General features: G+C 37.2%; 2 protein-coding genes across 2 annotated transcripts; one reads left to right on the forward strand and one right to left on the reverse strand.

The window, feature by feature from the left end:
- Window positions 1-11,357: 11,357 nt before the first annotated feature.
- On the reverse strand, window positions 11,358-47,622 carry LOC106075442 (mucin-2-like). Its single transcript, XM_056029668.1, has 4 exons — window positions 47,587-47,622; window positions 36,368-37,019; window positions 12,012-13,941; window positions 11,358-11,931 (listed from the first exon to the last, which is right to left on the reverse strand). Exons 1-4 carry the CDS (start codon window positions 47,620-47,622, stop codon window positions 11,358-11,360), a joined length of 3,192 nt encoding a protein of 1,063 aa, XP_055885643.1.
- Window positions 47,623-50,840: 3,218 nt separating this feature from the next.
- Window positions 50,841-51,218, forward strand: LOC129926341 (uncharacterized). Its single transcript, XM_056029669.1, has one exon. The coding sequence runs from the start codon at window positions 50,841-50,843 to the stop codon at window positions 51,216-51,218; it is 378 nt and encodes a 125-aa protein (XP_055885644.1).
- Window positions 51,219-72,089: the final 20,871 nt, after the last annotated feature.

Below are 72,089 nucleotides of genomic sequence, written 5' to 3' on the forward strand. Positions count from 1 at the left end.
TAAACTAGATCTAGAAATTCTAGATCTAGACTCTAAAATAATTTTAATTAGAATATAAATCCAGATCTAGATATACTGTAATAAAAATCTAGATCTAGTTTAAAAAATCTAGATTAGATCTAAATCAAGATATCATTCCTTTTTAAACGCGAGTCACATAACGAGGCTTAATAAACATTACTATACCGAGTTCTTTTTTCATTTCATTTGAAGAATTAATTCCATATAACGTCAGAGGGAAAAAAAAACACTACGTCACACGGCCTAGCTAGACTAAAAATCGCCTTCATCTATAAGAGCCATTTATCGAGTGTTCATAGACTTTGGTGCACCGAGTGCGTTCTTTAAGCATTTCATTTAAAGAATTCATTCCATATGACGTCAAAGGAAAAAAAACACTACGTCACACGGCCTAGCTAGAATAAAAATCGCCTTCATCATTACGAGCCTTTTATCGAGTGTTCATAGACATTGGTGCACCGAGTGCGTTCTTTTAGCATTTCATTTAAAGAATTCATTCCATATGACGTCAAAGGAAAAAAAAACACTACGTCACAAGGCCTAGCTAGACTAAAAATCACCTTTATCAACACGAGCCATTTCTCGAGTGTTCATAGACATTGGTGCACCGAGTGCGTTCTTTAAACATTACATTTAAAGAGTCCATTCATATGACGTCAAAGAAAAAAAATTCCATTACCTCACAATAGGCTAGTACCGGTACCATAAAAAAAAATGTCTTTATTTACACGAGATATTTAACGAGGGTTCATAGACATTGGTGCACTGAGTTCTAATAGATATTATTTAAAAAGGATCAAAGCCACATTGTTTTTGCGTTTTGTCTGTCAGTCGGTCTGTCCGTTATCTTGATATAAAAAAAACAACTAAAAGTTATTAAAAATTGATTAACCTTTATTTTACGTTTCAAAATATCGCAATAATTTTTAGGTATGTACACAATTGAAAAGTTTATATAATAGATTGTTCCGGATGTTTGTATAAATAGTAAAAGAAAAAGAGAATTTCAGATAAATGTAATACCGTTAATTAAATTTTTGGATGGTCTCGTATAAAAATTAGATGTACTACAGCCACGTGGAGAGATTTTCATACCTTACTTTGGTGTTTGGATTCTGTTTTCCTTAAAATCGGAACATAATATTAACGATAATTAGATTTTTTAATGTTTTAGGTAGAAAGTTAAATGTACTGTAAGAGAGTAGTGAGTTAAAATATTTTTCATAAAAATCCGTAAAAACATTATTTCGTAAATGAGAAGATTATTTGTTTATTAATTAGAAGAGGGAGTTCAAACAATTATTTGGCGTTAGTAGATTTTTAAATAAATTCGGAAATTTCTGGCGACGATTTGTAAGAAACAAAATCCAGAACTTTCTTTATCGATTACAAAACTTCTATGTTATGTTTTACAAGAAAATTAAATGTCTAAAAAGTAATTTTCAGTAATCAATTCTAGTAAATTACTTTTTTTAAAAGCCTTATGCGATTTCAAACAATCATTAGGCATAATTCATGTTTTATAAAACAATATCCGGAACATTTTTACACTTAATGAAATATAAGTCAGTATAGAGATTATGATTTAGCATTAATATGCTATTTACATAAAAAACGGAACAACATATTATTGATAATGTGTTTTTGCAACGTTTAAGCATGGAAATTGAATGTAATATAAGTTAGAAGAGCAAACAAACATTTGTTGGCGTTGATTAGTTTTGCACAAAAAAATCCGGAACAATCAATTTTAGATACTTAAAACTATTGAGATGTTATGGGAGGAACATTAAAGGGTAAATCAGATTTTCAATAGCTTTTAGAGTTCTAGTTTTTTAAATCTAATCGTGACGGACAGACCGACCAACAGACAAAACGCACAAAAATAAGCTTCTTTTATTCGGATGGGGGCACTAAACAAAAAATAAATAAAATCTGATTTTTTAAAAAAGTTTAAGGAATTGGTTTAGCACCTGATCATGTTGCGACGTTACGCTACTGCACGAAAATCGCTGCATAAAAAGTCCATTTAAAAAAATGTGTGTGATATTTACATACAATGTGCATTATTAGCCTTTATAAACAAACAGAAATGTTTTCTTTTAATTTTAGCAGCTAGTTGACCAGAAAAAACGTCTTTAACTATTATTTGTATTTGTTGTAAACATTTCCTGTACATTTCAAAAATATATTTGACTTAGTGATACTGAAAATACACAAAAATTGTCCATCTTTGTTAGCATATTGTAACATTGCCTCCCTTACATTTACGTAATTGTTTTAGAATTGGTGTATTTTTATGAAAAAATCGCTTGCATAATTAATTTTATAAATTAAACGGTTTGCTTTTAGAAAACCAAAAGTAGCCGTTGCACCTAAACTTTTCAAGCCGGATTTAATGATGAAATAATATTTTTCATATCTCTTCTAGTTTTCGAGATCTGAGTGTGACAGACGGACAGACTGACAGACGGACAGACGGACATTTTGCACAAACCTAATAGCGGCTTTTTCCCCTTACGGGGGCCGCTAAAAAAGGCTGGATTTGTATTTTTTTTTATTGAATAGCCTCCACGTTTGAAACTCTCCCATAAAAGCAGTATAACCTTCCTGTGGTGCTATTGCGAGTTAAATTAAAATTTGACATATACGGGCAAGGAGAACAACTTTTGTATAGATTTATAGTTTTTGTATATTTCCATATGATTCTGAAACGAAAATACTAAACATTTAAAGGAGAACGGAATTCTCTCTCCCCCACCCCCACCGTCAAAGATTCTTTGGTACGGCTTGACTTTTTTTTTAAAGCGTAAATGTACAGCTTCCCCCACATTCCCTGACAATGAGGACTGCGCCGCAGACCGAAGTGTGCAAATCTAAAGTTGACATTAATGCGAACACAATGGGAAGGATATGAGCCACAAGTGCTGAGCCAGAGAACGAGCTGAACAGATTTGGACCGCGGGCCGCTGCGCATTAACGCCAGCCTCTGCGAACACCCACCTTTTCCTTGGTGACATCATCTGTAAATGAGTATATTATGCTTCTGTGCGTGTGTGTGTGTGTGTAAGTACAACTGGTCTAAACATTGCCTTGAATAAATGAGTTTCTATAGTTTTTTTTTCTATTTTGGCTGCTATCCAGTATTTATTGTCCCAGTTTTTGATTACCAACTATAAGACGGTTATGTAAATGAAAATTGTATGCAAATCTGCGTAACTTAAAATTTAATATATGTTAAAATGTCTGTGCCGTAATTTATGAGATTGCAGGCACATAGCCCTAGCTACATTTGAAAAATGTAAAAACATTTTTTTTTTCAATTTCATCTCATTCATTTCAAAACGCTACAGACATTTGAATCCAGATCAACTTCTGAAGGTCGACAAAACATTCAGGAATCATGGTGAAATTATTAGAACCTGGAAAATAAAAAAAAAGGGAGATCCAAAAGATTAATAAAAATTCTTAAGTCTTCAATTGCTTGCAATTGTCCTGTATATTCAGTCAGTAGCATGGGCGTAGCAAGGAGGGGTGGGGGGTTCTCCTTTTAATGTTAAACCATCACTTGTCCCAGCGCATTAAAGGGGGCTTTGAGTTGAAATTCCCCTCCAGGGGATTTTGAATTTAAAGACCCTCCGAATTTTTTTTTATGATAAACCCCATGTTCAATATAAGACTAAAGCCTACAACAGTCACCAGATACTATGAGGGTAGCCAAGAGGGGTTTAACAACCCCCTCCAGAAGGCTTTAAGTAAAAACCTTTCCAGATGATTTTGAGTTCAAAACCCATTTCAGTGGGGTTTGTAGCTAAAAACCAACTCTTCAACATAAAATTAAAGCAAACTAGTAAAACTACACAAATAATATTCAATCAGCGTAGCCAAGAGTTTAATCCCCCCTCCAGAGAGATTTAAGCTTAAAACCCCCTCCAGAGGGTTTCAAGTTTACCCCCCCCCCCCTCCTTTACAGATAGATTTGAGGTTTTAAAAACCTCTTCAATATTATTCCAAAGCACACTACAGTCACCAAATTCTATGAGCGTAACTAAGGGGAGACTTTTTAGATTAAAACCCCCCAACAGATGGTTTTAACGATAAAACTTCCCTTTTCGATATAAAATCTAAAGCAAACTTTACCTTAACCTTTACCTTTACCTATTCCTTAGTCTGTTGGGGCACCATGCAAGATTTGACGACCGTCATTCCTCTCTGTCTTTTACCTTAGCTAGAACCTCTTTCAATGGCATTCTTTTATGTTGTCTTCCCATTGCTTTCTCTGTCTGCCTCTTCTTCTTTTTCCTGGTTCTGTTCCCTGAAGGAAGGTCTTTGCAAGCCCCGAAGACCTTGTAATGATCTCTAACGAGGGCTAGATACTTGCATGGCGGCGCCTATCCCTCTCCAACTTGACCATGCAAACTACAGTCACCTAATTCCATAAGCGTAGCCAAGAGGGGTTATAAATTTCTACCGGTTGTGGACTCCATTGATAAAGTGCAGTGAAAAGCAGATGTTGTTTTTTTTTAACTACAATTTTTAAATAGCAGGATAATGCACTGTAGATATCTCAGAATATGCATTATTTAAACACCGGAAATAGTGATTGGTTCACAACGCTCCCCCAGACCCCCTTGCTGGGAAGGGGTGGGGTGTCTACAGCCTTTCCACTAGCTCCAGGAAGAGCTTATTCTATAGTAAAATAAGCGTCTTCCGAAAAAAAGTGTCAGATTGTAATAAAGTAATAAAGATTAATTACGTACAAACATATTATATATATTATAGTTATGGTGGGGGGAGGGAGAACCCATCCAAGCAGCATAAACACCTTGGTAATAACAATTTTCAAAGTTGTCTTTTTTTCCTAAACCAAGATATTGACATAGAATTATCAGACCTCGACCTGTGAATGCTGCTAATGATTTCGGTGTCAAACATTATTACCTAACTGACTGGCTGACTGACTGGCTGAGGCTTTCACTCTGCAACTTTGACATTTGGAGGACGAGCTTTTGAAGAGCACTTGACTAGCTCCGCCGTCCCATAGTAATCGATTCAGAGACTAAACATCCTTTTTTTTCTTTCTCTTACAGGTAATTTAATTGTTTCCAGGTGACAGTAGACGATTGCCATGCTTGACTAAAAGCAGACGATTTGTGTGTGTGTGTGAGTGTGATCTGCAGTTCACCCCCGATCCTCCAAGCTCGCTGGACGTCTACCCATAACAGGCGCGTGTAACCTTTTAACCTTTAGTAATGCGCGCGGGGCCTGGCTTATAGCTTTTGAAAAAAAAATCTATAAATAGATTTAGTTTCGTGCATAAGGTGGTGACTGATCATCAAAAGCCTTGTTATGATTTCAGTTGATGTTAACTGTTTTTTTATATTACAATTTGAGTTTTTGGTAAGTGCTAATAGACCTCTAAAAGAAACGTGTGCTAATTATCAGAAATATATGTAGCAAAAGATAACATAAATTCTTAATCTGAGCACTTTAACTTACTAACACGCAGGCTTACTCACAGACGGCTATCGATTCTTTGAAATATTTTTAACTTTTTTTGTGTGCTTTTTCTTTTGCAAACAAAATAAAAAATGTTTTCTATGATTTATTTCTCGACAATTAGATCAAGTCAGAGTGGTGTCGATTGGTCAAGATCCGCCCCATCCCAATATAAACTAGTCAGGATTTTTTCACTATATGCAAACCAAGTTAGAATTATTTATTTTTTAGTTTTTAGCAAACAAAGTTATGCAATTCTATTTTGAAAATACTTTTTTTTTCACAATATCTCTATTCAAGCCAGAACTTCATAGAGGGTGGGTAGGTGGAGGTTATGTAGACGCTGATCTCAAAAACGGCCCTAACGATTTTCCTAGAAATTTAACAGTCGATGTATATCGTTGAGAAAAGAATTACTAGCTCGTTGGCCACACCGGTTAAAACTCTGGTATGACCGTTATAATTTTTTTAATAAAAAAAAATACATTTCAAATTGGTTTGACAACTAGAGCTAGGTCTAGATCCAACATCGGTTTTGAAAAAGACTATCACGTTCTTTAAAGACCTGTCGCTTGTTCGCTAGTTTCCAAATGTAAAGTTTTATTGATCAGGAATTTAATAAAATAATGTTCAGTAAAATTGTCTTCTTCACCAAATCTCACCAACACTCACCTAACTCTCACCAACTCACCCCTAACTCACCCCTAACGCTCACAAACTCTCACCAATTCTCACCCGTAACTCTCACCAACTCACCCCTAACTCTCACAAACTCACCCCTAACTCTCACAAACTCACCCCTAACTCTCACAAACTCACCCCTAACTCTCACCAACTCACCCCTAACTCTCACCAACTCACCCCTAACTCTCACCAACTCACCCCTAACTCTCACCAACTCACCCCTAACTCTCACCAACTCACCCCTAACTCTCACCAACTCACCCCTAACTCTCACCAACTCACCCCTAACTCTCACAAACTCACCCCTAACTCTCACAAACTCACCCCTAACTCTCACAAACTCACCCGTAACTCTCACCAACTCACCCCTAACTCTCACAAACTCACCCCTAACTCTCACCAACTCACCCCTAACTCTCACCAACTCACCCCTAACTCTCACCAACTCACCCCTAACTCTCACCAACTCTCACCAACATGTGTGTTTGCAGATGTATTCTTTTTTTTTTTTATCAAACAATTAAAAAGTGGAGCCTGCAACAAGACTAACGAAACAAAAAGCTTAACTGGATATCTTTAGAGTTGCAATATCCTTGGAATTAAATCTGCAATGAACACGCCCAGTACATAACGTATGTTAACATATTTGAAAACATGAATGTTGAATGAAATATTGAGACACAGGTCTAAAAAAATGTCTGTAACTTCAGACACCTAGCGCAAACTTGTTCAACTTACAGCAAACGAAATTAGTAAGTGATTAAGTGATAAAAAAAAATGAAGAACGTTTTCTAGGGCAACTACGGTGACGAGGCCGGTAACCCATGTGTCGAAAATACATAAACATTCCATGATAAAAAAAAAAAGGTTGGGTACTAAAGGAATCTATTGTTTTTAGTGGGAGAACAATTTTAAGATCCACAACACAGAGAGAGGGGAAAGAGAGAATTTGAGAGAGGCAAGGAGAGTGAAGGAATGAGAAAGAAAGGAAGGAAGAGGGAGGGGTGAGAGAAGGATATGGAGGGAGAGAGAGGGATGCAAAATGAGAGAAAGGGAGGGAGAGAGAAAGGGGAAAGGGAGGAGAAAGGAAGAGAGAGAGAGAGAGCTGGGGAAGGAGAGAGTTAAGGAGAGATGCGGAAGAACAAAAGAAGGAGTGGGAGAGAGGGAAGGAAGTGAGAAAGAGACAGAAGAGAAAGTAGGAAGAGAAGGTAAAAGTCAGATAGGGAGAGAAAAAGAGATACGATGATGGAGAGAAAAGTGAAGGGAGGGAGAGCAAGACCTTCCTTTTTTTATTTAGATGACCATGGGCAGCTACATTTTTTCAGCATTAGTTTAGCATGTCACCTTTTTTTTTTTTTTATGCTCGGAGCCACGCCCAATTTGGCTGGAATGTAGGACATTCGGTCACCAACATACACAGACCCACACCCACAGGCACACAGCACTGAGTGTCACACGTAGACCACACTGCCCGCTTCTGCCAGTCCTTGACATCTACACAGTGCACGGGCCATTAAAAATGCAAAAAGCTGTTAGGTCAAACTGCACAGCAGGAAGCTACAAAGTACGACTGATCTATACAAGTTATTCGCTTTCATGTGTCACTTTCCTATCATATGAACAGGGATTATTGAGACAAAGTCATGCAAAACAACAACTTATTATCAGCACCTGCTCTAAAAGTACAAATTAATGTTTATTCCTGATTTCTGTATTGCATAAAAAGCAGCTTATAATTAGCACCTTCTCTAAAAGTACAAATTAAAGTTTATTCCTGATTTATTAATTAACATGCATGACTAGATTGATACAAGATACGCGTATGACGTAATTATCTTCTCTTTTGAAGTTACGTCTGTAATCTATAAGATAAGATAAGAACTTCACACACACAGACACACAAATCTAGCACAATTAAAAAGAATGAAAAAATTACACGTATAGTGGGTAGCATGGCCGGCCTTCGACAAACTAAGCAGCCGCCTAGAGCCTCCGCTGGGTTGACTTTTTTTTTAGATAAGAAATAGCGAAACTTAATAATAATTAATAATTACAATTTTATTTATAAAGCGCTGTTAACAAACAAAATGTAGGCTCAAGGCGCTGTGATAACATTACAAACACAAACGCGACAGTAGAATTCAAACTTGTCATCAATGTTGTTGTTTTTTAATTTCTCTATTTCCTTTTGGGCCACCAAATTCACTCCGCCTAGGGCCTCCATTATCTAAGACCGGCCCTGTTGGTAGACAGACTGATTTGTTAATTAGTTCTTATTATAAGGGTGTATGTCTTTTTACATAGACATGCCAAATCATTATTGTCATATTCATCCATTTGCCAAACTCATTTAAATAGTTATGTAAGATTATTTTTTTGTTTACAGTTAAGCTCCTAGAAATAGTGCAGTAGGCCCTAATATACCATGAGTTCATGCCCTTGCATGCTATTTTATGCTCTTGCAATGCATTAATGGAAGTCAACGCATACGCGCCTACGTCACAGTCTCTTCATTTGGCGGGAGAATATAGTTTACGATTCTTTTGAACTTTGTTTATTTCGCGTGACATTTTTAACCACGTGACATGCTCACGTCTGCTAAAATTTGATAAAAAGAAAGTCAAGTAAAACAAAGACTCTTTGTTAAAAAAAAAAAAGCTTTTAACTCGGCATTCCTTTCATTTAGACTTTTTTTTTTTTTAAGTTCAAACACTTGACCTTTGGGCGTACTGGATTTTAAAAGCATCAGAAAATTCAGGTATTTTGTTTTTTCGTACACTGTGATGAAAAATCGTGAAATGGTAAGGGGTGGGGAAACCCATTTTTTATATAGGAGTATTATAAAGTATGTTTATAATATAAGAAAAGACTGTTTGGGATTCTTTCTTTTTTTTTTTTACTCCTCTCTTTCTTTTGTTTTTCAAGACAAGAAAGAAAGAAAGGATGATTCCATTATTGTTCATTTGACTGCATTAATTTAACTGCTTTCACACATCCGTGGATCGTTGATGGTTGTTAATTCAATTTTTCTCCCGGCCCGTCTGTCTCCCCCTCTCTCTCTCTCGTCCTGCCATCATCAGCTTACCTCTCCCCATCACATTCCATCCCTCCTCTTGTTCCTCTACTGTTGTTCTTAATGCTTTTAATTCCCAACAGCCAATTCCATACTTACCTTCACAGATACAAGATGTTAGGCCTAAAACAAAATGGCGGGGGTAAAAGTAAAAGTAGAAAAGAAAAAAAAAGGGGTAGATAATAAAATTGGCATATTATTATTGAGTTGGGAGAAGCATGACAAAAGGGGCAAGCAACCCAAAGGGATTTAAAGTGTATTATAAAAGAAGAGACAGAGAAAAAGAGGGGGGGAAAAAAGTTTCCCTTGGAATTTTTTGACGGCACTGCTGCGGGCCAACTTTGAACTTTTGAAAAGAGCGGTGGTATTTGAGGCGCACTGGCTGGCACCCGCTGAAAAATCTGGCTATCACAATAGTTCGGCTTCCTTGTTGGCATGGTGACACATGTGCGCGAATTTTCTCTAAAAGGGGGGGGAAAGATGCTGGTGAGAGAGAAAGTGGGAGTTGTTAGAGGAGAAAGGGTGTAAGGAGGGGAATAGAGGGAGAGAGAAAGTGTGAAGAAATTATAAAATTTTGAGATTAAACAGAGTGATGCTTATATTATAAATTTGTGAAGGAAGCACACAGTGATGGGGCCAGCCCCTCTCCCCCCCCCTTTTTTTTATTAGTAGCACATCAGGCTTTCCCCTTCCCTTATTCGTTCTTCTTATATAAAGATACGATTTGAAAAGTCTCACCTCTTTATATTTTAATGTCTTTCAACCTCTCTCACGGACTCTTCCATTTTCTCTCTTTCTTTGACATACAGTTTCTTACTCTCTTACTGTTTTAGCTCCTTCCTCCCTTTCTCTCGTCTCTCTCTTCCTCTCTCCCCTTTCTCTCTTCTCTCTGTCTTTCCCTCTGTCTCTCTCCCTCTTTCGCTCTTCCTCTTTCCCTCCCTAGCTCTTTCCATCTCTCTCCATCTCAATGTCTCTCCCTACCTCTCTGCCTTTCTTTATCTCCTCTCTCGCTCTTTATCTCTGTAACTCTCTTTCACTCTCTCTCTCCCTCCCCCCTCTCTCTCTCTCCCATCTCTCCTTGCCTAGATCCATACATCTCTATTGTATTGCACTAATTTAAAGCGAGAGAGTGTAAAATGGGCGTGGTTGACAAAAAAAAATTGGATAAAAAAACAAAGAGGCAGGAGTGTATGGTGACATATCGGGAACAATTAACAGTGACTAAGGATAAAAAAAACAACTCTCGTAGGGAAAGAGAAAGAGGCAAGCGAGAGAAATAAAGAAAAGAAAAGAGAATAAAAAGATTCTGATGGAGAGAATGGAAAGAGAGAGAGAGAGAGATAGACAGGAGGAAGATGGGAAAAAGGGATAGAGAGAGAGAGAGATAGAGAGAAAGCAGAGTTGGAAAAAAAAACGAGATGATAAATGAGAAGAGAGAGAGAGAGAGACGGACAAAGAGAGAGACGGACAGAGAGAGAGAGAGAGATAGAGCGAGAGAGGCGAGATATACAGAGAAAGCACGATTGAAAGTGAGAAGATACGAGAGAAAAGGTGATTGATGAGCAGAGGAGTCGAAAGGGCGAGAGAAACAAAGTGTAAGTAAAGAGAATAGAGGAAGAGGTTTTTGAGAGATGAAAAGTATGTAGATAGATACAATTAATACATGCTAGAGAATAACTGCCCACAAATTTAGACGTTGCAGGTCAGTGTTGAGGCCTTCTATAATGATTGGTCTTGGTTTAACCCGAGACCCTTGACCACCTTATTTCAGTTAAAATCTGAGAAACAGTATAAACTTATTTAAAAATTATCTCCCGCTTGCTAGTGAAGGAGGTGTCTCCCTTTCATGGTTAGTTCCCATTAAAGGGATCGTGTCAATCTTTATAGGGGCCAGACTTTCCCCACCCAATTTCAATTTATCCTGCATACCTTTTTTCTTCCAAAGCCCCATTCCGCTCCTTTTCCAATTTCTGAACCTTTTTACTTACCTGGGACGTGTCGACAGGTTAATGATACCTTTGTGAGTGTGTGTGTTTCAATACGTTGCATTTCGATTTTAATCTCGGCTTTGACTGAAGCCTTAACAATGTAACGACCTAACTCCAACAGGTAGAAGGATAAACATGGCAAATGTTGTTGGGGCAAATGGTGTTGAGGCAAATGTTGTTGAGGCAAATGTTGTTGAGGCAAACGTTGTTGAGGCAAATGTTGTTGAGGCAAACGTTGTTGAGGCAAATGGTGTTGAGGCAAATAGTGTTGAGGCAAATGTTGTTGAGGCAAATGGTGTTGAGGCAAATGGTGTTGAGGCAAATGGTGTTGAGGCAAAAGGTGTTGAGGCAAATGTTGTTGAGGCAAATGGTGTTGAGGCAAATGGTGTTGAGGCAAATGTAGTTGAGGCAAAAGGTGTTGAGGCAAATGGTGTTGAGGCAAATGTTGTTGGGGCAAACATTGTTGAGGCAAATGTTGTTGGGGCAAATGTTGTTGGGGCAAATGTTGTTGGGGCAAATGTTGTTGGGGCAAATGTTGTTGAGGCAAATGTTGTTGGGGCAAATGTTGTTGGGGCAAATGTTGTTGTGGCAAACGTTGTTGAGGCAAATGTTGTTGAGGCATATGGTGTTGGGGCAAATGGTGTTGAGAAAAAAACGGTGTTGAGACTAATGGTGTTGATGCAAATGGTGTTGGGGCAAATGTTGTTGGGGCAAATGGTGTTGGGGCAAATGTTGTTGTGGCAAACGTTGTTGAGGCAAATGTTGTTGAGGCAAATGTTGTTGAGGCAAATGTTGTTGAGGCAAATGTTGTTGGGGCAAATGCTGTTGAGGCAAATGTTGTTGGGGCAAATGTTGTTGAGGCAAATAGTGTTGAGGCAAATGTTGTTGAGGCAAATGTTGTTGAGGCAAATGGTGTTGAGGCAAATGTAGTTGAGGCAAAAGGTGTTGAGGCAAATGGTGTTGAGGCAAATGTTGTTGGGGCAAACATTGTTGAGGCAAATTTTGTCGAGGCAAATGTTGTTGAGGCAAATGGTGTTGAGGCAAATGTTGTTGAGGCAAAAGTTGTTGGGGCAAATGTTGTTGGGGCAAATGTTGTTGGGGCAAATGTTGTTGGGGCAAATGTTGTTGGGGCAAATGTTGTTGAGGCAAATGTTGTTGGGGCAAATGTTGTTGGGGCAAATGTTGTTGTGGCAAACGTTGTTGAGGCAAATGTTGTTGAGGCAAATGGTGTTGAGGCAAATGTTGTTGAGGCAAATGGTGTTGTGGCAAATGTTGTTGAGGTAAACGGTGTTGAGGCTAATGGTGTTGATGCAAATGGTGTTGGGGCAAATGGTGTTGGGGCAAATGTTGTTGTGGCAAAATTTGTTGAGGCAAATGTTGTTGGGGCAAATGTTGAGGCAAATGTTGTTGAGGCAAATGTTGTTGAGGCAAATGTTGTTGGGGCAAATGTTGTTGAGGCAAATGTTGTTGGGGCAAATGTTGTTGGGGCAAAAATTGTTGGGGCAAATGTTGTTGAGGCAAATGGTGTTGAGGCAAATGTTGTTGAGGCAAATGGTGTTGAGGCAAATGTTGTTGAGGCAAATGGTGTTGTGGCAAATGTTGTTGAGGTAAACGGTGTTGAGGCTAATGGTGTTGATGTAAATGGTGTTGGGGCAAATGGTGTTGGGGCAAATGTTGTTGTGGCAAAATTTGTTGAGGCAAATGTTGTTGGGGCAAATGTTGAGGCAAATGTTGTTGAGGCAAATGTTGTTGAGGCAAATGTTGTTGGGGCAAATGTTGTTGAGGCAAATGTTGTTGGGGCAAATGTTGTTGGGGCAAAAATTGTTGGGGCAAATGTTGTTGAGGCAAATGGTGTTGAGGCAAATGTTGTTGAGGCAAATGGTGTTGAGGCAAATGTTGTTGAGGCAAATGGTGTTGTGGCAAATTTTGTTGAGGCAAACGGTGTTGAGGCTAATGGTGTTGATGCAAATGGTGTTGGGGCAAATGGTGTTGGGGCAAATGTTGTTGTGGCAAACTTTGTTGAGGCAAATGTTGTTGGGGCAATTGTTGTTGAGGCAAATGTTGTTGAGGCAAATGTTGTTGGGGCAAATGTTGTTGAGGCAAATGTTGTTGAGGCAAATGTTGTTGGGGCAAATGTTGTTGGGGCAAAAATTGTTGGGGCAAATGTTGTTGAGGCAAATGGTGTTGAGGCAAATGTTGTTGAGGCAAATGGTGTTGAGGCAAATGTTGTTGAGGCAAATGTTGTTGTGGCAAAATTTGTTGAGGCAAATGTTGTTGGGGCAAATGTTGAGGCAAATGTTGTTGAGGCAAATGTTGTTGGGGCAAATGTTGTTGGGGCAAAAATTGTTGGGGCAAATGTTGTTGAGGCAAATGGTGTTGAGGCAAATGTTGTTGAGGCAAATGGTGTTGTGGCAAATGGTGTTGAGGCAAATGTTGTTGAGGCAAATGGTGTTGAGGCAAATGTTGTTGGGGCAAATGGTGTTGATGCAAATGGTGTTGGGGCAAATGGTGTTGAGGCAAATGTTGTTTGGGCAAATTGTGTTGATGCAAATGGTGTTGGGGCAAATGGTGTTGAGGCAAATGTTGTTGAGGCAAATGTTGTTGAGGCCAATGTTGTTGAGGCAAATGTTGTTGGGGCAAATGGTGTTGAGGCAAAAGTTGTTGGCGCAAACTTTACTGGCGCAAACGTTGTTTTTGGCAAGTGTTAATTGGACCAACGTTGTTTGGGCGAACATTTGATGGAACAAAAAATGCTGCTGAAAATGTTGTTGTGACAAGATTTGTGGGACAAACGTTGCTGTGACAATCGTTTTCTTACAACTTTCTTAAGTTTCCATCGTCCGTCCCGTTTAGATCTCGTAAACTAGAAAAGATAGTGAAAATCCGACATCATAATATTTTAGACCTTTCAAAGTTCTGATGCAACGGCTACTTGTTTCTTTTCTGAAAGCGAAAAATCTAATTATCTAAATCACTTATGCACGCAGTTTTTTCATAAAGTACACCACTTTTACAACTATGAACTATTAAAAGTGACATACACGAATGACTCTTTTGTAGGGGGGAACATACACTCACTAAATATGAAACATATTTATGCTAATGGTCTTTGATTTTTTTGTCAAAAAATGTTGTTGTTTTTTTCTTTTACAAATGTATTGCTAAGTTAAATAAGTTCTGTCATACATTAAAACACACAAAAAAAAAGTTTATGTTTTTTTAAAGAGAAAAAAATCTATTTAGTATTTATAAGTTTGACATAATATAAAACAAAAAATTTATAAATAGTTTTTCATATTATCTCGTGAACTGCAGCACTATGACATAACTATACAACACGTAACTAAAGGAAAAAAAATTCCTTGAGGATTTGAATAAGAGATTGACCCTTTACAAAACAATTTGATCAATCAGATATTCATTATAAGACATTAGTTAGGCCAGGTTCACATCTAACTTCACATTCACTTTCACCTATCCTTTGGTCTGCTGGACCGCTGGGGCTCCACACAACATCTTTGATATAATTTTATTCTGATGTTCATTCTGAAAATATTGAAACCTGCCTTTTTACCTGCCTGGGTTGACCACTTCGGGGGCCAATTTTCATTTTGTGTTTCCACAAAAACTGCCTTTGTAACCTTGTTTATGTTTTTCTTTTTTTTTTTATATGATCACAAATGTACAGAGGACAACATTGAAGACTTGACGGGCTGTCATTAAAAGAGATTCTATCCAAGGCAAAGGACATAGAGAAATGGAGAACAACGGTCGATAGATCATGTGTAGTGCCCCAACGGTTTAACTTAATAAGGGATAGGCATAGATGAGGTGAAGGGTGAGTGTGCAGCCCCAACTTTTTGTTTTGGGATCAAGAAAACGAAGTCTTTAGTAACAAAAAGAATAATAAATGTCCACTGATCATTGAACCATGTTCTTGTTAAGCACACACGGGACGCTCTGAGATTGGAATAGTTTGTTGAACAAAGACAACATATCTTAATGAAAAATTTCTCCCGGTTTGGAAGTCAATCGCTTTACCACTTATCCACTGCGCCCTTTTTGAAAGAATGTGCGAAACTAACACTGTTGAAGATTTTCATGGATGGCGGAAAAACTATAAATAGCAATCTCTTGGAGTTTCCGGTGTCCAAAAAAGAAATGAAGTTTTGATCAGCTATTTATTTCTTAGAATCTACCTAGTTGGAAAACAATACGAAGCCTATTTTTCATGAGACAAATATAAAAGTGTTTTCGATTGTTCATGTGCTGTTGCATAAATTTCTGATTGGAAACTTTTCTAAAAAAAAATTGATGATCTGGAAAAGGTACAGAGAGCGACATAGATCTAGCTCTAAGGAGCCAGGATCATAGTGTAAAGGTCAACATCAGTGTTGAAATTCTGAACTTTAAGATTTCAGGAGAAAGGCCAAGTATTACGTGATTCAAACAAAGAATGATCAGTGAATTTTTTTGTTTTTGTTGCCAAAGTGAAGTCTAATGGCGAGGGAATTCAAATCTGAGGGATGCCTTTTTTTTTCATTTTATTTGTTTTTCGTTTCGTTCCTTTGATGACCCCTGCCTTGTGGCAGACTTGTTAGATTTGACCTTCAAGACCGACCTTCAGTCGTCTTCTACTTCTGGAGTCAGAATAAACTTTTCAAATATCAAACTCGTGTATCTCTTGTTGATATTTAACGCGTGGAAAGGGGAGGTGTGTCTGTGTTGGGGGGAGGGAGGTGCCCGAGTCGGTGCCATAGAGAGGTTTAAAACAAATCGAGTGGGGGGGGAGGAGTTTTGGGTGGCGGGAAGGTGAAAGTGATCAGACTAAAGCGCTAAGACAATGGAGAGAGTTCGTCAGGAAATTTCCCCACTTTTATTTTTACTCCATTATCCACGCCCTCCCCCCCCCGCCCCCAGTTCCTCATTGACCTCATCCGCCTTTATTTTAAACTTCATGTTTTCATAACCTTTAACCTTTTCACCAGGAATAAAAAAAAATGGAGGGGATAAAAGAATAGAAAAAAATATGGAGAAAGAGGTAAATTAGGGGAAAGGGGGGGGGGGGCATTTGGAATCAGCAGAAAAAAAAAGTTTTTCCAGTTTGGAAACACAAATAATCTACCTTTCTGTACGCGGGTTCATTGAAGCACTAACAGTAACACCACTCACTCCGCCCCCCCCCACCCCCTCTTTCCACTACTTCAACCATTCCCATGAATTTCTCTCTATAAACAATACATTTTACGAAAACATACTTCTTTTTTTTTCCTTTTTCTGACTTCTACTACTTTCCTCTTGGACATTGTATTTTTAAGGGACAACAACTTTTCGCTTTTCTCTTTCTTCTTTTTGCTTAATTCCCCCTGCAACTATTTGCGCGAGCGTTGCGGTGTAAACAATGGGGATCGGCGGGGGAAACAGGGGGGGGGGGGGGATGAAGCTGGGATGAAGGTAATTTTGCGCTATTTGCAAGGTATCGTTTCGCTTAACTCCCTTGGCCCCGGACAAATGTGTGTTTATTTTTCTTGGAGGCGATATTCAAATAGGGAGAAAACTTTGCAGAAGACTTAAAACCGCGGATTTAAAACAACAGTTGGGGATTTTTTTTTTTAGAAGTAAACTGTATTGTGTTATTTTATTCTTTTATCGCCTTCTGTCTTCGTTTGTTCATTGGAAGAAGTGAGCTCTTCACGGACTGTACGTCACAGATGCCAATGGGCCAAGGATATGTATATTTTCCCTGGTAGGGGTGGGGCTGAAGAAACGATAGTAGAAAAAAAATAAAGAGAGAAAAGAGAAAAGAAATAGAATCGACACGTCCTTCTCATTTTCTTGTTTAGCTTGAACTCGGATCAACATTTATTTTACCGGTTGACTTTTATAATACATCAGGAGGTATCGATACCAGAATCGTACTTGTTAACCTCGTTCACGCGGAACACAAACACAAATACATAAGGAAACAAAATGTCCGTCAGTGTTCGTTAATGAAGTGCATTTGGATTGGCGTAAATGCCGAACTCCATTTCAAACAAACATTTTGATTGGATCTTAAATTTGTAGAGTGTTGAGTGTCTGATTTCTCGACGTGACGTCATATTCTTGAACGAAAGCTCTTGACTTCTTTTTGCACACCTCTGATGCATGGGTAGAATGGGCATCGAGCCACACCCGGCATGTAATCTCTATTAGGTTGCAGTAAAGTTTTACTGATTTTAGCACAGTGTCCATTAAAAGATTCACAGGAATAGAACCTCTAGCTTCATCGCCTTTTCTGATTCATTAAAAATAATTGCTCAGATAGGTCATATATTGTTTGTTCATCATCTAGTACTGGGAACTGAATCTCGGAGAATAAAGGCACATTCCTCATCCCATATGCTAGGACAAATTTGTACAAATACTCCTTCTTCCCTAGTGCTATTAGAGCATGGAATGGATTGCCTGAGCTAGCCAGGAAAACCAGTGACTTGGCAGAATATAAGTCATTGGTTAATATGCATGACTGAATGCATGACGCGTAGGACGTAATCATCTTCTTGTTTGAAGTAACGTCTGTATTTTATAACATAAGATAAGAATTACGCTCACAATCGATCTCTAAAGCCTCCTTTAGAAATGAGATTGAAGCTATGGTCGGAACATTGTAGCCCACTCAGCAGTTCTTCTTTCCACACGCAGTAACGCATCCAAAGGAACAGCAAGTGCCAATACAGTTTGGGAACAGAGGCAGAAAGGGCGAACGGGACAAGGGTTTGAGAGAGAGTGAACTGGTCCATGTGCGGCAATCGGTCTGTCCTTGCACGGAAACGAGACAATCTTAAAACTCACTGCCCGCTTCATTTCACGAGCTATAAAAGAGTACTCTCTGAATGTTTCGTTTACTAATAGGGTTTCTGATTCGAGAACAGAGGCGTAGCAGGTTCCGCCATGATGGAGCGCTATGAGCTGCAAGCTGCCAAAGGTTCCTGATTTTTCCTCAGGGTAGACTTCCGAAACCTCTCCCTAGGCAGCAGAGATTAGGATTCAGAGTTCTCCTTTTAAAAGGTTGGTAGCAATCCTAGGCCAGAATCTGAGCCCCACATCAAGGCCAAGAGTTGAACTGGCTGACGGATGCTATTTTAGACGCATGCCATTGAAAGCATTTTTAGGTAGTGGAGTGCTTGTATCCATCACCACATCCACGAATAACACCACTACATTATAAAGAAAAATGTGAAACTGCCATGTGGCCCAACTCATCTAGTGCCTCCCTCTCCTTTGGGGGCGGTGCATTCAATTTTAAAGTTTATCGTAGCTTAGCTTATAGAATAGTGGGAGTTATCCTTGCGCTCGCCGTGTGACGTCAGTTGTTGTTTGGGATGTAGCTTCGTGATTGTATATCGTTTGATTCCGTCATTTGATAATTTGCAACTTATTCTACTGAGTTCATCTTTTGTTAGACCAAGCTCGGAATACAATTTGATTTAGTTTTCGAAAATAATATTTTCTTTACTTTATTTTCTAAGAAAGAAAATCAGACATTAACTTATATCCTTCAACTTTATCCTTTAAAAAATCTGAATGAAGTAAAAGACCATATCTATACTTTCATACATTAATATAATAGTACAGGTTTTTTTTTTATACATATACGAATTATAAGGGGACACTAGGATGTTTTGGTTGGTCGAGCGGTATACGCTTCACATTGTATTCATGATGTTCCCGAGTTCGAACTATGTAAGCTTCCATCAGACCTGCAATAGGACGAAATAATCTTTATTTCTGAAGCAATGTCCGAAACGTAATAATTCTATTTTTAAATTCTATGAAAACAACGCTTCTATTATACAGATACAGAGTTACCTTATAGGTATATCTCCCCTTAGCTTAGTACATTTTCCATATAAAAACAAACTTATTTAAATTAATTAATTATGACTAATTGATTAACTAAACGGTTGAATTTTTTTTTGTATTGATTCATGTGTTGTGTTGCCTTCGAGCATGAGCATGTGTGCGAAAAATTTGATGACGATTGGATGAGATGTGGTCAAAAAAATCAATTGCCCAGGTCCAAACATACAAGACAGAATAAGAGTGACGTATTATAAGCAATGTAAAAATTAACTTATTTTCTAATACTCTTCTTTCTTGCTTTCCAATTGTAAAAAAAAATAATCTTTTCTGTTTAATCGATAGCTTGCAATGCAATTTTTATACACAACGCGAAACACCTTTTTTATGATATGAAATGTTGCATACAATTTAATGATGATGTCCGTGTAGTAAATATGCACCACGATCAAACACTACACAGTATTCACTTGGTAAAGTAGGGTACAGACAAAGTTTAGGGGAAAAGCTCAGTCTTTAGGTGTATTTTTTTTCTTTGCTTGCTGTTTTATGCCCTGAATGTTCATTTAGTCATGATGATGGTGTTGGCACGCCAACTATTTCAAAAGGTACGTAAACGAGACTTAACGGTTCCCTCGCGTGTGAGTAAAGTGAGAACATGACGGGTCATAAATGTACTCACTAAACGACAAGTGTATGTTTGTTTTAGGGTTAAAGCAAAAACTTTTTTAAGCTCACACTTTGCTGCTTGAGACTGCGTCGAGTTATTACGCTCCATGCGCTCGGTAATAATAAGATCTTGATGAGTAGACTATTGTGTGGGAACATTGTCTTTATGTATGATACCTTATTGTATGGGAAAATTGGCTTAATCATGATACTTACTGTGTTGGAACATTGACTGAATGTGGGAGCATCGAATGTATGATACTTACTGTGTGGGAAAATTGACAATGCATGATACTCTATCGTATGAGAACATTGAATGCATGATACTCTATTGTATGGGAACATTCAGTGCATGATACTCTATTGTATGAGAACATTGAATGCATGATACTCTATTGTATGAGAACATTGAATACATGATACTCCATTGTATGTGAACATTGAATGCATGATACTCCATTGTATGTGAACATTGAATGCATGATACTCAATTGTATGGGAACATTGAATGCATGATACTCCATTGTTTGGGAACATTGAATGCATGATACTCCATTGTATGTGAACATTGTATGCATGATACTCTATTGTATGGGAACATTGAATGCATGATACTCTATTGTATGGCAATGTTAACTTGCGTCACTAAAAACTATTTAGCGAATGGAAACCCTCGACGACATTAATTGACAATATCGCATAGTTTGGTTTCCTCTGTAATATTTAGAACAAATGCGACACATCCTTTTTTTAAATCTTGTTTTAGAACGCAGTGAAAAAAACAAAACAATTAATTTGATAATTTATCCTTTCAAAAATATTTTAATCACACATGTCTGCAAAAGTGGAACTTCTTTCTTGTTGCCAGTGTACACGTCTTAGACATTAGAGCAAAATGAGGTCATGGAAATGTCGTGTAGATCAGCAGACGATAAATCACTCTTCCATTCTAAAAGGTTTTCCCGCCTCATTCTTTCTTACCCCCCCCCCCCGACACCTTTAACAAAAAAAAATATTTCGTAATTTTAGTGAATGTAATTATTGCAAAACGTTGCTTTTAGCATTAGCTAGTCTTTAAAGAACGTCGTGTCACACTACGACGTGACGTTATCACGTGATGCTACCACGTGATACTGTGGATCTATAATTAAGAAATATTAACTATACATCTCTCTCCCTAATCTTCCCCTTTCCCCCCTTTAAAAAAAAATGGTTGCCACGGCTGCTTACCGTATCGATCAGGTCCAATAAACGATGACCTTTGAGCAAAGACACTAAAAAAATCATGCGCTTCCCGTGAAGTGATAGGTCAAGAGAGCAGGCCGACGCTTCGACGGTCGCTTAAAGGTGAGCCAATGATGTCGATGGCGACCTGTAAGTGTCGTCTGTGACGTGTCCGTGACGCCGACGTTGGTGGTGGGGGGGGGGGCGTGGTGATGGAGGGGTGTGGAGGGGGAGGGGGGAGAAAGCGAAGACGCCGCGGGTTGTGAGTTTATTGATCTGTTACAAAATTGACGAAGCGGTAAAGAGGTAGATTCTCTTAATCAGATTTCTGGATCAAATCCCGATATCATTTTTTTAATTTATATTATTTTGGTGGTGGGGTGTCCTAATAGTGGAATTTGAATCTTTTTTTTTTTTTTTTTTTGCTATGTCTACTTAGAGGTAGTGTTAAAGAGAAGCCATTTAAAAAAAAAAACCAGTACAAAATATAAGAAGCAAAATATATTTAAAAAAAAAATAAAAAACCTGATCTCATTGGAAGAACTACACATAAAGGCATACCTCTCAAAACTGTAAAATGTGTTTCCCTTTTTTAATATCAAACAAAATTAATTAATTACTACCAATTAATTAAATAATTTGTTAAATTTTCTATTCACTCATGTTTTGGTGAAGGAACTGTGAATAACTGTTCAATGTTTCAACTTTATCTGAGAGAGAGAAGTGGGAGAAATAATGTTTTCAAAATGTGTACCAGATAGAAAGAGTGAGTTGATATAAGCTTTGTAAAAAAAAGTCTAATTATGTTAGAATGTTATGAATAATGTGACATCTTTTTGACAAAACTTAAGATGCTAAACAATAAAGACTCATTCTTTCAATATTTTCGATGTAAAATAAAAAAAAATATTTTAAAATAATTTTACGTGTCTCGGACGTTCTTTCAGAGCTGATGATTTTAAGTCCTTGGCCAAACATTCCTTCAAGCGTGGGACGGCGGCGGGTATGGTTGGAACGACAGTCCAAAGCGTGTACAAGGCAGCCCCCTGATTATTTTGTCAACTTTCTCATCTATATATATAATTCTCTTCGTGGCCCAACCAAGCGGGACACCACAAAACAGTCATGGAAAAATAACTCTTATTTCTGCTAGTCGGACTAGAGTTATCCCGCGTAACTATCGCGGTAACAGAGAGCACGGCTCAGAAAAAAAAAAGAAAAAGGGGGGGGGGGTAGCACAAGTAATCTTTCTCTTTATACATTCAATATATTTGAATACATTTATGTGTGTATTTTTTACACACGTCAATATCTGGTGTCATTAAAATTGTTGCATGTTTTTCTGTAGCTCTGTTTTGATGTAGCTCCTTGTATTACCCTTCGTTTCCTAACCATGGCCACCACTTCACATTTATTTCGTGGAGTCAACAGGTCTTTCATTGTAGTCGAAATTCCTGCATCAGGTAACTGTCGCATATTTCTGGAATAATGTCACCGAGGAAACTGCTGCTCTCGAACTTCGCAAGATGGCTGTAAGCTTTGTTTGCGAAAATTGGGATAACTATGGCAACGTCCTGTCCCTTGTTCTTACAGAAGCACAGTCATACACTCTGCTCGACAATACGCTGCCTACATGAACACTTCCGGCTAATAGCGGCGTTTGCTACGCCGCGGGTCGACTAGTTTGAAATATTTGACAGCACATTTAGAGGTGTATCATTTACCGTTTTGGGGCTCTATCTAGTCCCCATTTAACTCAACTATTTATCTCTGGGAATTTAGTGTTTTTTGTCGTTTGCACCTTTGTGAATTTAATCTTCCTAAAAATAAAATAAATGTCTACTCAGCAATGACCTACACACAACACTCAGACATCAACAAAGTTACTAACAGTAGTGCAAGCTAAGACCTGACCTTCAACAGTTCAATCTTCGTGGAGGCTATTCTTGTCTGGCATAGACCGCACAAAAGAGTTTGAAATTTATAACTTAAATGTCACATTCTAAAGCGGAATTAAAATAGACGGACCCGGGGGGCCCACCTCCCTACCCTGTTAACTTTGAAAAAAAAATTTAATACTGGATCTAGCCATTTAAAGAGGAATGTAAATAGAAAAAAAAAAGGGAGGACTATGAGGGTGGGGCATGGGAGTGAGGAGGTGAGGACACCTAACCCAATTATGTGGACAAAGGGGAGAGAAAAAGTCAGGTACATGTTTCAAATTCCTGACTAGCTTTATGACCACTCGGGTTAAAATTTAATTGCTACAGAGAAGGGGCGCTTGTCTCCCTTTGTCGTTTCCATTCGGTTTTCAGCCGAGTCCCAGCACGTCGCAGTGGCGTGCTGCGTTCCGTGTCACTGGGTTTACGTATTTAAATATGAACGAAGAAAAATATGTGTCCATTGTTCCATGTGGTCAGTTGACCTTCACATTTGTAAGCACTAGAGAAAGGTTGGGTCTGATTTATACATGTATCATATATGATTTTACCGCCATGTCTTGTATTATCTCGTTCTTTCTTTCTTTCTTTCTTTCTTTCTCTCTCTCTCTCTCTCTCTCTATCTATCATCTATCTATCTATCTATCTATCTATCTATCTATCCATCCATCTATCTATCTATCTATCTATCTATCTATCTATCTATCTATCTATCTATCTATCTATCTATCTATCTATCTATCTATCTATCTATCTATCTATCTATCAATACGTGGATTCTATTGACCCTTCTGACCAAATGACACATCCCATTTATTATTGCCTACAGGCTACTTGTTTTAAATGTTTCGGATGTTCACCCAGAGTTGAAGACTAGTTCATTGTAGCCCAAACCTCTCGCACGACGACAGGGCATGGCAGCGGGGTGTCTGGAAATTTACGCACTGGATATTTTGGCACCCTGAAATTTAGGCACCCGGAAATTTTGGCACCCGGAAAATTAGGCACTTTTTGACAAGGCGGAAAATTAGGCACCGGAAAACTAGACACTCTTTAATAACGACCTTAATTTTGAACAGAATTAAAAAGTTTTAACGTATATTTTATCCTTAAGCTATTGGCTAGTGGGACGTTATCAAAAACAGCAACTATAACAATTTCTAACTGCATTTTCATGATACAAAAGTAACACTGACAAAGCGGAAAAAATAGAACAATCACGAGAATGCGGGAAAATCACATTATATAATATAGATATGAAAGGATTCAGGGGGAGGAGAGGTACGATGATCTCCCGCTTCACCTCCGCCACCAGCCCTTTAGATTAATTGTTAATATTATTTAAAAAAATATGTAATATACATTATATCGCTACCCATTTCTAATGTATAATTCAGCAAAATATAAATGCTTTGTTAATATAAAGTCAATCTTGAGGGCAAAGTAGTGAATGTTACCAAAACGTCAACTGCCATGGATAGCAAGGTCTGAAAAGAATAATTTTACCTTAAACAATATGATTTGTAGGTGATTTGTAACTGATCTTATGTAGAGACATTTAGTCATCTAATACTATTCTAATATTCTAAGCATGAACTAAAATATTTGCTTTCATAATTTTAATATTATTCTCTACAAAAAAGGAAACATTAAAAATGCCTTTTTGTCATTTCCTATTAGCCGAAGATAAAATAAATAAATAATGGCTTTTAAGCTATGCTCATAGCGCTTTGGTCCAATCTCATTTGTGGACCTGTGGGATGGGGGGTATCTAGGAGAAGTTTTTTTCGTGCTGCCTTTAGGCGCTCAGTAAACACAATTCTGCCCGAGTCGGGCGTCGAACCTCTAGCCCCCTTCATAGGTAGCCAAGCCAAGTTCAAGCTCACTTAGCCTCTCGACCAGGCTTCAGGAAACTGAATTAAATTATGGATTTTGAAACGAGCTAAATTCGATGAACATACAATATTCAAGTATTTAATTCTGTCCTATTTTTTTCCCTCGGGTCAACCCCACTCCTACACGATGTCCTTTACCACCTCCCTCCTCCCCCTATGTTACAGCACACAATCTCTAAGTGACGAAACCGGAAACCTGTAAGTAAAATGAAGACATAATTTCCGAACGATGTCCCATAAACTACGTCACAGCGGGTAATTACAGCCGTTCTACCCAAACACAATTTTAATGTGCGTGAAAGAAAGGAGCGGAATGTTCTAGAGAAACTGTTAGAATAATAGATCTTTCATTTTATCTATTATATAGGTTTGGATAGATAATCCTTTTGGAGATAAAAACGGCTATAGCCTATATATATATATATATGTGTGTGTGTGTGTGTGTGTGCGTGTGTGTGTTGGTATGTTGATATGAAAGTCATAAATTAATTTATTTTAATTGTAAGTACTTATTAGTATATAACCATTTAAAATACAATAAACTTGCGTATCTAAATTAGATGTTCAGTCGTTCATAGTTTTAGAGTCTACTAATGAAAATGTATTAGTTTATGATATTTGTACAGCAAGCAGCCAAGAGAAACATTGGTTTCGAACCTATCCTAAAGTAAGCTCAAGTAATAGAACTAAAGGCAGGCGCGGTGGCTGAGCGGTAAAGCGCATAGCTGCCGGTTCGAATCCTGGTGAAGACTGAGATTTTTAATTTCCGGATTTTTGGGCGCCTCTGAGTCCCACTAGCTGTAATGGGTGCCTGACATTAGTTAGGGCCACTTGACACCCTTGCTAACCGTGGGACACAGAAACAGATGATCTTTACATCATCTGCTCTATAGGTCGCAAGGTCTGAAAGGGGAACTTTTTCCTTAGTTTAAAATAATGAAAACTCGTTCGAGTCTAAATAGCAGACCGAATGACATAACTTAGGAAGAGAAGCCATGTGGAGGTTATCTTATCTTATCTTATAAAGTACAGACTAAACTTTCGATATTTTCTATGTGAAAAAAAATGGAAAATATTTTTTAAAATGCTTTTATGTTAAAAATAAGGATTGTCTTCGAGTCCTAAGATTAGTGAGGGATGCAGTATTACCCGTGGCTAAACAGCCCCAGCTATGACCTACATATTTAGCCACAGCCAGGGCAAGCATAACCGTTGTCCGCCGTTGGCTGATTAAGATTTTCTCTTCGCCGTCTGCGTCTGTCCTCGGCAGTGAATAAAAAAAGATTAAGCAAAAGAGTTGATTCTTGTGCCTGATCTCTAGATCATAGTGTATCGTATCATTCAGTATCTGTTGGTCCAAAAGTATTGTTAATATTTCAGAAAGACAATTCATCCACTGTCATTTAAAACTTACATTCAAAGACATAAAGCAAGCCCCCCAAGGATCTACTGTAACAAAACAATATATTTGTTGATATATATATATGGACTAGAATTGACCCGCGGGTCGTAGGCTGGGCATCTCTAATGTAGGATAAACCTTTCTAAGGTCTCATTGCAAGGTCTAGAAAGTAGATTATAGCTTGTGATGATTAGAAGTTTTTACAAAGCTTACATCCACTCTGTCTGTCTGTCTGTCTGTCTGTCTATCTCTCCCACACCCATTCTCGGATCAAGTTGAAACTTTGCACAATTTTTATTGGCGTAGGCAAGATATGTACCAATAAAAACAAAATTAACCAATTAGTCAATCAATTATTGGTAATTAATTATTTTGTTTAATGTGATAACATCGAATAAGGAATATAACTTCTACATAGTTGCGAGTGCGGAGTTCTTTCTCTTAGAAAAGCTTTGTCTTTTTCTTTTTAAAGGATGTTATATTTTGTTTGTTAACCATCTTAAGAAAGTAGGCAATCACGTGGTCCGCGCTTCGCATGAGTGATTCAAGGTAAATACTTTATTCATTATGTTATTGACCTTGACCTTTGCTTCAAGATTCATTTTTCTTTCTCTCTCTGTGTGTGAGTGTAAATTCATCTATTTCATTCTACTCACGTAAACACATCATTAGCACTTCATTTTACTCAATCTAAGCTTAAAAAACAAATAAAGACAAATGCGTATAAAATATAAAAAAAAAAAAAACATACACACACATACGCGAGATATCAATATTGGTTCATTTAAAAGCTGTAATAGATTCCCACTTACCAAGGCAATCAAAGGAATGTCGCATTAACGGTTGAAAAAAAAAAAAAAGAAAGAAAAGAAATCCGTTGCAAGGGCAATTAATACATCCTAAGTGGTTCAGCATGGCCGTTGACGCAGCAGAGATTTGTGGTCTTGTTTAGAAAACCATTATCTGGGTTGAAAAAAAAAATATTGGCTAATTTTTTCTCTTTACGTTTAAGTTAGGCGAGAATCGGGGAGACAGGGGGAGAGTATCGGGAAAAGTAACGCTAATCAGTATGATATTTGTTGAATTATGGGAACAGTTGCAAATATTTACACTGCAGCGTCGGATCTGGCAGTTTGATAACTAAATGCTAAGAAATAGGGTTAAATTGGTCGGGAAAAAAAAGACAGCTTGAGTAGGACTCTAATACTGAATAATATTTAAAAATTCATATTTCAACATGTAATACAGATAGATTAGATAGATAGATAGATAGATAGATAGATAGATAGATAGATAGATAGATAGATAGATAGATAGATAGATAGAGATAATATAGATACCGATATAGATACCGATATAGATACCGATATAGATATAGATATAGATTAGATAGATAGATAGATAGATAGATAGATAGATAGATAGATAGATAGATAGATAGATAGATAGATAGATAGATAGATAGATAGATTGACTGACAGATATGTAGGCAGGCAGTTAGGTTGGTAGGTCGGTTGGTAGGTAAGTAGGAAGGTAGGTGGCAAGAAATTAAGGTAGTTAGGTATATAGGTATGCAGGTGGGTCTGTCGTTAGGTAGGTAGGTAGATGAGTAGGTCAGTTGCTAGGTAGGAAGGTAAGTAGATATTTAAGTAGTAGTGAATGTGATAGATAGATAGATAGATAGATAGATAGATAGGTAGACCGATAGATAGATAGATAGATAGATAGATAGATAGATAGATAGAAAGAAAGATGTTCTCCTCTCAAACTAAGTATATTCTTGACACATATTTTCTCCGCCTTTGATTCGCAAGAAACAATCACTCTCTTCATACTTTTACCCCCCCCTTTTTCCCCCCGCGTTTTTTTTCTCAATAAATATCCACACATTCACAAACACACACACACCTGATTAGTATTAGTTAACTGCCAATAAATTCATTCAGAAACCATAAAAAAAAAAAATCTCTGCAAGTTTAATCCTGGAAAAAGAAACAAAACGAAAGAGAAGAAACACATAAAAAAAAATTGGGTGTAATTTTTTCTGTTTACACCGCTTAGAAATAAAAGCGTAAGAAAAAGAAACCTTTCTCTATAATCATGATTAGAAATCCGCGACAATTAATTTTAATAAGCCCCCGATAGAAGAATCCATTTCACCATGTCCGACCACGGAAGCGGGACTTTGTTTACTAGAATTTACCGCTGTTTTGTGGGGCGCGTTTGTTTAAACCTCGCGATAGCCTCGCTCTGAATACAGACCGGTGTTTGGAAGAACTGAAGCCGTCGCCCGGACTCAGGCGCGCGCACACACTCACACTACCGTTTGAGTATCGATTTTTAATTAAATCTTCGCTTTTATTTTCTTTTCCTTTTCAAACTGTTTTTTTCCCCCTCTTTTATTTGTATTGATTTTTTTAAAGCACTTCATTAATTGAACAGACGTTTTGATTGTGGCGGGACATTTTATTTTATCTCAGCTCTTGACAAAAGGAAAAAAAAAATAAAAAGTTGGATTTAGACGGGAACGAATTAAATTAAATTTACAAACATGACATTACGTGTTTTTTTTTTTAATCAATCTGGCTTTGTGTGTTTTTTATTTTAGGATTTTATTTGTTTGTCTTGCTGTCCAGGTTTTCTTTTTAATCATGTAAGATAGAATATGCGTGCCTTGTAACTGTATCTGGTTAGTGTAATGTGCATTGGGCTGTTTCTTTTCTTCTCCTAATTTTGCGATTTCCATTTGTATTTAATTAAACTTTTATTATAATAATATATTTATTTACTTGTTAATATAATTTGATTAACTTTTTTTTTCTTTTTTCGGTCTTTTATATTAGTTTAAAAATAGAAATCTCATTTATTTATTTTATTCATGAAATGAAAAGAATATAAAGGGGAGATAAGACAATGGGAGGAAATGGGAATAAGGAAGAGAGAGCAGTGTAAGAGAAAGAGAAAATCAAATAGAGAGAGAGAGAGAGAGAGGGAGGAGAGGAAAAGAGATAGAGAGGAAGAGAGAAATAGACAGAGAGATATAGCAAAAGAGAGAGCGCAAAAGAGAGAGAGAGAGAGAGGAAGAGAGAAACTTAGAAAGAGATAAAGAGAGAGAGAGAGATAGCAAAAGAGAGAGAGGGAGATAGAGAGATGAAAAGATAGAGAGAGAGCAAAAGAGAGAGAGAGAGCAAGAGAGAGAGAGAGAGAGAGAGAGCAAGAGAGAGTTAAAGAGAGCAAGAGAGAGAGAGAAGGAAATCCTGAAAGAGGGTGAGAAAGCAAGATAAAAAGCGCGCGAGAGATATTTTGAATTAATTTGTCTCATTCTCAAACTCATTTACCTTGACTCCAAGAAATTCTTTTTAATAAAGATAAAGATGACCACTCTGTCGGCTTATTTCCAGATTTCCTTGAAAGAATCAGAGTCGGGTATCAACCAGAGGTTACGATAGACGGATACAATCCAATGGCCAATGTAACATTTATGTGAACAACTGAATGGAAATAAATTGATGGTGGAAGTTTTTCAAAGAGCAATATATATATATAGACATACAATAAATGTATTCTGAAGTATGAAAGTATGCACTTTTGATTGTCACTAGATCAAACGTCTGCTTGGTCGTCCATAACAAAAAATGTTTTGGTTAAACATTTACTCTCGAAACCACAGCAAGTTTATAGAAGAACTAAAGAATAGACTTATAAGGCACAAGGGAGTTAAACTTAGAAATTGAAATAAAATTCTATTGTCTGTAGAAGTATTGGACATTTCAACAATAAATTAAACAATGTCAAGGAAACCAAATTAAGCTTTACAGATGCCAACTAAAAAACAAAAAAAAAATGAATTGAGCTCTAATTTAGCAATTGCAATTTATATAGAAGTTTATGTGAGTATCAAATCTCCTTAGTTACCGCTTATTAGTTGTCCATATGTTTTTCAATAAATATTCAGTCATGTAATGAATACAACAGTAGGAGCAATACATTATACAGTATAACGTTACACATAGAAGAACTTGAGAAATCTGATACTACAGTTCCAAAAATGTTCATACCCATTATCATTTTATCTCGTATTGTGAGATAGCAGAGTATAAAAGAGGAAAAGAAAATTTTTTGATCATTTATTTGTTGTGCTTTAATCCAACAGGATCTCTGTGAGCTATTTATGGAAACAGATTTATATTGTGTCTTTATATGTGAAGTATTCTGCGTGATTATATATTATATGATTCAAGCTTATATCATTAAAATATTACATTTCTTAAGTGGGTTTGTAGTGAGTGGATACCACCTCACGACACCCCCCCCCCCCCAAAAAAAAAAAAACAACACTCGCTTACTTATTGTGTTACTAGTAGAATTCAAGGTCTCAACTGTCCTAGACTATACCAGCGTCATAGCAACCATAATGGGAGAGATTTAGGAGCTAGTCTTTTTTTTTTTTTTTGTAACGGTGGCGTAAGAGTGAGGTAAAAGGAACATAACAGTGGCTGTACCGTAAAGTCCTGTGCAAAAAAAAAAAAACAACGCTTTTGTTCAGATCTAATAACGATACCGTCATTTTGTAATGAATAAAAGAGAAACAAATCCAAACTATCTTGAAATGTGCTATTATCTCTAGTACTGAATAGAATCATTCCTGCCCACTTCCCCAAACATACACTAACAACCACCTCCAACACCAAGACGTGAAGACGTTTTCATTATAAGATGAAACGAACCCTCCCCTCCCCCCTTTCCCCCTAAACCAAACCGACAAAAAAAAAAGGTTACAATTTACATAGTATATTGACTTGATTCCGATGAAATTGAAGTAAACGTCACAGGGGCGACCATCACTTTGATGTTGGCTCCACCTTAATGTCTTGACCAACGCTGACCACTCAGTATTTTCCTATATGCGTGTATGTGTGTATGTGTGTCCACTGTTCGTGCCAGGCCCATGTATTGATTTGTCCATCACGTAGAAATGTTCAATCTCAGCAGGTTTGTCCGGCAGGCTGGACACTGACAATTTCCATGCCCCTTCCCATTTTTAAAACCAATGGTAGTACTGAGAATGGATATTTCAGTAGCGTAAAAAAACAACCGTTCATCTAGTGGTGATTACTAGGTTAATACCATATTAGCTATATGGAACATTTTCTTGAATCCACGAATTTTTTTTTCTCTTAAATAAGGACCCCTTTCAGAGCTTGCGATCTATAGGGAAGATTTAAGGAATATATTTCGATGGCCGACGGTTAACGAGGGAATCATGTGGCTAGAACAACGACCAACCGCCAGTACCTTCCCCAACTAATGTCTAGCACCCACAAGAGTTGAATGTTCCACTAAATCCCGAGGTTCAAAATTCCAATTGATCAAGATTCGAACCCAAAACCACCTGTTTCGGAAGCCAAGCGCTTTAACACTCAGCCACCACTACTCTTTGTTTCTCAATAGTATCTGTATGCTAAGTTGTTCTTGATTAGTCTCGGATTACTTTCTGCTTTAAATTTACCTCTATTCAGATGTCACTTTTGCTTAAGGAAACTAAAAAAAAAATTAACTTATTACATATTAAGAAATTTAACGTAACAATGATACCAGATTCGCAAGAAAAAAAAAATTATGCGTTTCTGAAATATTATTATCTTTGACTGACGGAACGCGGGCCACTATTAGATCGCTCTTGCTATATGCCAAACGCAATAAACAAATAGATTATTATTGTTAGTTCGGTATATTCTAACTGTGAAATCAAAACACCAGTTTTTAGTTTCTAGTGCTCTTAATAATTGAAAGCATATTAAAATAGTATGATCAATATTTTATTGATTTATTTATTTCCTAGGTATGCGTATTTCATAGTGAAAAAGCAAAAATGATTTAAGCAGAAGGGAAAAACCAAAAGAAAAGATCATCTATTGAATCTCGGTCTGTCACTGATTCCCGCTTTGTTCTAAAAAATTTGTTTGTCTTAGTGTAGTGAATAAAGGATAACTCTTTTAAAAAAAAAGCATTTTCTGATTACCTTCCCTTGTTTTATGACTTTTTAAAAGGCAATAACTCTTCCTTCCTGAAACGTTTGTATTTTTCATACTCTGAGAACAGTAGACGCGACGAGAGAAATGACTTATAAATTTAGACTGGAGAAGAACAAAAAATGATTGCTTTTAAAATATTTTTTTTTCTCTTTATTCTGTTTCTATTCATAGTAAAAGTTTTTTCCCCCCTCCTTTTGAAAGAAATAATAAAAGCATTTCTTCTTGGAATCTAGTTCACGAGTTGATTTCATTTCGTTTCTTTTCAGATCTTTTCACATTTTAATTTTGTTGATAAATGTTTTTAAAACTATAAAAGTTTTTTCCCCCCTCCTTTTGAAAGAAATAATAAAAGCATTTCTTCTTGGAATCTAGTTCACGAGTTGATTTCATTTCGTTTCTTTTCAGATCTTTTCACATTTTAATTTTGTTGATAAATGTTTTTAAAACTATTAAAGAACAAAAGGGAGTTCACCAAAATTAGGAGAGGAAGATGAAAAAAAAGTATGGAAACCCACTGTGGTAATGTTTTATGATTTTGTTTTGAAAACTTTAAAACTAGACTTTAAATATTAAACGAATATAAGATTTTCTGTATGTGATAAGACAAAGTATATAAAAATCATAATTGTATAGAGCATCTTTCATGCTATAAATACGTTTTGCATCCTTTCTGATAGTGCTACGGTTGTTAAATATATATACCAAATACAAAATGGCCTCCTTCAGTCTTGAAGAGAGCAATGACTATCTCATGGAAATACAATGAATGTCTGAGCATTATCTATGGCCAGAACGATGTCGCCCACACATCAGTTTCTCCCAATCCACGCGGCTGATTATCTGAAGGAAGGGCAAATGTCGATACAGTTTGGGTTCAGAGGCGTCGCAGACTCTATCTGGGTGTAGCATTTTGTGCTGCAAACTGCCTAAGGGTTGCCGGAGTTCCTGATTTTTTTCTCTCAAGGCTACTTCCAAAATCCTTTCTCCTACTCAGAAATATCCTTTAGACAAACAGTAGACGGTACGTTTTGGTTGGAATTGTTTTAATAGAGCATATCATCCTAAAGAGAAGGGCAACTGAAACTTTTGCTGCCTCTAAGGAAAAATCGTTGGGGCACCACACAAGATCTGTTGCCCGTCTTTCTCAATTTTCTCTGTTTTTGTCAGGCATAGAATCTCTTTCAGTGACAGGCCCGTCTATTCTATTATGTTGTCATCCCACCACTTTCTCTGTCTGTGTCTTTGTTCTTTTTCCTGGTACTGTTCCATGAAAGAAGGGTTTTCGATAGCCTGAAATGATATGGCCATGAAGTTGTAAGTACACTTTTAAAAAAGTGATCAGCATGTTCGTGGGGCCCTGTTGCCGTTGCGATTCTGTTTCGTATCTCATCGCTTGTGATGCGGTCTTTGAAAGTGATACCTTGAATCCTTCTCTACCGTCTCATTTCATGCTTGGATCCTCTTCTCTAGCTCCCAAGTTAGCGCCTAAGATTCGCAAGCCTACAAGAAGGTGGCCATGACCACGGAGCGCATCAGTCTGATTTTAGTGTCGAGGGCTATTACATTGACCTACTTCGTAGGTAGTACAAACGAATTTAGCACATTTTTTGAATCAGATAGATATCAGGTTTTTTTATGTTTTCTTTAGTTATTCTTAAATATATAGAGATTTAGTAAAATTAATGTTTTCAGTTATTAACAGTTACATTGTCAGATAGCATATCACCCTTGCTCCCCGCGTTTCTAGATATATATTTCAATGTGTAATAATATCGCCTGATAGGATCTTTCACTTTTCCATTTCGTCCTCCATCTTTGTTTTACCCCCCCCCCTTTTCTCCCCTTTTAATGCTTAACTTTCATTTTGCTATCATTTACATCTCTTTCTCTTCCTTTCTTTAACTCTCTCTCTCTCTCTCTTCCTTTCTTTAACTCTCTCTCTCTCTCTCTCTCTCGTTGTCTCTCACACTCTGACCCATAAGATGTAAGTGTATTTCACCTTTAGCAAACCTGAAAGGAAAAAAACAGAAATTCAATTTATGTTGTCAGTGTGTCCGTCCGTCCGTTTGTCATGGTTAGATCTAACGAACACTAGATAAAAAAATGAAAATCCAAACCAAAGCTTCGGAACAGCGGCTACATTTTAACTTTTGAAAGCGAACAATTTTATTTTTCTAAATTAAATATCTAAGATGTTAAACCAGGGCAGACTACACTAAGTATTTTAAAAATATTTATATTACTAAATTATGTGTTTTCTGTTAAACAAGCTATTATAAACTTACTGAAAACTTTTAAATGCATTTTGTATGTATATAATTAAAATGTATTTAAAACAAGACTCCATAAGCAGTGTAAAGTGTCTCATAGCACAAGAGTTATACCATTATCAAGCGTCCAAACAAAACTGGCAGCAACGCTCCGACATTTTCACCCATAAGACCTGCATTACCTTGATCACAATGTATTACCAAAACGGTTATTTAAGATTTCTTATCAATGGTAAAAGAGATTTTTTATTTCTTTATTTCATAATGAATGTTGACCAAATAAAAAACCAGCAATTCAAAGATTTGTTTACCTTCTATTCTCCTTCATGAAGTTGTTGACAGTATATAACTTCTCAATCTATTTATTGGTTTGTAATGCTTCATTTATTGCAAGTATTTCCACTGAGTTCTGCATATCTAGTTCTTCTATTGACAGTTCTGCAATGGATTTCTACATCAGACGGTGCGCAAAATGTTCATGCAAGTTCATTTTTTTAAAAACTCTTTTACTGAAAACAAAGAGACATTTGGTCGAGTTTGGGAATTCCCGATGAAAGCTCATTCAAATTGTGCACATGAGAAGAACGTAAGCCAAATTAAGTTTTAAGATTTACTAAGTGGCCGATTAGGTGTTGTTGTTTTTTTCCATATACATAAACTGTATCATTTTTAGGAAAATCGCTAGAGCGGTTTTTGAAATATCCTACCAATTTCCAGCCTGCGCACTTCTGAACCCATAAATTGTTTGCAAGCTAACAGGAGGAATTGTGAAAACTATTATACTACAATCATTATCCTAAAAATAAGGGATTTTTTTTTTCAACTGAATATTTTTCTAAATTATTTGATTTTGTGAATGTTATATCATAAAGATATCCGGCCATCTAACATCATATTGCTTCTACGCACGCATACACACATATTCGCACACTTTCACACACACCAATAGTTTACAGGCCAAGTGGGGGAAAATTTTCAAAGCTGTGGGGAATTTTATCAGCTTTTATTTTTTTCAAATTCGAACTTAACATCCGGGTGTAGACCTGTCGGCACCAGCGCCAATTATACGTTGTGGCGCCCTGCGGTTATACTCCTCAAGGGGAGCGGGGGACGCGAAGTGGAGACCAGGAGTTTTAACGTTCTGTTGGAGGCGACCAAATTTATTTTCGAGTTTAAAAGCCACTCACACGGGCCATTTTGAGTTTAATTTAATTAGTCAGAACTATTTGGCAATAATTGACCTTTTTAGCACTTTTTATAAATACACTCAGCACTTAGACAGTTTGAGATTCTTGTCTAACGGGCTATCTGCTGCATCGTCACTAGCACTATCTACACAGAGATGTATTGTTATCTACAACACTAGAAAGGCAGGCGGAAAAAGAGAGAAAAGAGATAGAAAGGTGGGAAAGAGAGAGAAAGAAAAAGAGAGATTACAAGAGAGAAAAATTCATGTATTTTATTTTGCATTAGCTTAAAATATTTTTTTAATCTGTGTTAGAGCCGGATTTAAGTACGTGGAGACCCCGGGGGCAGAATATTTCGGGACACATTTTTTGAAAGCTCTAATAAAAGTACACTTAATACTACTACTTAATACTAATAATACTAATATATAAAAGCATGCCATAGTATCAAAGAAAGAGAGTACTTGAACGTTAAATTTAATTTTAGTCGCTTCTCTACCATATACAAACTTGGGGAACTTTTTTTTTTCACTATAGTTTGTACCATTATCTTTACCCAAGCTTTCGTATCATTATAGAACATATTTATCTATTGATAGTCTTAAAAATGTTCGTAGATATCTCTGTATCAATCTTGCTGGTAGATATCTCTGTGTCAATCTTGCTGGTAGATATCTCTGTGTCAATGTTGCGGGTAGATATCTCTTTTTCAATGTTGCGGGTAGATATCTCTGTGTCAATCTTGCGGGTAGATATCTCTGTGTCAATGTTGCGGGTAGATATCTCTGTGTCAATGTTGCGGGTAGATATCTCTTTGTCAATGTTGCGGGTAGATATCTCTGTGTCAATGTTGTGGGTAGATATCTCTGTGTCAATGTTGCGGGTAGATATCTCTGTGTCAATGTTGCGGGTAGATATCTCTGTGTCAATGTTGCGGGTAGATATCTCTGTGTCAATGTTGCGGGTAGATATCTCTGTGTCAATGTTGCGGGTAGATATCTCTGTGTCAATGTTGCGGGTAGATATCTCTGTGTCAATGTTGCGGGTAGATATCTCTGTGTCAATGTTGCGGGTAGATATCTCTGTGTCAATGTTGCGGGTAGATATCTCTGTGTCAATGTTGCGGGTAGATATCTCTGTGTCAATGTTGCGGGTAGATATCTCTGTGTCAATGTTGCGGGTAGATATCTCTGTGTCAATGTTGCGGGTAGATATCTCTGTGTCAATGTTGCGGGTAGATATCTCTGTGTCAATGTTGCTGTCCAAGTCCACGTCTATTTTTTCTTCTAACTTATCAAACAAACACACACATACACACACACACAATTTGGACACAGTCAACTGATATGTCTTTGACTAGATCTGAATAAGATAGATGACGTTTGGGGATAAAATTATTCATGATGATATAAGCATTAATCTTAAAACACCAGCGCTGGAATTCAAGGAAATTGTTTCAAATATTTAGCATGATAAAGTGGAGTCTCTAAAGGATCATGAACCTTCGACATAATTGCCTTGGCAATAGAGCCCTGAGACAGCCTAGCAGTGAGACAGACTAGTATTTAAACAGCCTAGCAGTGCGACAGCCTAGCAGTGAGACAGTCTAGCAGTGAGACAGTCTAGCAGTGAGACAGACTAGTATTTAAACAGCCTAGCAGTGCGACAGCTTAGCAGTGAGACAGTCTAGCAGAGAGACAGTCTAGCAGTGAGACAGTATAGCAGTGAGTCTAGCAGTGAGACAGTCTAGCAGTGAGACAGTCTAGCACTGAGACAGTCTAGCAGTGAGACAGTCTAGCAGTGAGTCTAGCAGTGAGACAGTCTAGCAGTGAGACAGTCTAGCACTGAGACAGTCTAGCAGAGAGACAGTCTAACAGTGAGACAGTCTAGCAGAGAGACAGTCTAGCAGTGAGACAGTCTAGCAAAGAGATAGTCTAGCAGAGAGACAGTCTAGCAGTGAGACAGTCTAGAAGTAAGACATTCTAGCAGAGAGACAGTCTAGCAGAGAGACAGTCTAGCAGAGAGAGTCTAGCAGTGAGACAGTGTAGCAGTGAGACAGTCTAGCAAAGAGACAGTCTAGCAGAGAGACAGTCTAGCATTGAGACAGTATAGCAGAGAGACAGTATAGCAGTGAGACAGTCTATCAGAGAGACGGAATGTGACAAAAACAGTCTAACTTCTTACACCATCATTAAATTGTTTGAAAAAAAGCTGGAAAAAAAAACCTTAAAACAACTTATATGTAGGGAAGATGTCCAAATATGCAACTATATCTCTCATTAATGTAGAAATTATTTATCTTTTTCGATATCCAACAAAATAATTAATTAACAATAATTAATTTACTAATTGGTAAATTTTAAAATTTATTCATGTTTTATTAGGTACAATAAATAATGTTTGAAGTTTCAACTTGATCCAAGAATGGGCGTGTGAGAAATAATGTGTACAATCATCTAATGCATTCTAAAGTATAAAACCCCAAATATTTAGCCAGATCTCTGAACACTGAAATATTAATTTCCATTGTCGTTACCAAACAAAATAATTAATTACCAGTATTTGGTTGACTTATTGTTTTTTTATAAAATTGATTCGTGTATTGTCTTTGCCAATGAACAATTGTCCAAAGTTTCAACTTGATTCAACAATGGGTGGGGGAGAAATAACGTATTCAATATTTTTATCAGACAGATAGACAGAATTGATGAAAACTTTGTAAGCTATGAAAACTGGCGCACAGATTGCTGAGGAAAAGAGAACAACGCTGGCAAAAGAAAAGCGCCAGAGAAGAAAAGCAAGGCCAATGACACTAGCTCCAGCTGGAATAACCTGCCCAGTGTGCAGCCGAACATTCCGAGCTCACAGACGTCTCACAAGCCACACGAGGAGGCACAAAACCCCAGTGAAAAGCCCTCAGCCCCCTGGATGACAAAAGTGGTCATCATCGAACCACGATGAACGAACTATATATATATATATTTGTAAAAGAAAAAATCTTTTTGATCACTCTGGTCACGTGATCACACGATCATTTCCTGATGTTGTCATAATATACTTCATGGAGATTCGTTGTTTATCAGGAAAACCCTGGTTTTAGAGTGAGAAACAGATGTGGAAGAGATTATACACATTACAAACATCTCAACCAGGTTTAACAGTTTGTTTTGGATTCTATAAAAAAAAATAAAGACCAGCTATAAAAACAAAGGTCAAATGAAAAGTATTTTATGAGCCAAAAGATCTTTCATAAAAAAAAGTATGACGCATTGGCGGCTGGGTTTGAAAGAGTTAAAACAAAAAACAAATTACAAAGAGAAATACGCAATGAAACAAAACTTCCAACTTTCGGACGATATTTAATTCGTCACGTTCTGGACTTATCATTTGCCATCTGAACACGTGACACGTCCACACGACCCGACACGTACACATATACACTCTCACTCCCACTACATGCGCGCGCACACACACACACTCACATGTAAACACCTCCACAAACAATTGAAGAGCACAAAGGCATGCCTCTGACACGCACGCATGCAAGCACACATGAATACAATGATTAATTACGGCTGAACATTTCTGGACATTTCATCATCAATACCAAAGTAGCGAAATAAAGTCACATTCTTATTGTACAGTAAAACTATCTAAAAACTTGAACCGTCGTTGATGTCTGTCTGGTACAAATATTGTACACCTTATTTCTCCCTCTTTCTGTTCTAAGATCAAATTCCAATTTACACAATTATTAATTGTTTATATTATAAATATATATATATATATTTGTGTGAGGGTGTGTGAGAGCTTTCTTTTATATAAGCTATATGTTTTATTTAAAATTATTTTTATATTTGACTTGTCTCAAGTTTTCCAGCAAGCCCAATCTGGACACAAAGTCTTTACTAACAATACTATTAAATCAAGGCAAATGTCTCGAAGCACGATAATTTAAAAATGACAATAAAAAAATGATTAAAAACAGTACTTTCTTTAATCTACAAAGACCAATCTGCGACCTACATTTTTTTTTGTGATAATTAATGAAGCATTTATTAATGTATGTATGTATCAAAAAGAAAAAAAAATGATACCACATTTCAAATAGTTGTTAAAAGTTTTAATACTTTGCAGCCGCATAGCGTTCTAGCCATGACTGTTTCGACTTTCACATCGTCTGCTCTAAGCATCGTTTATAACAGATCTAATTGATGCATGATGCTATTGACTTATTTCTAGTTTGTTAAGAACATTACGCCTCTATGATTGTATGGTAATTTTATTACTATAGTTTCACATAGCATCTAATGGTAGATCTCAATAAGAAAAGCAATGTCTTTAATTTCATAGATTAAAGATAACTGCAGTGTTTCACATCGCCATGTAAAGCCAATTTGCGACCTGAATATTTTTCCACATTTGATGCAGACAAAGCCGTTGTCCACAAGGAGTGGATCTGACGACACAAAGATAAAGGCACATTCCTCGTTCCATATGCTAGGACAGATTTGTACAAATGCTCCTTCTTCCCTAGTGCTATTACAGCATGAAATGGGTTGCCTGAGCTAGCCAGGAAAACCAGTGACTTGGCGGAATTTAAGTCATTGGTTAACATGCATTTCGCGTAGTACGTAATTATCTCCTTTTTTGAAGTAACGTCTGTATTATATAAGATAAGATAATGTTAGTAGTCTTGATACTTTATCTTATGATGATTCAATACATGTATAACACTTCTCAAGAGTCCCAACAAGGTTTATGAAATGTATATTGGTACTATCTTGAAGTCTTCATCTTTCAGGCCCATTTTTCACGTCACATATTACAATGGAATTCAATTCTTCACCTCTTTATTAAAACTGTATCTAAATATGTCATTTTAATGGTTAATTACTTTCTAAATCAAAACTGTATCTAAATATGTCATTTTAATGGTTAATTACTTTCTAAAACAAAACTGTATCTAAATATGTCATTTTAATGGTTAATTGCTTTCTAAATCAAAACTGTATCTAAATATGTCATTTTAATGGTTAATTACTATCTAAAACAAACTATTAAGTCACCGATTAAAATGAATGACTTGATTGACACATGGAAACGCTTAGGACGTAATTATCTTCTTCTTTATATGATAAGAAGATAAACGAATACAATGTAAAGAAAAAAAAACACGTGACTTTTGTAGCGAATTCTTCAAGTTATACAAAGTCAGTGCGGGTCATTCTATAACTATTGGTCTCTGCTGGGGAGGGGGGGGGTTTGTGCTACGCAAGACGGCATTCGAACTCAAGCCCCTAATTAGGTAGCCAAGCGGTTAAAGAACTCAGCCACTCATCCCAAATTATAACTGAAGCTACATCTATTACTACTTGGAATTAGGATTATAGTCATTGTTTTTGTGATCTATTCATTGTTATACATTTTTCAAGTCAATCCCAGACACAAATTGAGTAGTGGTGACAAGATTGACCATTGGACGCTGTTTTCTTTTTCCTGAAACCCTGATAAATAGGACGCTATCAGATTATTAAGATACATTGTTTTTCTGGATTTGCATTTCTCTCTTCTTTTTTTTTTTTTTTTTTTGCATATGTGTGTGTATGTTTCTGTGTGTGTGTGTCGAAGAAACAGAAATCTTAAGATAAATGAACGACAGCAAATATTGCAATTAATATCTTGGAGATTAGCCCCTGAAATTAGTTGTTTGTGAAATTCTCCTCAAGGATTTCGGATTTATTTGAAGGATAACTTTGTGAAGCAGGGATTTTGAAGATTAATACATTCATTGATTGGTAAATACAATCATTCGTAATAAAAATTAATATTTAGATAATAGCTGATGACATTCTTTGACAATCGTAGAAATAACATTACTAAATGTTTAATAGTAAAACTATTTTTTTTCTCTAAGACCGTTGTTACGACTTTGTTTCGAAATGAGACTCTTTCAGCAAAACATAAACACCAACGTCAAAATCATAGTTTTAAAAGTACTTTAATCTTTAACCTTAAAGAGCTGACCTTTTTCTACAATGAGTATAAAAAAAACAACATGGATTTACAATGCTAGTACTTAGACGACTTAGAGGCTAAAGTACCATACGCGTCTAAAGGGTTAACAACCAACACTGTCCACACTATTTTGTTTATTTATTGGTTCTCCTTTCTTCTCTCCCTTTCTGCTCCCATTCGCACCATTCCACATCCACAGGCACTTTTCAATGAGAGCTCAGGTGTGGTCATCTAGGACCTTATACGTTCAATAAGGGTTTTTGTATGTTTAATGAGGACAATTAATTACATATTGTTACAAATGAACAGTGATAGGTAGAGGTCAACGTATGACCCCGGCGAGATGACACAGCAGCGGGTGTTCTCTGGAATGTACATGTATAAACAAAGACAGGATGTGACGTGTCCCTACGTGTTATTCCAGAAGGTACTAGCAATGTCCAGTGACAGATAGAGGTTACAACTTGTGACCCCGGCAAGATGACACTGCAGCCGATGTTATCTGGAATCGACATGTATAAACAACGACAGGATGTGACGTTTCCTCACGTGTTATTCCAGAGGATATTAGCCGTGTTTGTGCAACTTTGGACAAGCGATTAGGGACTTAATATAAGCCAGAGAGTTAATGTGAAAGACAGTCGTATGGAGTCGTGAGTGAGTCGTCGGTACTGTTGTCTACTGTGCGAGACAGCAGAAGAGAGATGTGTACGACTCGATGCAAGTTAACTAGGGTAGAGTTAACTGGAATGGACTACTGTCGTTAAAGTCTATACAGCGAACTACAGTGGACTTGAGCCGCTACAGTCGATACAGTCAATGTAAGACGTGTGCGGCTCTGATTCGGTAGACTTGAGTACGACTTGGTTCAGTTTTGGGAGACCTGGAGCGACACTGGGAAGTGTGTCGTTGGTCTGTTCTGTGGAATACGGCTCGAGGCAAGTTGAGAAGAGATGAATTGCAACGAAGTGAAGAGATGAATTGCAACGAAGTATAGCTAACTGTAAACTGACAGATATTGTACAGTCTTCTACGCTACATGTTACAGTAACGAATTGTTAGAGTTAATAGTCATTAAAGTTATATGAAACTGAAAGTTTAGTCGTCAAGTTCTTTGCAGTGTTTTTATTTATGTGCCTACTAATACATTTAGCCAGAAGATTTAGAAATACGTAACAATATTTTTAATGTGGACTTTATGTGTTCCATTGGTATTTTATGTGTTCAATTGGGATCTTATATGTTTATTGAGAACTTGAATAAAGATTTCATATATTGTTAGGTAACGATTTGGAATTTTTGTTTCATCAAAAGAATAAACTTTTGACTAAGAGACAATGACGTGATTATTAAAAAGAAGACTAGTATTTAAAATGTAACAAAAGAATACTATTGGCAGCTTGAGAGAGTGGTCATCTTTTGATTTTGAAAAGGCTATTTAACTTAGCGACATTCGACGGACCCTTCATTACGTAATAAAGTTCAGCGTCGAGTACATTTATATTGTTGACCTTTCAACTGTATCAGTTCTTTAGTTTAGTGTTAACTCCTTTTAGACTACTCTGCACAAGACACGGCGCGGAGGCGTCTAACAAAATTAAAGAGGATTTTAAGTGTTCATTAAGGACTTGATATGTGTAATAATGACTTTATGTAATCAATAAAGTTTTTATATGTTAAATGAGGGCTTTATGTGTTTAGTAATGATTTTATATCTTTAATAATGACTTTATATGTTCAATAAGATATTTTACGTTAATGAGGAACAAGAAGCATGTTTTTCTGTTTAATGAGGCCTTCATGTTTTGATAAGGGATTTTAATGTTATTGAGGACTTTATGTGTGGAATAGGGATCTGATATAAATAATGGGAAATGTAGATGTTCAATGAGGATTTTATATGTTTAATGAGGATTTTATGTGTTAAATAATGATTTTATATGTTTAATGAGGATTTCTTGTGTTTGATAAAGATAAGGATTTGTTTAAGGGGGGCTTTATGTGTTTGATAAGGATTTTATATGTTTATCGAGGAACGTATGTGTTGCATAATGATTTAAATGTTTCATGAGGAGTTTTTGTCAGGAACAAGGATTTTATACGATTAATAAAGACTTTATTTGTTCCGTAAGTATTATTTTTGTTTAGTGAGGACTTCCTTTGTTTAATGATAACTTCTCACCAACTTTCCGGGACAAGTGTCCATTCAAAATTCATATTTAGAATGTTAGATAAAACATGTTTCCGGAACCTTTGATTAAATGTTTAACTGGCCTAAGATCTTACTTTTAAATTTTTTATATTTTTTTCGAATTAGTCACTTAAAAAATAAACAACACAAAATTCAATTCAATTCTTAATAAAAATTTATTCATTTTTAGAAATTAAAAGATTCGAAATGCATTGCACCAATGGACGTCTGAATCCACATTAATAAAACAAATTGGCAATTATAAAAAAAAATGTTTTCGGACATTCGCTGTTCTTCATCTCTGTCATTGTATTCCCTTAACAGTAATCCCCGTTATACAAGCCGTGTTGTATTTATTAGATTTTTTTAAAGCTCACTTTTGACACCAATTATTGCCAGATTTAATGATTATATTAATGGCCGGAGAACGAGATTCTTATCTTTTTGAGGGAAAAGCTGATGCATTTTTAGTTTGCGCACGCTCGTCATTGTGTGTGTGTGAAGGATGCCTGTGTGAAAGGAGTATCACAGAATACAAGAATTTAGTTGTTGTTGCGGTGCTACCAGTGGAAAGATGGGGGTGGGGGTTCGCCGCAGCTGTTATGTCAGATTTTTTAACACATGCTTAATCCCTAACAAGTTTTTTGTTTTAACAAATGGAATAAAAAGTTAAATAAGCAGAATAAATGATTAAGAAATAAGATAAAGTGGTCTATAACGAACTTTTTTTAAATATCGTGTCTTGCCATAATCCATTTTCTTTTCTTTCATTTGAGTGGTTAATACGTCTTTTGAATCAAATTTTGAGAAGTTATATATAATGACTTTATGTCCAATGCATGCCGGGTACGTTAACGTGGTGAAAAAAAAAAAGGAATTTCACTTTATGAATTATTTAATCCTCTAGTAGAGAAAATGAAACGATTGACCAGGCACTAGATCTCTGCGGCACTAGATCTCTGCGGCACTAGATCTCTGCGGCACTAGATTTCTGCGGCACTAGATCTCTGCGGCACTAGATTTCTGCGGCACTAGATCTCTGCGGCACTAGATTTCTGCGGCACTAGATCTCTGCGGCACTAGATCTCTGCGGCACTAGATCTCCGCGGCACTAGATCTCTGCGGCACTATATCTCTGCGGCACTAGATCTCCGCGGCACTAGATCTCTGCGGCACTATATCTCTGCGGCACTAGATCTCCGCGGCACTAGATCTCTGCTGCGGCACTAGATCTCTGCGGCGGCACTAGATCTCTACGGCACTATATCTCTGCGGCACTAGATCTCTGCGGCACTAGATCTCTGCGGCACTAGATCTCTGCGGCACTAGATTTCTGCGGCACTAGATCTCTGCGGCACTAGATCTCCGCGGCACTAGATCTCTGCGGCACTATATCTCTGCGGCACTAGATTTCTGCGGCACTAGATCTCTGCGGCACTAGATCTCCGCGGCACTAGATCTCTGCGGCACTATATCTCTGCGGCACTAGATCTCCGCGGCACTAGATCTCTGCGGCACTAGATCTCCGCGGCACTAGATCTCTGCGGCACTATATCTCTGCGGCACTAGATCTCCGCGGCACTATATCTCTGCGGCACTATATCTCTGCGGCACTAGATCTCCGCGGCACTAGATCTCTGCGGCACTATATCTCTGCGGCACTAGATCTCCGCGGCACTATATCTCTGCGGCACTAGATCTCCGCGGCACTAGATCTCTGCGGCACTATATCTCTGCGGCACTAGATCTCCGCGGCACTAGATCTCTGCGGCACTACATCTCTGCGGCACTACATCTCTGCGGCACTAGATTTCTGCTGCACTAGATCTCTGCGGCACTAGATTTCTGCGGCACTAGATTTCTGCTGCACTAGATCTCTGCGGCACTAGATTTCTGCTGCACTAGATCTCTGCGGCACTAGATTTCTGCGGCACTAGATCTCTGCGGCACTAGATCTCTGCGGCACTAGATCTCCGCGGCACTAGATCTCTGCGGCACTATATCTCTGCGGCACTAGATCTCCGCGGCACTAGATCTCTGTGGCACTAGATCTCTGCGGCACTAGATCTCAGACGATACTACACGTTACAATTCAAATTTTTGTAATAAATTATGAAAATTAGATTACACGTGAAACTTGAAACTTATAGACGGAACAGTCAGAGATATATCATGGGCGTAGCCAGGATTTTTTTTCGGAGAGGGGGATGGGGGCCCGCGAGAAAAAAAAATTATATGTATGTATGTGTGTGTGTGTACATAATCTTTATTACATCCTGACCTTTCATTCTTTCGGAAGACGTTTATTGTGCCCTAGAATAGGTTCTTTCTGGAGTTAGTGAAAAATTGTAGACTCCCCACCATTGCCAGCAAGGGGGTCTGGGGGAGCACTAGGAACTCCCCAAGCGCGGGGCGGAGCCCTGCCGCCAAGCACTATTTCTGGTATTGAAAGCCAACAAAATGCATATTCTGAGGTATCTACAGTGCATTTTCCTGCTATTAAAAAGTTTTGTTTCAAAAACCTAATGTGCTATTCTTACTGACTTAGACCCTCCCGCGCCGTTCGGCACATTTGCCGTCAAGCTGTTTCCACAAAAATCTGTCACTGGTAATGTCTGAAGCCTCTTCCCACCTGCTCTTAGGACCATGAATGTGTGACGCCAAGTTGTACTAGGATGTCATCGCAACTCTTATTATGCGTAATTCATTTACGCTCTGTCACAATCTTACTAAAGGCTCGACTCCCAGTTCGGCATAGGATTTTCTTGCTTTAGACCTGATCTCTATAACTGACTCTTGAAATCTGTCTTTGTTGAGCCACATTTAGTGTTTTTCAATTTCGGCAGATTCACTACACTTTATTAATGGAGCCCCGCCACTGGTAGAAGAAGTTTGTAACCTCTCTTGAGTACGCTCTTGGAATTAGGTGACTGTAGGTTGCTTTAGATTTTATATCGAAAAGGGAAGTTTTATCGTCAAAATCATCTGTTGGGGGTTTTAAACTAAAAAATCTCTGGAATTGTTTTGTTTTTTAAAATTCAAAACCCCCATTTAGCTACGGTCCATAGAATTAGGTAACTGTAGTTTGCTTTAGAATAAAATTGAAGATAGAGGTTTTCCACCTCAAAACGCTCTGTAAGGGGATTTTAAACTCAAAACCATCTGGAGGGATTTTAAACTTTTAAAAAAGCAATCTGTAGGAGAGGGGTTTAAACTCAATACCCCCAATTGGCTTGGCTACGCTCAAATAATTTTGTGTGTAATTTGCTTTTTTTATTTGAAGAGATTTCATTTCGGGGGATGTTTGAACCCCCCCCCCCTTTCCCGGCTACGCCCATGATATATATATATATATATATATTTCTCAATTCTCTGTTTCTATATAGAGATAATTGTTTTGGGTGCAGCCTTAAACGGTTTCTGGTATTTAGCAGAAGCAACAATTTATAGTGCAGCTACGCCCATATTTCGCTTAAATTTTAGCCAATTAATTGCATGAACAATTATGAGATTGACACTCACAATTTACGGCCAGCCACATTTTAGGCCTTTGAGAGTAGAACTTAATGTGTTAAAAAAATCGTTGGAAGAGAGTAAAAAAAATTAATAAAGATGTTCGTGAGGGTTAGGGTTACATTCACGACTCACAGGCTTTAGTGAATTGTGTAAGAACAATGCTGACATGGTCGTAAGAAACAGTTGGACAGGAGAAAGAACTGGACAGGAGGAACAACTGGACAGAAGGAAGAATCAGCCATTAGGAGGAAGAACTGGACAAGAGGAAGAACTGGACAAGAAGAAGAACTGGACAGGAAGAAGAACTCACAAGAGGAAAAACTGGACAGAAGAAAAAACTGAACAGGAGGAAAAACTGGACAGGATTAAGAACTGAACAGGCCAAAGAACTGGACAAAAGGAAGAACTGGACAAGAGAAAGAACTAGACAGGAGGAAGAACTGGACAAGAGAAAGAACTGGACAGGAGAAAGAACTGGACAGGAGAAAGAACAAGACAGGAGAAAGAACTGGACAGGAGAAAGAACTGGACAGGAGAAAGAACAAGACAGGAGGAAGAACTGGACAGGAGGAAGAACTGGAAAGGAGGAAGAACTGGACAGGAGGAAGAACTGGACAAGAGAAAAAACAAGACAGGAGGATTAACTGGACAGGAGAAAGAAATAGGCAGGAGAAAGAACAAGACAGGAGGAAGAACTGGACAGGAGAAAGAACTGGACAGGAGAAAGAACAATAAAGAAGGAAGAACTGGACAGGAGGAAGAACTGGACAGGAGGAAGAACTGCACAATAGAAAGAACTGGACAGGAGAAAGAACAAGACAGAAATAACAACTGGACAGGAGAAAGAACTGGACAGGAGGAAGAACTGGACAGGAGGAAGAACTAGACAGGAGAAAGAACTGGACAGGAGAAAGAACTGGACAGGAGGAAGAACTAGACAGGAGAAAGAACTGGACAGGAGAAAAAACTGGACATGAGAAAGAACTGGACAGGAGGAAGAACTATACAAGAGAAAGAACTGGACATGAGAAAGAACTGGACAGGAGAAAGAACAAGACAGGAGAAAGAACTGGACAGTAGCAAGAACTGGACAGAAGAAAGAACAAGACAGGAGAAAGAACTGGACAGGAGGAAGAACTGGACAAGAAAAAAAAACAAGACAGGAGGAAGAACTGGACAGGAGAAAGAAATAGGCAGGAGAAAGAACAAGACAGAAGGAAGAAGTGGACAGGAGAAAGAACTGGACAGGAGAAAGAACAAGACAGGAGGAAGAACTGGACAGGAGAAAGAACTGGACAGGAGGAAGAACTAGACAAGAGAAAGAACTAGACAGGAGAAAGAACTGGACAGAAGAAAGAACTGGAAAGGAGGAAGAACTAGACAGGAGATAGAACTGGACAGGAGGAAGAACTGGACAGGAGGAAGAACTGGACAAGAGAAAGAACTGGACATGAAAAGACCTGGACAGGAGAAAGAACAAGACAGGAGAAAGAACTGGACAGGAGAAAGAACTGGACAGGAGAAAGAACAAGACAGGAGGAAGAACTGGACAGGAGGAAGAACTGGACAAGAGAAAAAACAAGACGGGAGGAAGAACTGGACAGGAGGAAGAACTGGACAGGAGGAAGAACTGGACAAGAGAAAGAACTGGACAGGAGAAAGAACAAGACAGGAGGAAGAACTGGACAGGAGAAAGAACTGGACAGGAGAAAGAACTGGACAGGAGGAAGAACTAGACAGAAGGAAGAACTGGACATGAGGAAGAACTGGACAGGAGGAAGAACTGGACAGGAAGAAGAACTGGACAGGAGAAAGAACAAGACAGGAGGAAGAACTGGACAGGAGGAAGAACTAGACAGGAGGAAGAAATAGACAGGAGAAAGAACTGGACAGGAGGAAGAACTGGACAGGAGGAAGAACTGGACAGGAGAAAGAACTGGACAGGAGGAAGAACTGGACAGGAGAAAGAACTGGACATGAGAAAGAACTGGACAGGAGAAAGAACTGGACAGGAGGAAGAACTGGACAGGAGAACGAACTGGACAGGAGAAAGAACAAGACAGGAGGAAGAACTGGACAGGAGATAGAACTGGACAGGAGGAAGAACTAGACAAGAGAAAGAACTAGACAGGAGAAAGAACTGGACAGGAGAAACAACTGGACAGGAGGAAGAACTAGACAGGAGAAAGAACTGGACAGGAGGAAGAACTGGACAAGAGAAAGAACTGGACATGAAAAGACCTGGACAGGAGAAAGAACAAGACAGGAGAAAGAACTGGACAGGAGAAAGAACTGGACAGGAGAAAGAACAAGACAGGAGGAAGAACTGGACAGGAAGAAGAACTGGACAGGAGGAAGAACTGGACAAGAGAAAGAACTGGACAGGAGAAAGAACAAGACAGGAGGAAGAACTGGACAGGAGAAAGAACTGGACAGGAGAAAGAACTGGACAGGAGGAAGAACTGGACAGGAGGAAGAACTAGACAGAAGGAAGAACTGGACATGAGGAAGAACTGGACAGGAGGAAGAACTGGACAGGAAGAAGAACTGGACAGGAGAAAGAACAAGACAGGAGGAAGAACTGGACAGGAGGAAGAACTAGACAGGAGGAAGAAATAGACAGGAGAATGAACAAGACAGGGGGAAGAACTGGACAGGAGGAAGAACTGGACAGGAGAAAGAACTGGACAGGAGGAAGAACTGGACAGGAGAAAGAACTGGACATGAGAAAGAACTGGACAGGAGAAAGAACTGGACAGGAGGAAGAACTGGACAGGAGAACGAACTGGACAGGAGAAAGAACAAGACAGGAGGAAGAACTGGACAGGAGATAGAACTGGACAGGAGGAAGAACTAGACAAGAGAAAGAACTAGACAGGAGAAAGAACTGGACAGGAGAAAGAACTGGACAGGAGAAAGAACTGGACAGGAGGAAGAACTGGACAGGAGGAAGAACTGGACAAGAGAAAGAACTGGACAGGAGGAAGAACTGGACAGGAGGAAGAACTGGACAATAGAAAGAACTGGACAGGAGAAAGAACAAGACAGGAGGAAGAACTGGACAGGAGGAAGAACTAGACAGAAGGAAGAACTGGACATGAGAAAGAACTGGACAGGAGGAAGAACTGGACAGGAAGAAGAACTGGACAGGAAAAAGAACAAGACAGGAGGAAGAACTGGACAGGAGGAAGAACTAGACAGGAGGAAGAAATAGACAGGAGAAAGAACAAGACAGGGGGAAGAACTGGACAGGAGGAAGAACTGGACAGGAGAAAGAACAAGACAGGAGGAAGAACTGGACAGGAGATAGAACTGGACAGGAGGAAGAACTAGACAAGAGAAAGAACTAGACAGGAGGAAGAACTGGACAGGAGAAAGAACTGGACATGAGAAAGAACTGGACAGGAGAAAGAACTGGACAGGAGGAAGAACTGGACAGGAGAACGAACTGGACAGGAGAAAGAACAAGACAGGAGAAAGAACAAGACAGGAGAAAGAACTGGACAAGAGAAAGAACTGGACAGGAGAAAGAACAAGACAGGAGGAAGAACTGGACAGGAGGAAGAACTGGACAAGAGAAAAAACAAGACGGGAGGAAGAACTGGACAGGAGGAAGAACTGGACAGGAGGAAGAACTGGACAAGAGAAAGAACTGGACAGGAGAAAGAACAAGACAGGAGGAAGAACTGGACAGGAGAAAGAACTGGACAGAAGGAAGAACTGGACAGGAGGAAGAACTAGACAGAAGGAAGAACTGGACATGAGGAAGAACTGGATAGGAGGAAGAACTTGACAGGAAGAAGAACTGGACAGGAGAAAGAACAAGACAGGGGGAAGAACTGGACAGGAGGAAGAACTTGACAGGAGGAAGAAATAGACAGGAGGAAGAACTGGACAGGAGGAAGAACTGGACAGGAGAAAGAACAAGACAGGAGGAAGAACAAGATAGGAGGAGGCAGGGAATGAATCTGATACAGTAATGCGGTGGGCATCTGACTGAGAGAAGTTGAAAACTTTGGTTGCTTGCTCCGCCCCTGCACTCTCTCGGCATAATCGAGGGTAAGGAACAGAGGCGTAGTGAGTGGGCCAGGAGTGCACGGTGTCCAGGACGCTACCCTATGGGGGCCCCATACAGAGAGGCGTAGTGAGTGGGCCAGGAGTGCACTGTCGTGCGCGCTTGAAGTTTTCTTTCCATTTAATATTGGTGTTTTAGCGTATAGGAAGTAGTTTCTTTTAAGTGCGTTTTGTTGCCTAGAATATTGTGTGTGTGTGTGTGTGTGTTTACGTCATCCTTAGTTCCCGCAAGAGAGAGAGAGCTTCTTTTGTGAGCTAGGTAGCTGGTTGTTTGTTTCCCCCTTGTAAGGGGTGTTAGGCTTTGGGCTATGGGAAAGTGTTTCGCCTTTCCGCCCCTGGAGTAGTGCCGTAACTATTGTTGTTGAGGTGTTGGGAGTTGAGGTTACGTTGGGCGCCGAGATGGAGTGTGAGCGTGAAGGTGTGTTATGGAAACTTATTGGCGTGATAGTAGACTAATTATTAATTTAATGATGATTTCAATGATAGTGATGTGTATGTAAATATGTTGATAACTTATAATTAATTATTTTTAAATATTGTTCATATTGATAACTGTTGTTATTCACTAACTGTTCAGTTGAATAACTGTTATTCGATGTTCGTATGTTACATGCCATTACTTTTAGGTTCTTGTGTTATTCTGTTCAGGCTGGGGATACGGGACCATCATATCATACCCTACTTAAGCGACTAAACCCACCTGACATGCACGATGTCCCGGACGCTACCCTAAGGGGGCCACATACAGAAAGGCGCCTATATATGTTCATGGTAAATGGGGAAGGGGGGTGCCAATAAAATAGCTTTCCCAAGGCGCATGATTTGCTCACTACATCCCTGGTAAGGAATTGTGATGAAATTTCAATTCATCATACATTATTTCTTGTGATCTATGTTTATACATCATTTATCACTTCTTGTGATGGGTGTTAATTCATCTTTCATCACTTTTGTGATGCGGAATTCTTATTTATAATACAAGAAAAATTAAAAGTAACATCATAGTTCCAAGAAGTTTTCATCTGAAGAACTATTGTTTGAAAATGACCACAGCTGGACTATGTTTGCAGATGACCCAGCTTGACCATCACTGTGCCTCTCAGATCAATAGAGAATCTTCCCAGATTTACAACGAGAAAAACAATCATAATATTGACCATTGGCTCTATGAGAAATGAATTCGACCCGTCAACAAAATATCCGCATCAGTAGTCATCGACTAAGATGAGGATATCTTTTGAACTATTGGAATTGTACAGAGAAGGGAAAAAAAGATATTTATTGTAAATAATATTCAACAAACACAGCACCTCTAACGAGGCTTATAGGCAATCCATAAGTATATTTTTAACATGCATAAACACAGGGAAACCATACATCTGTAAGTAGATAATTAAAAGAATATTGTTAAAGAATTATTTTTTTACAAACTTTTAGACGGAAGCTAGAAGTCTATTACTTTTATTTTATAATGCTGTATTCGTTTCGCAACGTATATATTAGTTTTTATTTTTAAAAAAGAAATACCATAATTAAAAATGTTTACTCGGTAGCGCATTTTAAGTCAGAATCAAGGAGTGTTTAGTCCGAATTCCAATGAAGTCTGAGATTTAAATTAGTTATTAAGACACCCATGAAGCTGACCATCTACTCCCATCCCTGACATATTTTCGAACTTTCAGACCTTGCGATATACGCTAGGACAACGACCAAGCGCCTTTTCTTTTTTCCCAACTAATGTCAGGTACCCATTAGCGCTGGGTTGACTCAGAGTCTTCACTAGGATTCGAATCCAGGATAAGAGTCCTACAACAAAAACTAGCGGAATATAAAAAAAAACCAAAGCTTATGTTAGAAAAAGATCTGTACAAAGAAAAAACAACAACTGTACATTTATAGCCATATTGGAGTATACTTTTTTTTATAGCCCTATTTGGGGAGCGGTGGCTGAGTGGTTAAGCGCTTGGTTTCCGAACCTGGGACCCTGGGTTTGAATCTTGGTGCGAAGCATGGTCGAGAGGCTACGTACGCTTGAACGTGGCTCGTCTTGGCTACCTATGAATGGGGCTCGAGGTTCGACACCCGACTCCAGCAGAGTTGTGTTTACTGAGCGCCTAAAGGCAGCACGGAAAACCTTCTCCCAGATAATTCCCCCCCCCCACCACTCCCACTGATCTACAAATGAGAATGGATTTTTTGGACCATAGTGTTCTTAGCATCCTATAAGCATGAAAGTAGCGCAATATAAAAGCTATAATTATTATTATTATTATAAGTCTGGGATTTTGGAAATTTGCGATTTTTATGGCGCCTATGAGTTCACCCAGCTTTAATGGGAACCTGCATTTAGTTGGGGAAAGCAAAGGTCGTTGTGCTGTCCACATGACACCCTGCCCGTTAACCGTTGACCAAAGAAACAGAGGACCTTAACATCATCTGCCCCATAGATCACAAGGTCTGAAAGGAGAACTTAACTTTCTTCTATATAGCCATATCTATCAATACTGTAAGATTTTTTTTTCCTTAATCGATATCACACTAAATTAATTTATGTGTTCTTACAGAATCCTTTTATTGTATTTTCAATGTTGAACAGTTGAAATGACTTAAAAGACGTCTTTATCTTCACGTTGTTGTGATATTAGAAGTGACAACACTGTTCAGAAAACTATGACTCCATGCCAACTCTGATGAGCGCATTTCATGTTTCTAAACTGTCGAAGTAGAATTCTGAAACAGAACTAAAAATGTGAAACATTAAAGAGGCGAAGAGACCAATTCGATTACACCGCCAAAAATGTTTTTCCAATTTCAGGAAGATCAACATTTTCCCCCCAAACAAATATTCAACCAAGATAATAAGGAAAGGGTTGTTCCCATCTCGATACACTGAACACAGGGATCAGATCAATGTATGATCTCAACAAACTGAACACTGGCTGATAAAAATAGATTTAACAAAAGTTTTACTTAACAAAATAAAGACCAAAAAAAAATGAAATAGCCAAAAGTACTCTCCCTTCTTGAGTTACCCAAACATTTTAGGGCAAATATTTATTATTAAATTATAAATCTCCAGAAGAAGCCCTGGGGCAGTTTCTGTTCTTTTAACTCATTTTATTTTCAATTTCATCTCAAACGTGAACACTTCCTCCCCCCCCCCTCCTCTCTACCTCCTCCATAATGTACACCTCCCCGCTCTTACCCCATCACATCATCACCACTCCCTCACTTCCTCTTTGGGTGTTCCTTGTTTTTTAATGTTCCAACAAAATAAAAATACAAACTTCATTTAAAAAGATACAAAACAAAATAGAAGGTAGATAGTTTGTTTTTTTCTTTAAATGATTTAGACATTTAGTTTTTCTATTCTTTGGCTAGGTGGAAGTAAAAAGAGCAACAACACTGGCACATTTTAGTCTAAATGTTTTAATATCTCACAACAAAAACCTCAAAATCAAGGTCTTTCATATATTCCTAATCTTCGATATGTATCTGTGTGTGTGTGTGTGTGTGTGTGTGTGTGTACCTATGGACATATGTGGGTGTTTTTGCTTAATGGGTGTAATTTATGTTGTTATCTATAATAAGTAAACACTGTCGTCGAGGTGTTCACAACTTTGAACGCCCTTGAAATAAATATTTATAAAGTGCTCATTGCTCACCTGTGTTTTTTTCCCCGTTTCTTTATAAACACAAGCTTGAGAAGTGATGGAGGAAAAAAAATGTTTTAAATCTAATCTTTGAATGTTTTATAATAAAGCTCTCCATATTTTTAGACAAGAGCTAAACAAAGATAGGCTAAGGTGAAATAGTGGAGCACAATGGAGGAGCGTGGGCGTAGTTGAAATGTCTCAATTGTGCAATGTTCGTTTAATGCTCTCTATGCCCTATAGAAGAGAGCACCTGGTGGTAAGTGGCTTCAGAACGAGACAGCTGGAGAGCACTTACAAAGGCTGCGGGATACACATTTGAGACCGAAAGAAAAATCCGCCGCCGAGGAGAGACTTAGACGGCGAAAAGAGAATCTAAATCGACCACAGGCAGACAATGGTGATGTCAGCGTTGATCGTGTCAAAATATGTAGGTCGAACTGGGGGTTTGTAGCCTAACCCTTGTTCTGCTGGTCCGTTGGGGCTCCACTCAAGATCTGTCAACATTCTTTCTCCATTCTTCTCTGTCATTTGCCTTTGATAGAATTTCATTCTGATATTCTTTCTGATAATATTGAGACCTGCCTTTTTACCTGCCTGGGTGTACCATTTCAGGGGCCTATTTTGAGTTTGTGTTTCCACACAAAATGTCTTTTGTAACCTTATTATTATTATTATTTTGCCTTTCAAACTTTAAAAAAAAAAAAGCTTTTAACAACTCACCCTGTCTATCTGTCTGTCTATCTGTCTGTCTGGTAAAAAGTTAGTATACGTTATTTATCCAACACCCAATCTCAGATCAAGCTGAAATTTTGCACAATCATTTCTTTTATCTGACAACACATTAATCAATTAAAAAAAAATAGCGATTAGTTTATTAATTATTGGTAACCAATCATTTTGTTTTGTATTTCGAACAAGGGAAGACATTGTACTGGAATGAAGAAGTGATATTAGCTGAATTAGTCCCCTTTATAGGTCGCCGCTCTAAATTGAAACAAACAATATCCCTATTACTCTTGTTATAACTACCTCACTAGCAGAGTGGTTAGCACGTCGGTCTGAGGAGGTGTCATTTATTGTTAGACACCTTATTTATATAGGTTAGTTATTTAGCGACGCACCATAGGAGACGCATATTGAACGGGACTAGTGACGTTTGGGATATGTTGGGTTAGAGACTGGAAAATCAGTTAGCGATAGAACATTCCAGGGTAACGACGTGTTTAGTGACAGAGACTTCTACTGTGGCCTTTTATCAGAATAAATCCATGTACAATTGTTCATCAGAGTTGACTACATCTCTTCACTTGTTAAAATAGATGTTGTATAGTCCTTGTTTGGATTGTCGTTCAACTGCACGTAATACACCCGAACAATTACACCCAAACGATTGCAGAGTAATTGGTTGACTTCAAGACAGCCTGAACTAGCAACATCACAGTGGCGACCCCGAACCTCGAAGCCGGACCCCTGATGAAGCTGAACATCGAACCGGACCTCGAAGCAGAACGTTTACTCAGGTGAGGGTCGTGCACTTGAAGTTATAAAGTTTTATCGGAGTACGGCTGAACACAGAATCATCGCAGAGTGACTTTGTTCTAGATCTACATGTTCTTGATCGTACGTTCAACGAGCCGTTAACTCAGGGTGACCTTCGTCAGGACAGTAATCATCGTAACGTCTGGTCTACTTAACCAGTATAGTATCAAAGCCTGATCTTCATATGCTGAATCGACCTACAACCAGAGAAACCGTTCATTCATAACGGGTGAGAGATCACTAGTGAACCTGTTGGACATATTTTTTCTTCGTCATAGGAGCCACATCGAGTATCAAGTTTTACCTCGCCAGTTCGAGAAGGACAGTTTGCCCGCTGTCAGAAGTATTGTGAGTACTACAAGTTTGGTAGCTAACTAAATCGAAACCGCTCTGTCGTCTTACCCTTGGAGAGATTCTTGTGGAGCAGTTTGCTCATTGAACCGGTTGCTTACCACTTTTATAACGGTCACTGTGTTTAACCTTTGGAAGGTTAGTGAAGTAATATTTATCAGTACTGAACATTGATCTATGTAGTATTCGTTGGTCTAGACGATATCTAGACGTGCTGATATTGAAGTTGTGGAAACAGCTACATCCACTTAATTTCGTTGAAAACCGTTAGTCGTCTAACGGAACGTCGTCGGAGGTGACCTTGGTTTCACCTAGTCTACATTGGACAGTTTGGTCTAGTGAAGCAGAGTACAACAGAAAACTTCGTCGTACTACCAGAGTAGCAGCAGAAGCAGTGAACTATTTTAGAGAACCGTTATTCGTCAGCCCAGATCAAGTCATCGTCAAGAAAGCCGTTATTCGTCAGCCCAGATCAAGTCATCGTCAAGAAAGCCGTTATTCGTCAGCCCAGATCAAGTCATCGTCAAGAAATTCGTTATTCGTCAGTCGTCCAGATCAAGTTGCCGTCAAGAGACTGTTATTTGTCAGTAGTCGTCTACACAAGTCAAGTCGTCGCCAGAAGAACCGTTAACCTATTCGTCAGTAACTGTGTACACAAAGTCGTCGGAACTACACATACGGTCATCAACAGTCGTCGAAGAAACTGGGACATTTTGCTGTGGCATATCAGGACATCTGTGGCATTACGTGGGATACTGGTAGCACCGGAGAACAGAGTCAGAACTGGAAGAGAGGCAGTGGAATTTGTTGTGATCTAGCATATTCGGGAGTCCGAACAAAGGGATCTTTCTTATCAAAAGCTAAGTGCCATTTTTCTTATTAGTATATGTTTAGATTGCCCTTAGAAATAGATTTTGTCTAAATTTGGTATGTTAGCCTGAGTAAAATCAGGTGGTGCTGAAGCCTTAAACCCGTTCGGGGTAAAGACATAATTTAGATGAAAAACTATATTATACGTTTAGGGTTGTAATTTGTTTTGTTTGTGTAAACGTCATATCCGTTGTTGCCTAGTTACTTCGTGACGTTATCATTGTGTGCCATATTGTCACATCCCAACCCATAGCGATAGTCTCATTTAATTATTTCATTTGTTTATATTATTTTAAATTATTTATTTTTATTAATTTAATTAGATCTGTATTTTTTTTTCACTTAATGATAGAAAGTGCGGGTAGGATTCTTTTACTGTGAATCAGACTAAAATAATTTTAGTTTGAGCGGTTAAAATCAAATATGATTTTGCCATGAGAATAATGCCGAAACTGGCTATGTAGTCAAACACTATCGTCTGGCTAAATTTAGATCTACAAATTGTACAACTCTTTGATACATTTGATTATCTAGACTCTAATTTGAGAATATTACTAATTGAAAGATGAATGAAGGTAGTACATTCTAGATATATATATCTTGTTGAAGATATATTTGACATTGTATACATATATTTGTTTCATATGATTGAATAGAACCATAATCTACTCTAGATCTAGACTCTAGACAGTTTTGTCTTCGAATTTACTCTAAACACTTCACTGTGACTTCAGTCATACCAGGTTTAAAATTGATCATAGTTATTCATACTAGATCTAAAAGTCATAGTGCTCTTGATAACTAGATCTAAATGGTAATATTATACATACTATAATATACTAGATTTAAATTTGTATGATACTAGATCTAATATACAGATCTGAATATAACTCAGACTAGACTTACTCATTTACTAAATCTATAGATAGAGACTTAAAACTTGTATAAAAGTTTGTAAAAACTTAAATATAAAATAAATTTAAAGTATAGCCATAACCAATATAGGCTAAGTAAAATATATATAAAATATAAAATACAATGGCTACATCATCATATGTGGACCTTAAGGAGGTTAAGGAAACAGCTATGCAGGATGGAAAGGCCATGGAGTTAAAAGGAAAGGACTTAGCAGCTTATGTACAGCAAGTTGTAAAGGAAGAAACGGACAAGAGATAGAGAGACAGAAAGAAGAAAAAAGACAAGAGATAGAGAGGCAAGAAAGGATCAGAAAGGAAGAATATGAGAAGCAAAAAAAGGACCAAGATAGGCAAGACAAAGAGAGAGAAAAAATTAGAGAACATGAAGCTAAAATGGAAAAGATGAGATTGGATGCAGCACAAGCCAGAGCCCAAACTGAACAAGGAAATAACACAAATAACTCAAATAATTATACCACTCAAAGAGACAACCCTAATTCACAGACATGGCTAAAGAGGAAGATACAAAGTTTTGATGAACAGAAGGATGACATTGGTGATTTTCTAAAAAGATATGAGGCAAAAATGTCTACATTTAATATGCCTGAAGAAGAATGGTCTGAAATACTGATAGACTTTGTTCATGGTCAAGCTCTAACAATATGCCAAAATCATGACCATCATATTGATGATAGCTATCAGGTTTTAAAAAGAGAGTTATTGAATGCTTATGGTCATAATGCTACAACTTTTAGAAAGAAATATTTTGACAATATACCATCATTAGGAATAGAACCCCAAACTACTATTAATATGGAAAAGGATTTTTTCAATAAGTGGGTAAAATTAGAAAAAGTGAATAACTCTTATGAGGGATTAAAAAATTTTATTCTAGTGGACAACTTTGTAAATAAATGTGATCCTCAGTTACAATCTTTTATTAGAGAAAGAAACCCAAAAACTATAGATGAAATAACAGAAATAATGAGAGTTTACAAAAATGCCTATCCAAATAAACCATTTTCTGATAGAGATAAGAGCAAAGTAGATTTGATAGGATACACCAAAGAAAATGTTGATAGAAGTAGAAATAGAAACAGATCAAATAGTGGAAATAGAAAATATAGTGAAATAACCTGTTTTAAATGTCAAGGAAAAGGTCATATAGCAGCTAACTGTAGAAGAGGGAATAGTAGGTCTGGAAGTAGAAATAGATACAATGAACAAAATAACAGTAGATATAGGAGTAGAGATAGGAATGACAGGGGAAATTATAGAAATAGGAGTTACATTAGGGAATACAAAAATAAAGGTGCAGATAGGGTATATTTCATGGAAGGAAATAGGAACAATTTTGCAGTGTACCCAGGGTTTGTAGATAGAATTCCGGTGGAATTAATCAGGGATTCAGGTTGTAACACTTTGGCAGTAAAAACTAAATTTGTCAAACCTCATTGGTATAAAGGGTTTACTAGGAAAGTAGAATTAGCAGATGGCACTGTAAGGGAATTTAAAGCTATAAGGGTGTACATTGAAACTCCATTTTTCACTGGTTATTGTGATGGCATTGCAATACCAGAAATGAGATATGATATGTTAGTAGGAAACATAAAAGGAGTTAAAGAATGTTCAAGAAAAGAATTAGAAGACTGGCAAAACAAATACAAAAACATAAGACAAAATCATGAAAACATAGAAACACAAAATATAACAAGTATGATAATAACAAGATCAATGGATAAACAAGATGAGAAACAGGAAAATACAATAAATGTAATAAGTAATGATAAAGAAAAAGAAACCAGTAATGTAATACAAATAGAAAATACAAATATTAAGGAAAGAGAGATAGAAAATGAAACACAAAATAGTCTTGAAACACAAATATCTCAAAGTGAAAAAGAAACAACACCCACATTTGCATTAGAACAAATGAATGACAATATTATTGGGAAAATTTATTCAAGAATATCAGATAAAAACAATAATAATCCAATGGAGAAATTTTGTATAGAGAATAAAATATTATTTAGACAAACAAGTAATGATAACAAAAAAATAAAACAACTTGTCTTACCACAGAAATATTGGAAAGATGTTTTAATCATGACACATGATAATAATTTAGCAGCACATAGGGGAGTAAAGAAATGTTATAGGAATTTGTCAAAACAAGTATTTTGGCCCAAAATGAAGGCAACAATCAATAAGTACATAAACTCATGTGACATATGTCAAAAGAGATCTAACAAAAGCCTAGTGAATAAAGCACCTATTCAAGAAATGGATGAACCTACAGCACCATTTCAGAAAGTATCTATTGATTTAATAGGTCCTTTAATTCAAACTGAAAATAATAACAAATACATTCTAACAGTAATAGACATGTTTAGTAGATACCCAGAGGCAATCCCATTATCAAATACAAGTGCAGAGAATATCATTAATGCCATAACTCAAAAAGTAATTACAAGACATGGTATACCTAAAATTATATTGAGTGATCAGGGATCTCAGTTTAAGTCAGAACAATTTAAGAAATGGACTAAACAATACAATATACAACACATATACTCTTCGGTTTACCACCCGGAGAGTAACGGTTTATGTGAACGATATGGTGGTTCATTAAAAAGATCACTAACAAAGATAATTCAGAATAATCAGAACAAGTGGGATCATTACATTAACTATGTACTATTTATCATAGAAACAACATCCATGAAGCAACACAATTTTCACCATATGAAATAATACATGGAAGAAAACCTAGAGATGAATTAGATGTTTTTAAAGAAAATCTAATAGACAATGAGAATAAATTAAATAATGACAGTGAAACAACAATCACAACAGAACTGAAAGAAATATGGACTCAAGCATATAACAACAATAAGAAGTACAAACAAAGTGCTCATGAGAATATAAATAAGAAAAGACAATTGAAAACACTAGAAGTAGGAAACAATGTATTAATATTGATAAATGACCTGAAAAATAAAATTGGTAAACAATGGAAAGGTCCATTTAAGGTGATAAAACAAATTAGTGATGTGAATTATCAAATTGAAATAAATGGGAAAATTAAAACATATCACATAAATAATTTGAAACTGTATTATGATAGAGAAGATGAGTTAATACAAAACATTCAGGAGGAAATAGAAAATACATTTTCAGAAAGAGAAGAATGCTTAATGATAATAACAAATGAAAATCACAATGAAAATGATATTAAGGAAATACCTGTAATTGAAACAAAAGAGAATCAAACTTGGCAAAAGATTAATCTTAATAATTTAACTAAGGAAAAGTCAAAAGATATAACTAAAATAATACAGGAATACAAAGAAATTTTTTCCAGCATACCAGGAAAAACAAATATTATTAAACATGACATTAAAGTAACAGATCCAAAACCTATCAAGCTTAAGCCATATAGAATACCGCTACATTTACAAGACAAAGTAAAGAAAGAAATAGACAATTTACTAGAATCAGGTATAATTGAGCCATCAACATCTCCTTATGCTTCACCAATTGTGATAGCCAAAAAGAAGAATGGAGATATAAGGTTATGTATTGATTATAGGAAACTTAACAACATCACAGAATTTGACCCATATCCAATGCCAAATATAGAGGATATTTTACATAAATTAAATGGAGCAAAATTTTTTACTAAATTGGATTTAACTAAAGGTTATTGGCAAATACCTTTAACAGAAAATGCAAAACCTTACACAGCATTTGTAACACCATATGGTATTTTTCAATGGAATTATATGAGTTTTGGATTAGTAAATGCACCTGCCACATTTAATAGAATGATGAACATGATAATTGGAAACAAAGAAAATGTTATTTGCTATTTGGATGACATATGTATTTTTAATAATAGTTGGGAGGAACATTTGGTAGATGTAAAAGAAGTGTTCAAAATAATAAAAGAAAGTGGACTTACAATTCAAGCAGAAAAAGTAGAAATAGGATTGGAAGAAATAATTTTCTTAGGACATAAAGTAAATAACAACATGATTAGCCCTATTGAAGATAACATAAAGAAAGTACTTAATATTGAAATACCTACAACAAAAAGACAAATTAAAAGCATATTGGGAATAGTAAATTATTACAGAAAGTTTATAAAGAACTTAGCAGAAATAGTGAATCCACTAAATGACTTACTTAAAAAAGGAAAACCTCAAAAAGTAGTTTGTAATGAGGAATGTGTGAAAGCTATTGACAGAATTAAAGATGTTTTTAGTCATGAATTAATATTAAGACTACCTGATAAAGACAAAATATTTTATGTCACAACTGATGCATCTGGTAATGCTATTGGTGGTTGTTTAATGCAGAACTATGATAACTTACATCCTATATTATATGTAAGCAGAAAATTGTCAGAGGCAGAGAAAAAATATAGTGTCATTGAAAGAGAAGCCTTAGCTGTAATATGGGTAATTACTAAGCTAGAGAGCTATCTAATAGGAAGGAAATTCATATTATTAACTGATCATAAACCTATTCAGTATATACAACAAAAGAGCATGAAAAACAGTCGTGTTTATAGATGGTTCTTAGCACTACAGGAATATAAATTTGAAGTGAAAGCTATTAGTGGATCTGTGAATATTGTAGCTGATCTATTGTCTAGAATGACATTGAAATGAAATAAGTTTGTAAATAAACTATGATTATATTGATCATGTAATATATATTAATATATTGACACCATTTATATGTGATGGAAAAGGGAGATAAGTAAATTTGATGTTAAGCATTTAAAAGTTAGTATGGATATTTTTTTTTTGTGTGAATCATTTCATATATCATTGACGAAAGTTAGTTCTATGGAAAAGGGTGAGTATAAAAGAAAAATGGACAAAAGCGTATAAAAGGGTGGTAAGAAAAAAAATTTATTGAATGTGTAAATAAAGTCTATAATTGTTTTTTGAAATGTTGTATTTTATCAGATTACTACCAGTGAAGAACATTTGTGAGTGTATGACATGCCCATAAGATGCCACATTTTCCTCCATAATGAACTGTGTACTAATGAAGATGATTCTGGAATGTTATGATGAACTGTGTACTAATGAAGATGATTCTGGAATGTTATGAACATTGACATTGAATATGAGGAACTGTCAAGTTAGGATGAAGATGTCAAGATGAAGATGTCAAGATTTTATGTTTGTTTGTCTTCCCCTTAAATTGAAAATGCCCTTGTAAGACTTGACAGTAGTGGAAAAATATTGACATATTTTTTTTTTCAAGGGGGGGAGGAATCTGTTAGACACCTTATTTATATAGGTTAGTTATTTAGCGACGCACCATAGGAGACGCATATTGAACGGGACTAGTGACGTTTGGGATATGTTGGGTTAGAGACTGGAAAATCAGTTAGCGATAGAACATTCCAGGGTAACGACGTGTTTAGTGACAGAGACTTCTACTGTGGCCTTTTATCAGAATAAATCCATGTACAATTGTTCATCAGAGTTGACTACATCTCTTCACTTGTTAAAATAGATGTTGTATAGTCCTTGTTTGGATTGTCGTTCAACTGCACGTAATACACCCGAACAATTACACCCAAACGATTGCAGAGTAATTGGTTGACTTCAAGACAGCCTGAACTAGCAACATCACATTATACAACTATAATTAATATAAAATTTGTAGTGGTTTTTTTTTTCAGTATTTTTTTTTTATTTTGCTTTTCATAACTATAAAGTTTATAGCTACCATGGTGACAGATGGAGCTACCCCCTGTCTTTCTCTCTATCGCTACTCTCCCAACTCAGTTACTTCCTCTCTATTGCTGCTCCTCCAGCTTAGTTACTTCCTCTCTATCGCTAATCCTCCACCTCAGCTAGGAGGATGGGTTGAGATAGAGAGGAAGTAACTAAGTTTGTGGGGGGGGGGGGGTAGCGATAAAGAAGTAACTGAGATAGAGGAGGGGGTTGAGATCCAACTCAGTTACTTCTTTACCGCTACTCCCCCCAACTCAGTTACTTCTTTATCGCTACTCCCTCCAACTCAGTTACTTCTTTACCGCTACTCCCCCCAACTCAGTTACTTCTTTACCGCTACTCCCCCCAACTCAGTTACTTCTTTACCGCTACTCCCCCCAACTCAGTTACTTCTTTACCGCTACTCCCCCCAACTCAGTTACTTCCTTTCGAGACGTGTTAGCCCCGTGGGATGGTATCATCTGGCTGGACATGAGGCGCTGACCAGTATGGTACTAAGTTTCTGCTGACCTTTCCTTTCCACCCCTCCCTTTCTTTCCGTATCCAACCGGACATTTACCTCCTTCCTTTTCATTTATTTGAACATCACGATAAACGTTAACTCACACACTCACACACACACACACTTTCGCTCACTAGATGGCGTGTCTATCAGGTATAAATTAAGCTTAAATCTACTGAAAACACCCCCCCCCCCAAGCGACTAACAGAATACGTTTCATGTCCTTGTGTCCAAGACAGTCTGAAAAGATGAACGCACCGCTGCTTAGCAAGAAGAAGAAGAAGACGATACGTGAGTAGAGACAGCAGGTCAGACCTCGTTCATAGCCGCTTATCTGGCTGACCCTCCTGTCCATCATTATCTGTCCCCTTTGTGTCTGGGCAGTAAGAGAAAGGTGTGCTGGTCTAGCTATGGTACATACGGCATGTTAACGACTTAGGCCTAGCACTTGTGTTTGAACTACTACACTTTGAGTTCCGGCATGCAGTTTGACAATATGGCCACAATTTGGAGAGACATTGGGAAAAATTAATTAAATAATTAATGGAAAATCAAGAGAGGGGAGAACTAGTTATAGGGGGGGGGGAAAGTAATACAGAAAGAGAGAGGGGGGAGAGAGAGAGAAAAAATAGTACCAATCTTTATTATCCATTTTGTCCCAAAATTTGTGCATTACACCAAACAAACATTATAACCATAAAAAAATGTAATTCACGTCAGACTTAAATCAAAAAATCGAATTGTATTCAATGCCTCTATTGTCAGATAACCACAGAAGTGTTTTCGTCTTGAACAAATAAATACTGTTACTCTCAGCTCAACTCAGCTGAACTCATACGTTAATGTTGGTCAACATATCTGGTGCTTGTCAAGCTGTGATCCAAAATATAATTGTTGGCCTGTTTCAGTCGCAGAAAACGAGATGAAAGCCTGGGCATTATTTATGATCTAAACGATGTCGCTACACAGCAGTTCCACCCTCTACACGCAGCTGATGTGTCCAAACGAGACCAATGGTCATAGAAGGCCTTAACACTAACCTGCAATGTCGCAACCTGTGGGCTTGGGAGACTAATAGCTCGTTGCCACATTGACTTGACAGCGAGCTAATAGTCTAAACTTCCCACAGGTTGCGACGTTGCAGCTCAGTGTTCAGGCCTTCTATGACCATTGGTCTCGGTCCATAGGAGCAGCAAATATCCAATTCAGTTTGGGATCGGTAGTATCTAAGCTTCTGTCTGGTTTTAGCGCTGTATGCCACTAGCTGCCTAAGAATCACCAGCTCCTGATTTTTTTCTCAGGGTTGACTCCCGAAGCTCTTCCCATGTTTGGGTAAAGCCGCAAGGCAGCGAAAGCTTGGATTCAGCGTTTTCCTCCTAATAAGCTTACTGGTTTAGGCGCCAGTTGCTCGCCTTTGCCTTTTCATCTGTCAGAGGTAACAGTTCCATCGAGCTCAATATCTGAACCGCACGTGACGGCCAGAAGTTCAACAAAAATATAAAATACCTTTACAAATATGAACAAATGACTTCAAAATATTTCCTATTACTTCAAATGACTTGTTATGATTTCAAATGATTTCGACTTTGAAAGATTATAAATGACTTCAAATAACTGCCAAATATTCAATTTGACTTTAAATGATTTTTATTTACTTCAAATCATTTCCAATGACTTCTAATGACTTCAAACACCAGGGTTATTTACTCACCACTGTTTCGTTTATAGTACTCAGTCACAACATGCTCTCAACTAATCAAACCCAATCCGTTCCCGCCATTCCAGCTACCATCTTCCTTTGGCCACTAATACTTCAAAGACTGCTAATAGTTTTTTGTTTTGTTTTGTTTTGTTTTTTGTTTTACTATTTCTCCCCCCCCCCATACACACACACATAATGTGTGCGTGTTAACAAGAAGAGCTCACGTCTGTTTGTGTGTGAGCGTGTGTGTGTTTGCGTCTATTGGTTTAGTTTTTAACGAAAATAAACTTTACTGATAAAGTTTCCATTATCCATTTGAAGCTTGTACCTCCAACAGTTTTTTCAAGAGGTCCACAGGAACAAAAAACTCTAAAAGCAAGATGGCCGGATAAGGGATCAGGTTTTAGGTCAAGAGATGGAGAAAAAAAATGGTTTTTGAGTTATTTCATAATATATAGTTTAAAAGTAGAAGTCATCAGTTTAACTAAGAATGTTGATTTTTTAGAAGAGGGTAGGTGGGGGGGGGGGGGGAGAAGTGGAAAGATACGAGTGTACATTAACTTGTTTGGACGTTGGATGGGGGGGGGGGGAGCCTGCACATGAACCAAATAGGAATACCAGGAGAATAAAAATTTTGACGATTATGAAAATAATTTGAATTGATAAGTAAGTTACATTTGTGTGAAGATACGAGAGAAATTCTACATTTGATGTTTGAGTACTAGTTCGTAGGTGGAGATAATAGAGGTCTAAGGTGTGCGAATGTCTATCTCTTTTATTTGTTGATTTGTTTAACGTGCTTTTTTATCAAGAAAAAAAAAGAACTGTCTAATGGAACCCTATTTTGTGCACCATAAAACGCAACGCTCTATGAGTGGCACTGCACTATAAGATTCAACAAGGATTTTGCGAGGTAAATGAAAAGATCTATCACAATAATACAGCATTCAGTTCAACATTGTTGTTGTGTTAGTGCTCATAATAACTACAGGAAGTCAATCTTCTGTTTCTCTTCATGTTCCTAAGACTTCGAATAATTTCCAATGACTTTGAATGATTTCCAAGCACTTCGAATGATTTCCAATGGCTCTGAATTATGACTTTGAATGATTTCCGATGACTTTGAATGATTTCAAATATCTTTGAATGATTTCAAATACCTTTGAATGATTTCAACTAATGTAAGAAACCAGGGTTATTTACTCACCATTGTTTCTTGTATAGTACTCAGCTATAACACGCTCTCTCAACAAAAACAAAACAAAACAACAACAGTCAAATTTAACTCCATTCCGCCCCCGCACTTCCACTTTTAGTTTAAAATAAATATGAAGTGCAAGTCTTCTCATGTGGTACATTTTTTATTTTTTTTTTAAATTTAGAACAGTCTCACGAGTTGTCCTAGATATCTATTTTTAAAACAGCACACGTGACATAGTAAAGTTCCTCTTTCAGGCCTTACGGTCCTTGAAACGATGTCAAGGTAATCAGTTTCTATGTCCAAGGCTAACGAGGGTGTCATGTAGCCAGCACAATTACTTTACATTCCCCTACTAATATCAAGTATTCATTAATTTTGGGTGGACTCACTAAGTTCGACATTCCAGTCATTCCCTGGTTTTAAACTCTCCTAGAATGTACAAACCAAAATATATCAACATGACACTTGTGACAATTTGTAAGTGTACGTGTAAACGGAACTAGTAATCTTATTCGGAAATACGACAATTGACAGTTTTGTAAGTAAGTTTGTTTTGTGTTTGTACTGATGTTACAAATGTGTCACTTCTTGATACCGTAATGCGAATGGAAAGTAGTATGAAGAGTTGGCGCGTGGATAAAATTGTAACTAATTATATGTGAGTGTTTGTAACTAATTATATGTGACTGTTTGGAAGTAATTGTATGTGAGTGTTTGTAACTAATAACATGTGAGTGTTTGTAACCAATTATATGTGAGTGTTTGTAGCTAATTATATTTGAGTGTTTGGAAGTAATTATATGTCAGTGTTTGTAACTAATAACATGTGAGTGTTTGTAACCAATTATATGTGAGTGTTTGTAGCTAATTATATTTGAGTGTTTGTAACTAATTATATGTGAGTGTTTGTAACTAATTATATGTGAGTGTTTGTAACCAATTATATGTGATTGTTTGTAGCTAATTATATTTGAGTGTTTGTAACTAATTATATGTGAGTGTTTGTAACTAATAACATGTGAGTGTTTGTAACCAATTATATGTGATTGTTTGTAGCTAATTATATTTGAGTGTTTGTAACTAATTATATGTGAGTGTTTGTAACTAATTATATGTGAGTATTTGGGAGTAATTATATGTGAGTGTTTGTAACTAATTATATGTGAGTGTTTGTAACGTCTCAACTCACTCTGTCTGTCTGCTAAAACGTTTGTACAGGTAATTTCTCCTACAGTCAATCTAAATATTTCTCATCGCATAGATCGATTATTGTTGGTCTAGAGCTATTAAAATTTTATTTCATGACTGATCCATACTAATTGATAAATTACACTTAATATAAGCTTTTTTTTTGTTTTAAAGTATTTTTTTTATAGTTTTCTTGTATTTTCCTAATCTTTCTTTTTTCTACTTAAATGTTGCATTGAAGGGAAGCCCTAATACAATTTAAGTATTTTTGTTTTGCAAAATATCAGCAATAGCGTGAGCTATTTTAATATTTATTCAATTTGTGTTATTCAATAACCGGAAACGCTTAAAGATCATCCGAGGCTTCATCTTGTCCACACTGGCATACAGGAAGAAATGCTTTTGAAAGAGACAGTACAGAACTCTTACAAAGGAAATGCCTCAGCGCCCTAAAGGAGAGCCTTCTCCGAAAAATTGGCGCAAGGGGCGAAAACAGAGCTGAAATCTGCCTAAATCATGTCTGCGTTAGAAGTGGCAAACTAATTAAGTCGCAGCTGAGTCTGTGCAGCCTTAATTAATCTTAGGAGCCGAAGAGGAGACTAGTATATAACCACTTTCTTTGGATGAAGACCTATACAGAATATAGTGTTTCACATTTGAAAAATTCCTGTATGTTAAAGATTTTGAATTCCCTCTAAGTAATACACATTTCGGGGGAAAATTATAAAGAAGTTACAATGGTAACTTATGGGAAATAATTAATAGAATCTGTAAAACAAAAATTCTGAAAAATAAAATTATTCATTATTCTTTTTTTTTATAGCTGAGAACTAAAAAACGGAATATTTTCTAATTAAAAAAAATTCTTTATTGTTATTAGAAACATTGGTTTAAGAGATTTTCATTTATGGCTGATAACCACAATACAAGATGAAATGTCTTAATAAATCCACAGATTTGTATTAGGTGTACAGATTACAGAAAGTAAATAATCCATGTTGTAAATGTTTTACCTTTCTGTGCATATTATAGTAATGAAAAATCGTCTGCTCAATGCCCCATCCAAAATGGCGGCATAAAAAATGGGGCTAATTGGTAAGTATAGGCAAAAAGTCTATTGACATTTTTTTTCTCTCCTACAGGAAATGGAACAATTAGCAAGATATTCGAGTGCACACACACACCATGCAGCCTGCCAGAGGACAATGATCAGACTTATATTTCCTTTTTTTTAACATCCTATTTCTCTCTTTCTTTCTTCCTTTCTTCTACCCCATCATCACTCATATCTTAAATCCTCATCTATAATTTCGCCACATTTGATACAAGCGAATACAAAACGGGGAGAGAAAGAAAGAAAAAAAAAACTCATGTCAGGCCATTGAAATGCATGTCCCTTTCAGGCCGGACAATCGGACAATGACCTCCTGTCGAAAATAAAAATGGATCGCTTCACCCTCAACAGTTCAATTATCAAAAGGGATTTTTTTTTCCTTTGGTAACACGTTTAAGTTTAACAATAGCTGCAGAAAATGTCCCCCTTCTTCCCCCCTTCAGCCATTGATACAAAGCTGTGAGAAAGAAGACCAAAAAAAAAAATGAAACAAGATTCTTAATTTCCTTCTCAACAAATACATAGTATTTTAGTTTGTATGACAAAATATTTTTTTTCCCCAATGGTCAAAGTGTGAAGAAGGGACTCTACTCGAACGGACGTCTGCAATTCATAAGTCTTAGTTGAAGGTCAAGTGTGAGGGTCAACTAGTTTCAGATATCAACTCCGGAAGTTTCTTATTAAAAATGTTAAAAGAAAAGTTTTTTTGCATTCAGAGTTTGTTTTTTTACTTTTTTTTTTTTTTTTTACACTGTCTGACAATTGCTACGTGCAGGGGCAGATAATTGATGGTCAGAAATTCTATAAAGGGTATGTTCGATATTTTTCAAAGCATGCATGCAACCCAAATGCCATTATATATATATATGTTTGTGTGTATGTGTGTGTGTGCAATATTATTAACTATGTATATAAAATAATATATGGAGTTTTATTTAGCTCAGAGTGCGTTGCAATGCGTCTTCTGCATGCACTTAATATCCAATTTATATTCTGTGAAATACTTATTACATTTATAATATGTAAACTTTCTATGTATAACATAGATTATACCTGTTTACCTATACACATAGTTACCCTTCCTAATCCATATATATCTCAAAAAGTGGTAGATCCTATTGTTTCCTGGATTTAGAGACACTTTTGATAGTGATAAATTCAGTACTTTATATAGTTGTTTTTTTTCAGATATAGAGACATGCATTGATCCAGTGAATGCAATGTTTAAAGATACAATAATTAAAAGTAACCCATCAACAGATCGCCTGCTTTCAAAACCAAATCTAGATGAAATTACTTTTTTTAGTGCTGCATCAAGACTTTGATAACCAAATGACATTGAAGTTACGACCCCTCTATCTATCTATCTATCTAATCTATTTTTATGTTCTCTCACTCCTGTTTTTCTCATTCTCTCTCTCTCTCTCTCTCTCTCTCTCTTTGACTTTCTCTTCCTACCACCGCTTCACTCCCCTCACGCCTTGCCCGCTCCCAGTTCTCCCACTAACTTCACAATTACTTTATTTAACTACTTGAACTTTCAACTTGTTTTGGTTTGGACTTCAATCAACTTAAAATAAACATCACAAGAAACGTTTCTTTAACTCCTTACACCCCATCCTCTCTCCTCCCCCCCTCGGCTACAGTGTCAACTGCACTCATCTACGAAACAATATAATTTGACATGTTCCACCTCCTCCGTTTCTATTTCCGGTTGCCATCATTACAGTGCCCACAATGCATCTTTTTTGGGGGGGAA

Source organism: Biomphalaria glabrata, chromosome 5 (genome assembly GCF_947242115.1).
Source record: "Biomphalaria glabrata chromosome 5, xgBioGlab47.1, whole genome shotgun sequence".
NCBI classification, from domain to species: domain Eukaryota; kingdom Metazoa; phylum Mollusca; class Gastropoda; family Planorbidae; genus Biomphalaria; species Biomphalaria glabrata.

Excerpts from the sequence above, each read along its gene's own strand:
- LOC106075442 (XM_056029668.1), bottom strand. The coding sequence starts at position 47,622 with ATGTCAGCATTGTTCTTACACAATTCACTAAAGCCT. Across the intron at positions 37,020-47,586 it reads TACACAATTCACTAAAGCCT|TTAGAAGAAAAAATAGACGT; the intron begins GTGAGTCGTGAA and ends TTGTTTGATAAG. Across the intron at positions 11,932-12,011 it reads ACAACATTTGCCTCAACAAC|TCTCAACACCGTTTTTTTCT; the intron begins GTTTGCCACAAC and ends CAACACCATTAG.
- LOC129926341 (XM_056029669.1), top strand. The coding sequence starts at position 50,841 with ATGAGAAAGAACTGGACAGGAGAAAGAACTGGACAGGAGGAAGAACTG.